The sequence below is a fragment of the Perognathus longimembris genome, chromosome 4 (assembly GCF_023159225.1).
Source record: "Perognathus longimembris pacificus isolate PPM17 chromosome 4, ASM2315922v1, whole genome shotgun sequence".
Lineage (NCBI taxonomy): Eukaryota > Metazoa > Chordata > Mammalia > Rodentia > Heteromyidae > Perognathus > Perognathus longimembris.
The window spans coordinates 2675068-2745557 of record NC_063164.1 but is presented as its reverse complement, the minus strand read 5'-3'; the positions used below and the strand labels follow the sequence as shown (position 1 = coordinate 2745557).

Genomic DNA, 70490 nt, shown 5'->3' with positions numbered 1-70490 from the left:
TTCTGCCCCTCCCCAGAGTTTTGTTTGTGCAACCTTTACTTCCCTGTGAGCGCCAGCCATTATGATTTTCCTGAACTTTTAATATGCTCTTTCCAATCCAGAAGTCAGGAGGGTCTGCATGTCCTTCAACTCATCCCGTCCTACAGCTTGGAAACACTCTCAAGGAAGAAAGTCTGGTGGAGTGGAAAGCTCATTCTATTCTATTTGCTCTCCCATAAGGATCACGGTACTTGCCTGCTTCATGTCTTTGAAGGCATCATTTGGGGAGAACATAGTCAAAAAGTTCAATGTATGGCCTACAAAGTTCAGAAAAGTGAGGGAAGGGGGATGGGTTGGGAGGGCCCAGATTAGCCAATCAAGATGCATTCATTGTATTCATAAACTGCTTTGTTGAATGCCAACTTTGTTCAAGTACTTAAAGATATTTCTAAGAGCACCATTTCACATTTTTTGCCTGTTTGTGGGCTTGTTTCAGGCAGGAAGGTAAACTGAAGCCCCATTATTTCCCCTTACCTGAAAGAGCAAGTTAATTTGATTGGAAAGAATAGTGCTACCTTAATGAATGAACTAGATTGATTAAGTTTGCACACAGTAACATGGAGCTTGGAATCTAACGATGAATAAAAATAATCAAACTTTTAAAAAATACATGGTGTCTAAAACCACTTGCATAGTTTAAAAACATACCAAGGTATTTTGTATATCAATTTTGTGCAGAATAGTATGAACAAATGGGTTGGAGAAGCTAAACCCATATAAGGACAGAGATGGCTCTAAAAAGAAAGTCGGGCAAAACAGGGACCCATAAAAAGAGGGGTTGAACTTTACCAGGAATACCTTATATAAAATAAAAACAAGAAATATGAAACAAATGAGTAAAATGTTAGTATATCAGTATTACATTAGCTGATGGCTGATTACAAGAATAGTTCCTATGTATTTTTACATCTTCAAATTATTTCCTGATGTAAGCAATCTATCATTTAGGTTATTAGCAGCTCCCTCTGTGAAGAGGAGATATTTGAATTTGCCTTGGGGCTCTGGTCCTGCTCGCCCCCCCCCCACCTTTGCTCCATTTGCATAATTAAATAGCTCCCAGAGAGGACTTCCTGGGGACAAAGAAGAAGATATGCAAGGCAGTGCTCCTCCTGGGTGGAAGCAAGTCCTTCTGAGGGCCTTTGGGCTTTGTTTTGTTTCACTTTGTGTTAGTGTAGACAGAATTCTACAATCACATAGGCAAAGTAAACAGATTGTATTTTAGTAAGCATTCCCTAGACTTCCTTGCTCACATGTGTACTTTATGGAAGACAGTGAGTGCATGGGTGTATCTGTATGTGCACGCACTTCTGCATGCATGCACCTGTATGTGTGAACACACACACTCACACACACACACACACTCACACAGTATGTTTCTTGCGGAACATAATAGGATGGAGAACCACAATTTCTTTAAAGTTTCTGATGTCCATTCTTAGGGCTTTATATAAAAAAAAGCCATTGATTCACTTAATACCCTTATTTAATGTAAATTAATACCCCAACAAGTGTTGAGGTCAGGACTATTGAGTAATTGTCTTGTTGGGACCACACAGGGCGAGGGTAGCCCACCCACCTGCCAGTGTGATATTTGTTGTAATGAGAGCAGACAGCTCCATATCTGAGGTACCAGAAGAGGGAAATCTTGGGGAGAAAGAAAGGATTGCCCCATTTCTCTGTGTGAGCTTTACCCTTGTGGCATGGACTTAGAGACAAAGAGATGTTTTAAAATATGACCGGTAGAGTCATCCAACCCCTACCATGAAGAACTGAACCAGAAGCCACAAAGAGGAAGCCCCCCAGTCAGGCACTTAGGAGGTGACCCATGGCAGTAACTCCAAGCATCTCTTACGATCGTTCTCTTTCCCACAATCCCTCGGGGTCTGTGGGTCCTGACTTATTCAAAGTTACAGCCTGGCTCTGCTATGCTTTGGAGGATGAAGGACAAGTATAATCAAAATGTGCTGGACGCGAGCTGTTCTGCCATCTGTTCCGGGGCCATGGGACCGAGGGTGACAGTGACGGGGCAGGGCGGTGGCGCCACGCGGTGGCGGTGCAGCAGCTTGGCAGAAGCTGGAGCCCGCCCGGGCCCCCGGGAATCCTCCTCAGTGCCACCTGGAGACTCTACAGAGGACTGCCATCCCGCAGGTAGACCAGTAGAGACTCGTCACGGCGGCGTGTCGTCAATGTGCGTGAAAATGCTGAGGCCCAGGTGCCACGCAGCTCTCCGGGCAGAAAGAGAAGTCAGAATGCGGACGTTCAGACATTCCGCGCGGCAGCGCGGCAGCGCGGCAGCACGGCACGTATCACAGGGCGTGGCAGCACGGGTCCACGCGGGACCTCTCTCCCTACAGACCGGATACGCGCGTCCTGAGCTGGAGTCAGGGCCCGCGCCGTCATTCCCGTCCTCGAGGCCTTTGGCTGCGCTTTTCTGGTGACGACATGAGGACGCGAGTGTGTGATGGTCTTTTACAGATAGTTTGAATCCACGCAAATGCTTACTGTTAATAATCCTAATTGCCAGCTGGCTTGCGGTGGCTTGTGTCCGCACGCCTAGCCGCTTGGGAGGCAGGGATCAGAAGGATTATCGTTCCAGTCCAGCCCAGGCAAAAAGATTATGAGGTCCCACCTCAACAAATGATAAGCTGGCTTGGTAGCATCTGCCTGTTGACCCAGATAATGAGGGAAACAAAAACAGAAGGATCACAGTCCAAGACAACCTAGGCAAAAAAAAATCTAAGACTCTGTCCCCAAAGTAGCTGAAGCAAAGATGGTAGAGTGAGTGTAGCGTGCCTGTCTAGCGAGCACAAGGCCCTGAGTGTAAACCCCAGTACCTCTCCAAGTTAAGTAATAAAGTAATGATGAGAAACAGGAGAAAGAAGAGGAAGAGGAGGAGGAGGAGGAGGAGGAGGAGGAGGAGGAGGAGGAGGAGGAGGAGGAGGAGGAGGAGGAGGAAAATAGGTGGCTCATGTATGACCACAAGAGGCCAGGGCATTTTTTGGGGAGGGGAATAAGCAAAGATGGAGTCTGTGCTGGTCTGAAGGAGGAAGATCCAGGGGTTCTCACAAACTGGACAGTAAACTGCCAATGCACTTCTCAGACACAGTTTATTCGGGGAGGCAAACTCTCCCGGAGGCAGGCACTCTAGGTCCACAGCGAATGGCAGACCGTGGGAAGACTAGCCACAGTGAGATGTGATTCTGTCCCCAGGGCCTGGGAGTCACGAGGACTGGGGACCCTGGATACCTCGGAGAATCGGCAGCTCTGGGGCTCCTGCTGCCAGGGTCAGCTAAGCTCCCCAGGTCTGGAGGGCTGGCAGCCCCTGAGACTGCACAGGGCCAGGGGGAAGGGAGCCAGATCAGGCTCAGATTCTCAGTGAAGTCTGAACATCAGAAGCACGGCGAGTCCCTCTTGGTGTAACATAATAGTCGGCATACGCTTACACAAAGATAAACCTGTTTATCTGAAATGCAGATTTTCCCGGGCACTCTGGGAGCTGACTTGGAAACTGGCAGCCCAGGCTGAGCCAGACGGGGAAATCCCTGACCCCAACATGGACTCGGGACACCCCTTGGCCCATGAAGGAAAGGAAAATTTGCAGACAACTGGAGGTTTATGGAAAGAAAACTAGGGAGAGCGGTAGCCAAGGAGTTAACACAGCAGAGTCTTCAAAGTGCTTCAAGGGCAAAGGGACGAAGCCACAGGTGTGAGCAAGGGCAGCCCGACACCAAGAGGGGGCCGGGGCTGCGCCCTCAGGGATTCTTGATGATGAGTCATGACCTCGCTTGAGGTCTGAGGCTAACCAGAAGCAATAATACCCACGGTCCCCAAATTCAATCAGAGCTAAAAATAGGCCATGGTTTCGGAAGGATGAAATGGCAAAATGTGGGCTGAGGTTCTTCCGCCATCTTGCCTTACCGTGGTGGGAACAGGCAAATCATCCAGGGAGGAAGTGGAGATGAGGAGCTGCGGGCTCGAGGGCTTGGCCAGTGACGGGCGCTGCCCTCCGCCCGGGGAGGACACGGTGCGGGAGTCCGGGCTGACGCCGGGATGCCGGACCCCCCGGAAGCTACGGGAGGGGCTGGGAAGTCGCCACCCTGCCCGGGCGGTGTAGACACGCAGCGTGTTTCCCTACCGGCAGCGCCTGGTTCCCGGGCCTGGCGCCACCATCGATAGCCAGGATGTTGGTGCCACAGGGGCCCAGGCATACTGGTCTAATGGGATTTAAATATACAGCCATATACCTGAGATTTCAAAGACATGGTCCAAAACAACCCAGAAGATTCCATTAGTCATATCTCATCCATGTTGGTCACGTGATACAGTGGAATTCTGGATATACTAGATTAAATAAGATGCCCCATTTAAACCCTGCACTGACCTCCACCTGGTTTTCTGAGAAGACAAGAACATTTGTTTGACGTCTAGATCTTTGACCTTGATAGTGCTCAGAAGCCAGCCCCCCCCCCACACACACTTCTTCTTACTGTATGAGGGCCGTAGCCCCGGCAGGAGTTGGGTCTGCTGTGACTTGGTGGGCAACGGACAAATACGAAGCCCGGAAGAAGGAAGCAGAGAAGAGGGGAGGCCCCCTCCTCCCCAGGATGGCCTGGTTTGAGCTGTGCGTATTGGGCTGGGTGTGTGTGTGTGTGTGTGTGTGTGTGTGTGTGTGTATGTGTGTGTTCATTAATTCTGGGCCCTAGCGCAGGGAGTTAATGGACATCTCCCCAGCCTTCACCCAAAGCTGGCTGCCCACCAGTATTAGGTAATGAGTACGACTGCATCTGGCCAGGCGCTCTCGCAGCCCTGTTTACACAGCGAGGTTCTCACGGCCGCGTGGGGCGTCCATCCTGCTGTCCTTTCTCACCCCTGCAGAAGTCACGATGACAGCCGGCATGGACAATGCTCAGAGAGGTTGTCAAGAGGAGACCGGGCCTCTGATGACACCGCACCCCATCCACCCCGGGAGAGGCCGGTGCGCATCACACGGGAGGCAGCACAGCGAAGGCGGCCGGGGGGGGGGGGCGGGGGGGGACGGGGGGGGGGTTGATGCCGACGAAGTCCGACGCAGCTGCCAAGTTCTCCCCTGTAGTCAGAAAAGACAGGGGCCAAAAGCCCTACAGATGAAGTGATCTGCTTTCTGAAAATCCAGATGACGGCCAGAGAGCTCATACGACAACCCGCAAGAGTAGTTAGCAGAGGGGGCTCTTTGTTTATAAAGCCTCGTGGAGAGGAGCCGAATGTATTCCTGAGAGTCGCATTCCAGTGGATCTGTCTAATGCCTAATGCCGGGATGTCACGGTCGGGTGGACCCTGCTTCATTAACATTGTCGGCGGGGGGGCCAGACCCATCTGCACCAAGCCGTGGGCCGTGTGGGCCGGCTAGCCGCCGGCCGGGGGCAGTTGGGGGTGAGGCCGGCAGGAGGTTGCTGCCAGGGCTGCCCGGAGGCCCCCGCAGGCGGCTCTGAGGAGGGCTAGGCAGTCCAATCAAACCCAGAGCCCAGCAAGAAGGCCTAGTGAGAAGGTCCAGCCAGAGGGCCCGGCCAGAGACCCAGCGTGTGGATGAGCTCCCGCCGCCCTTCTGTTGTACCCACAGGAGGGCCAGACCTGTGGCACTCACAGCTCCGCCCGAGCTGGTGCTCCGAAGAGGGGTACGGGGCCAGCAGCAGCCCTGGAGTGCGGCCCCAGCCCCCGAGGCAGGCGCCTGCGGGAGAGGCGGCCTCTTCTGTGGTGTTCCTGCAAATCTATGAAAGGTGCAAGCAAATGCGTGTGTGTAAAATAGAATCCTAGTGCTAGCCGCAGCGGCTTACACCTGTCGTCCTGGCTATTCAAGGAGCTGGGATCTGAGGGGCACAGTTAGAAGCCAGCCCGGGCAGACAAATCTGAGAGACTCTAAGCAACCAGCAAAGAGCCAAAGTCGAGGTATGGGTTAAGTAGGAGAGCACTAGCCCTGAGAGCAAAGCCGGGTGAGAATACAAAGCCCCGAGTTCAAGCCCCAGTACTGGCACACACAAAAAAATAGCATTGGGGTGTAGCTCAGTAGTAATAGACCATGAGTTCAAACGTGGCACTGCAAAACAAAATTCACTAATTATAAAATAAAGTGAAGCAAAGAATACCACACCCCCCCCCAAAAAAAAAGTATCTAAGATCTTATCATGCAGAGATAAGCACAGGCAAAATTTTCATTAAACCCGTTGTTTTTTCATTCTTACTATTATTATCATGATATTTTCACTTTCATAGACCTATAAAGTCATCTTGCCGTTGCCGGGCTTGAAGCAGATTTCATAGCAGACGTCTATTTATCTCTGACGTCGGCAGACTTCGCGGCTGGACGGCTCCCCCGCTTTGCCCCTCCCCGCGGCCGGTGACCTTCGACGGGGCTGTGCCGCCCTGCGTGCCGAGTGTGTCCCGGGGCTTGAAGACGCCTTCCTTGAGCTCCTGTGGGCCCAACCATGCCCTCCGGGCTACTGTGTGCTGCACGAACCCAGGGGGCTCTGGGTAGCTGACCCGCAGCTGCTCCCCTGGGGAGGGGGGGGGGAGGGCGCACCGTGAAAGCAGCGGGGGCTAGAAGGGGCGATCGTGGCAAAGACTGAAGTCCTCCAGAAATCCAGCTTTAGGAAAGGACACAGCACCACGACTCCTCCTTCACGGCCCTCCTTCAGGGCTCTGGCTTTGACCTTCTTTCAGCTGGGGGGGGGTCCTGTGTTGCTCTGTGTGTGCGCACACGCGTGTGCACATATGTGTGCGTGTGTTCACCTTTGTGCGTTGCTTTAAAAATGTGGACCTGTCGCTCTCCATCACGTGCACACGCTGGCGCCGGGGAGGGCGAGGCAGTGCCTCCCGTCGGAAGGCTGTCGGGCAAAGCCCCCGGCGTCTCCGTGCGCATAGTTGGTGTGGATCCTGGGTCCCGGGGAGGCGGAATTGAGGGGTGACGATGTGCCGGTGCTGGAACTCTTTTGTGGGAGCGCCCCCTCGCGGTGTCTGCTGGCCCGCGGCTCCTCCGGGGGACACGCACGGCTCCGGGGTTCCTGCCCAAGCCGTCCCAGCCGAAGCCTTGTCATTCCTTGCTGTTCCAACTCCCTCACGCGCCGGTCTACGCGGGGCAGACACGCGGTCTGCTGTTCTGACGGCGGCAGTGTGCGCAGAGCTCACCGGGCTCACCTCGCCGCGCCCCGCTTTCCTCCTTCACTGCTCACTGGCGTCCCACACAGCAGGACTGAAGCCCAGAGAGAGCGAGGGGCTCACGGGGCACCCCGCCCTCGCAAGGTCCGGGGCCTGCAGCGTGGATGTGGCAAGGCCTCTGGAGGCTGCTCCGTCACTGTGACACAGATTGTCATGAAGTGAGCTCTGCTTCCTCCCCTGGCTCTCCTTCCCTCTAATGCCACGTGGGCTTTTCCACGTGCGCCACGCACCCATGGCCGGCACGTCCCCAGTGCGTCTCCATCCGCCACGTCACAAGGACTCTGCGGCCCTTAAGCCTGTGAGTTAAAGACAAGCACCCAGAACGCACCCAGCCTCACTGATTTTGCTCTAGCTGCAACACAAGATAGAGTGGGCTGTACAGATGGGAGCAGGGAGATGGCAGCGGCTCCCATCCGCCCTGTAGCTGAGCAGGGCCTTCCTTCCTCCCTCCCTCCCTTCCTTCCTTCCTCCCCCTCCCTTCCTCCCTCCCTTCCTTCCTTCCTCCCTCCCTCCCTTCTTCCCTTCCTTCTTTCCTCCTGCCCCCTTCCTCCCTCCCTCCCTTCCTTCCTCCCCCTTCCTTCTTTCCTCCTCTCTCCCTCCCTCCCTCCCTTCCTTCCTTCCTCCCTCCCTCCTTTCCTCCCTTCTTTCCTTCCTTTCTTCCTCCCTTCCTCCCTCCCTCCCTCCTTTCCTCCCTCTCTTCCTCCTTCCTTTCCTCCCTTCCTTCTTCCCTTCCTCCTTCCCTCCCTCCCTCCCTCCCTTCCTCCCTTCCTTTCTTCCTTCCTTCCTTCCTTCCTTCCTCCCTTCCTCCTTCCCTTCCTCCCTCCCTCCCTCCCTCCCTCCCTTCCTCCCTCCCTTCCTTCCTTCCTTCCTCCCTTCTTCCCTTCCTCCTTCCCTCCCTCCCTCCCTCCTCCCCCCCTCTCTCCCTCCCTCCCTCCCTTTCTTCCTTCCTTCCTTCCTTCCTCCCTTCCTCCTTCCCTCCCTCCCTCCTTCCCTCCCTCCCTTCCTCCCTTTCTTCCTTCCTTCCTCCCTCCCTTCCTCCTTCCCTCCCTTCCTCCCTCCCTCCCTTCCTCCCTTCCTCCTTTCCTTCCTTCCTCCCTTCCTCCCTTCCTCCCTTCCTCCTTTCCTTCCTTCCTCCCTTCCTCCCTTCCTCCCTTCCTCCTTCCCTCGCTTCCTCCCTCCCTCCCTCCCTCCCTTCCTCCTTTCCTTCCTTCCTCCCTCCCTCCCTCCCTCCCTCCCTCCCTCCCTCCCTTCCTTCCTGTCTGGAGCCTGAGGCTTTCCATGGAGACCACCAGCAGCCTGAGCTGAGCCTCTTGTGTCCCATGGTTTTCCATCAGGCAGAGTGTCCCGACGAGCAAGAGTGGACATAATGACTTCATAAAAGTTTTGGGCCAGAAGATAAATGAATTTGTTGCCTGGGCTGTTGTAACAAAGCAATACAAAGTCTGTGGTTAAAAACAATAGCAATGTATCCTCCCACAGTTCTGAAAGGCTGGAGTTCCTGAATTAGCTGGTGAGCAGGGTCAGTCACTGGGAAGTTTCCAGAGAAGAGTTTTCACTTGGCTCTTCCAGCCTCAGAGCCTCCCACCAGCACTCCTTGGTTTGTGGAGGCAAACCTCAGCCTTTGCCTCTCTGAGTATGACCTGTTCCCTGCTTCTTTCTTGCGAGGGCACCAGTCATACTGAATCTCCATTCAGTATGACCCACCCTGGTCCAGCAGGGTCTCATCTTTACTTGATTACATCTGCAAAGACTCTATTTTACAATAAGGTCAAAGGTTCTAGGACAGCATGAAGTTGGGGGGGGGGAGCGTACTATTCAACCCAGGACAGTAGGTGTGACCGTGGGCAGCACTTGGGATCAACTTTCACGGGGTTACAGTGTAAGGGCAAGCCCGTTCTCGAGAGCCACAACAACATAAGCTTTGCTAACGGAACACGGAAAAGGCAGGTCCCAGGCTTCTCTTTCTCATTATAGATGAGGTTGAACATTTCTTCTTCTGCGTCAGTTTTGCAGGGTGAGGACATCTTTTCAGTCTCTGCTTCTTTTTTCTCCTGGTCCTCTCATGTTTTCATTTCACACTTGCGTGGGGTTTGCCTCCCGCCTTTTTCTGTTGGCCCTGTTAGGGATGCAGCTTTCTTCACCCCTTTTTGGTCCCCCTCTGCTCTGCTCTTCCACTCTGTACAGCTCCCTGCTGGGGACTTTGGTGAACTGTTTCGAAATGCCGGCACCTTGGCGTTGGAAGGATTTTGTCCAGGGTTCCGGCCCGGTTGCTGTGCACCTTCCCCTCCCAGTCTCTCAGCCCCCTTCGTGCAAATGGCTCCTCCACTCCGGCACTTTCCCTGGGCGTGGGCTCCAACCTGAGGAAAACCTCTGGTGGGCCACGGTGGGCATCAGGTGGGCCTGAGTAGCGGAGGCGCCCAGCTTGACCAGGACCCCTGTAACCGCACCACGGAGCCGTGCATTCCATGGTCCCGGCCTTCACTGTTCAGCCTCTCCGGCTCCTCCCTGTCCGAGGACCATCCAGTGCTCAACTGTTTCCTTCTGCTTTGTTTACACAGATGCACATGCACAGCAACTAGATTCAGTCTGCTCCATGGATTTCTGGCTCACTGTCTTGTGGCTCTGTCTATTCCAATGAGGAAATTCAGAGAAATTTGAAAAGCCAAACTACTGTCGACGTGGCCATTTTACCTGTCCTTCTGCAACCTTTCATAAGACTGTATATTAGTGAAAGGCACCCTTGTGTCTTTCAAATACATTACAACTATTTTCTATCCGTTTAATTTTGTTAATGCACCAGTTTCTTTTCCACTTTGAGGTGCCCAATCTTATTTATCTTTTCTGTCGTGGCGTATGGAATTTTGAGTCATACTGGGAAAGCTTCTCCTCAAAGAGGCGTCAAACATGTCACACCTTCCAACACTCCTATGATTTCTAGCAGGCCCCCGTCTCTGATTCATGTGGTGTTCATTGCTGTGCACGGTGTAATATATGGTTAGTCAATGGCCTCGGTGTTGTCTATTAAAAAGCCAGTTGCTGGGCCAGAGGCATGGTTCAAATAGTATTGTGCCCGCCCAGCAAGCACAAAGCCCCGAGCTTAAAAGCCAATACTTAAGTACTTGAGGTGAATGTGCACTGTGGAATGGGGTTATTTCTGAACTTTCTCTTCTGTTCCGTGGGTCGGTCTCATCACGCAGTACCTGCTTGAATGCCTCTCAGGAGATAGCTAAAATCACACCGAGACGGTTAAGCTGAATACGGTGCTGTTTCAGGTACCATCCCCCAGCTTGAGGTGCTCACTTAGCATATGTGCCGAAGCCCGCCCTGTGATGGTCTGTCAGGCTGGTGAAGAGACAGTAAACATACCAGACATTACGCCACAAGACTGTGGCCGCAGTAAACAAACAGGAGGCACACCTGGGTGCTAACAGCCCCTCCTGTGAGGCTAGAGGAAGGAGGAATTGGGACCAGGAGGCTTGAGGCAGGGCCCACAGAAATGGAAACCTCTGGCTGGCTTTGAAACCTGCCCAGGAACCTCCAGCAGTAGTTCCTCAAGGTTTCAGCTTGGTGATTATCACCTCCGGCCCACCTGGTGAACAGGTGAACCTGTGCCACCTGCGGGTGTGGGGCGCTGGGCAGGAGCCACGGCTCTTCCATCTGGTGGATCTACAGACTGGGAGCAGCTGAGCTTTCATCACTGCGCCAAGGTGCCTCGTTCAGACCCAGCCTTGACTTAGATCTGAGACCCTGGGCTTCAGGAGATGGAGCATTGAACTGGACTGTGGGGGGCCTGGGAAGGGAGGGCAAATCCACTTGGCAAGAGAGGGATGGGAATCTTAGTCTGTGGGCTGGAAACCATGGCATGTGGGCTCTCCGGCGATGGCGGTGACTGGCACCTCAAGGCTCTCCTCCACGGTTCCTTCTCCAGTTGAGTCCTGGGATGAGACCACAGCCCAACCAGTGCCGGCCCTGCAGCCTCGCAGACAGAACCCAACCGAGCTATGCCTGGATTCCTGGATCACAGAGAGATGAGGTGCAACATGTCTGCTGTGGTCACCTGAGAAGTGTGTGGGTCACGTGTCATGTAATCATCACTGGTAGAGAAACTGCTGGTGCGTTCTAGCCACAAGAGAACTAGAGGAATTCCTCAAGGAAAGGGGACTGGATCCCATTACCACCGTCTCCCCACCTGGCTGCCCGAGAGGGCTCCGAGGTCTCTGGGTGACTCTGCAGAGGAGGGGCATGCTGAAAAGGCTCCTGGAGACAGAGAGCTGCTACCGTGGGGATGTGTTAGGGACAGGCAAAGCGAACCCTGGGTGTGGAGACCATTTGGAATGGAAAGAGGTTTCCCGAAGGACACAGACTCACAGTGTGGTATACAGCGTTTCCAGACTGCTCCAGCTCTGACCTCCAGAACTTCAGGCACAGATGGGCTGAACACTCCCACCGTGGTCTCTTTCCCATCTTAGCTGGCCCATGTGGAGGTGTGTTGAAGGGGAGGCTCAGAGGAAAGGTCGCAGTCAGCCTGGGGCACAGGGTGCAGGCTGGAGGGAGTTTCTGGGGGAGCAGGGCAAGGTGCTAACACACTTTTTTGTGTCTTTGTGTCTCCATGGGAAAGAGGTTCTTCAGGGAGAAAAGTTTGGTCCCTTTCACACTTTCCTCCTCCTTCCCCCGCCTGGACCATGGTCCAAGACAGGTGTTTTGTCCATCATATTTTCCAGGGTGTTCACAACACTTGTGTAACAGCGAATGTGCCGACCGTGGGCATGGAGCCCCAGCACAGGGAGCCGGCAGCCTTGGGAGGGGTCGGTGTAGCCCCGGGAGGGGCTGGTGTGAACCTGCCCGAGGCCGTGAAGTGTCCGGGGCCGCTGGTCCAGAAGGTACTTATGTGATAGGCTCTAGGGAGATCTTAACTGTGGGTTTGGCTAGATTGCAGTGGGTCACCTCCTGGAATTCTCACAGAGCCATCAAACCACCCGACCAAGGTCAGGAACCAAGGCTCATACCGAAGTCACACAGCTAGAATCGGGGATTCGAACTCGGGGCTGTGAGGTCCCAAGAGGAGGCTGCTGGCCTGCGGCGCCCCCAAGAAATCCTAGGGAAAACAGAGCCCATGGAAAGGGACTCCTGGAAAATAGTGTCCGGGATCTCCACTTAGGATGTGATCTTTCAGGAGAAGGGATTAATGTGCCTTAAGCTGAAAGATAAACAGAAGGAAACAGGCTTCCGGATCCTTCTGTCACAAGGAAAACATCTCTTGCACGGTGACGTAGCGTCCCCATGTGGTGTGTCCTGGAATTGCGTGGGTTCTCCAGGCTCGGCGTGGCTCTACTTGGAGGACAGACAACACAAATGGCTGCCCCCAGGACTGTGTTCCGCTGGGATTGCTGGGTATGTGCATGCGTCCCACTATCCCAAGTCAAAGAATATTTCTTAATGCCTTGTATGAATAAGATTATAGAGCGATCTAACCATCTGCTTTCAGTCATAGCATTCATCTGCCCAGACATTGAGAAGACCAGTCTAATTCAAGATCCCCAACTGCCTGTCAGGATGCAGAAGTAGACTGGGGGAGGGGCTGAGGGGCTTCTCAAGTTCAGGGGGTGGGTCGGGACTAGGAGTCCACAGGCTCAAGGGTTCCGCTGTGTGGTGTATGGGAAACGGTCCGGCTCCACAAACCAAACCGCTTGAAGAATTCTATTTGGGTTCCAAAATTCTCAAGTTTCTTTTCATACTGAAGACTTTCTACGTAGCCATTCCAAACTCTCGTTTATTTCCAGGAAAGCGTGAGTTGTCCCTTTGAACACATTGGAAGGACCTGGGCTGGGTGCAATGGGTAGAGCCAACCCTCGGAAGCTCACTTCCCCCCGAGGTAACCCTGGGGATGCAGAAGTGGCCGATGCTGAGATACTCCAAGGGAAGAAGCCAAGCCCACCCCACAGATCAGTCCAAGTATTGGCCGCTGATTTGAGCCCCAGACTGGGCTTGAGGGCCACTTGGAACAGAAGGGCTCAGGCACCTGGGGTTCAGAGGCTTGGAGAGCTCAGAGTAAGCAGAGGCAAGAAAGCTTTGAGAGGGAACAGACTTAGGAGCAAAATCAGTCTTCATTTGTCATCTGCACGTGCTTAAGACTGGGGCCCTGAGGGAGCCCTGGGAAACAGCGGCTCTGAGAATTCCATGGCGCAGAGGCAGCTCTCCCTCAGCCGGGCACGCGGGCAGGAGCAGCCGGAGGTCTGCGTGGAGGAAGGACCTGCGATGGCTAGCCCCCGGAGCACAGGCAGGAGCCCGTCCATGGACATTTCTGTCTGGTTCCTAGAGAAGTTTGCGAATACAAAAACCTGTCTCAAGGCTCAGCACATGGAAATGACCTGACCGAGAGGAGGAAACTGGAGAGAGCTAGACAAAATGGCAGCGTCTCTCAGGCAGGCCAGTGGAGGAGGGTCCGTGGTTTCCATAACCGCCAGTCAGACCGGCCTGAGGAATTCTGCAAGATACCTCTTAGCGCCCAGCTTCGCAACCATCACAGAGTCCTTACAGAGCCGGTGTGGGCCAGGGAAACGGCAGTCCTGTCCTGATAGCACAATCAGTGCCCCGTGGTGGCATGGGTGCGCGCTGCGCTCAGCGGTCTTTAGTGAGCTTCCAGAAGAAGCTCCAGACAAGGGCTCTCGCTCATGCACTGCGCGCCGCTGCGACCATTACAGCAGAGTACATCGTGGGGATGGATAGGTGGGAGGGACACGCCAATCCTCCCCTGAACTCCATCAGCCTTCAGTTGTCCCAGGAGCCGTTTCTTGGGGTTATAGCTCTCTTGCTCAGCTCATTCGCAAACTGTGGAGTACATCCCTACTTTGCCGCTTTTTATTTGTCTGTATTTTTACTTTACATTGGTTTCAATAACCCCGTGCTTCTCTCATTACTTGTGCGTCTTTTGCTTAATTCTTTGTTCAAGAAAGGGACCTGGGACAACATCTATGTGAGACTACCAACCAGGAGCACCTACCTCCGCATAGTGGAACAGACGGAGGGTCTGGATGCTTCTGCAAGTCTATACCAGTGAAGAGACATCGTTAGCACAATGAAGAAAGCATGCGGGACAGTTCCCAGGTGCACAGGCAGAGCTAATGGCACACAGAGGTGGTTGGCATATGTAAAGCAGGCTGAGAGAGAGCTCTGGGAGGCAGTCAGCATGGCTACCCTGTCTCAGAACTTCTGAAGACACCAGAGACAAGAACAGACCTGGACTAGCATGAAATGAGGTTGGGTAAGGACACTGAGCCAAATCCATCTTGGGAGGAAGAGGGTCTGACACCCTCCACCCTGGGAATATCCTTACTGCAAGAATTTCCATGTCTTGGAGCCCTGAGCTCCGCCAGCCAAGAAAACTGGAGGCCATAAAGCCAGGAGGATGGAAGAGGAAGGAAAGAAAGGCCACTCCGAGAGAATGACTTCAACGCATATTTAGTTAGTAAGTACTCACTGGATCAACAACTCTGTCTTAAGCACATCCTCTGCTCAGTACTCACAGTGCAACACATTCTGTGGAGCATATGGAATTAAAGCTAGAAAGGAAAACCTTCTACCCATGTGGACCACCGGCCTAAGGAAATGAAGAATGGGTGTGACAGGCTTTCTGCTATGTTTCGTCCCAGAAGCTCACCCCATTACCCAGGATGGATGGTGTTCCCGCCCCCCTCCCCCCCACCCCGCCCTGTCTGCCTCACAGCCAGGCTTCTTCCAGGCTTTATCTGGGACCCTCTGCACTGCCTGCCATATTTTTTTTCATCTATCTTCCTTTTTCCTCCAAACTTCCCTAACAATTTATCTGCCCTCAGCCCCAGCCTTCCTGAAGTTAGGAAGATTTGAAGCTGGGCATTTATGGCTCATGCCTGAAATATTAGCTTCCCAGGAGGCTGAGATTTGGAGATCACAGTTCAAACCTAGCCCAGGCAGGCAAGTTTGAGAGAATTTGTGTTGCTAATTAACCAGCAAATGTAGGAATTAGAGGCATGGATCAGTGGTAGAACACCAGCCTTGAACAGAAAAGGTAAAGCCAGAGTGTGGGGCCCTGAGCACAAGCCCTAATACTAACACACACACACACACACACACACACACACACACACACACTAGTTTGAATGCATGAATTTGGCGAGGATGCATTCAAACCACAACAAAAAAGACTGATTCACAAAATGGTACTCCAAACTCTTCTTCCATAATTATATATCCCAAGTCTCTGAGACTTTTTTACCCAGCCAAGAACTGTGTATTTAGGGCTCAAATTTCAGCGCCTGAAAACCTTTATACTCTTATTTTTTTCCTCCTAAAATGATCCAATTGCCAAGAAGGGCTTCCATTGAGTATTTCACTGCCTTAAACACGTTATTATTACCTACTAAACTTAAAAATCCTGTTTCTGTAAATCATGTTAGATTCATGTTTCACCCACTCCTCCTCTTGGTAAGTCTGGGTAAACTTTATTGCTTTATTCCTCCCAAATAGCTCCAGTTAACTAACCATGGTTGTGTCTCTCCCATTTGATGTTCTGTGTTACTTGGCTTTCCATTGCTATAACAAACACCTGGGATAATCAACTCATAAACCAGGAAGGTTGATGCGGCTCACAGCTTTGGGGACTTTAGTCCATAGGCAACTAGCTCCATTGCTTTTGCTCCTGTCGCTCACCTCATGGCCAAGATGTGAAAGAAAGAGGGAGAAGGGGGAAGAGTTTCACTCTCCTCTTCAAGGGAACACCTCCAATAACTATAAACCACCCCTGGGGCCCCCCCTGCTAAAGGGTCTACCCCCTTCCAATAGCACCCAGCTGAGGACTAAGATTTCAACATAAGGGCCTCTGAAAGGTACGAATCAGACTGTTGACAATTCCTAGAGGGATGTTTTTTATCTTTATGTTCCATGCAGAACATTATTAAATATGGTTTTTCCTGACAGATATGTTGATTTTTGCAAAAATAACCAGTGGTGGCTGTCACTGCCTTCAAACAATTAAGCTCCAGTACATAGGGCTTGTCTTTTTAATAAGAGCTCCAAGCGTACAGGGGAGTGTACACATGAGACTGGGGCTGTGCATCACAGGCATGCTTGAAAGTCATTCCACAGTCTTCACAATATTCCAAAAGCAAGGAACTACGTGTGAACTCCACAATTAGAGACCAGCAAGACCCAAAGCAGCCACAAGGTAAGGGATCAAGGTGCATGAGTGAGTAGATGTCGACAGTCTCCCTTCCCCACCTGTAAGGTTGCTCTTCCTCTTAGGACCTGTGCCTGCTTTGGCCTCAGAAAGAAGGCAATGGAGTCTCGAGAAACATGAAGGAATCTTGTCATGTCCTCTCTTAACTCATATTGCATCTTCGTATTAGCTACTAGGCTGTGCCCATATCGCGTCCACAGAAGAAAAGGCAGGTCACAATTCTTTCTCACAGTCCTGTTTCACTTGTCCTAAGTAAGTTTAACCTGGGTAGTGAAAGGATATGTCCCAGCCATGCCTGGGGACCATGTGGAGATAATCACATACAGAAGTAGTTTCATAGGAGGTTATATTAGTGGGGCCATAGTTCCCATGGGATATGGAGCTACTTGGCCTCTGCACCTTATCCAGGTGGCAGCTTCTCTCTCTCTGGGGGTAAAGGGGAAGTAGGTAGGTTTTAATAGTAGGATTTTTTTTGGGGGGGGGGCATTTCTGGGGCTTGGACTCAGGGCCTGAGCACTGTCCCTGGCTTCTTTTTGCTCAAGGCTAGCACTCTGCCACTTGAGCCACAGCGCCACTTCTGGCCATTTTCTATATATGTGATGCTGGGGAATTGAACCCAGGGCTTCATGTATACGAGGCCAGCACTCTTGCCACTAGGCCATATCCCCAGCCCACGTTTTAATAGTAGGAGTGGCTCATTAGGATCTGGGGGCTAGTGGGAGGAGCTGAGGACTTGAGGCTAGGGAAATGCTAACAGGGACTGTTCCCAAAAGGTACGCAATAAACACAGCTGAGTTCATTTTGAGCAGCATTTCCATGGTTCTCCTGAAAATAAAATCCGTGCGCGTGCAAGGAAGGAAGAAGGCACGGTGGAAGTTCTGTGGTTACAAGGGAGTTGAATGCTCTTACATTTGCATGTAAAACTGACATTGGAAGATATAAACACGGTCAAGTTCAGCCATAAAAAGTATAAAGCTTTGATTTTGTTCTTTCCTTTGGATGTGAACCAGCAATTAGGAGCAGTATGCCATCAGGAGAGAAACTGAGAGGGTAAATCTTTACATTTTACTACCTTTCACGGAGCCTTTCCAAGGTTGTTTTGTTTTGAAAACAGAGAGCTGGATTTGAAACTTGCTCTGGGAACCACAGATTACGTCTTTAGGGGTGCAGCAGGGCACAGATTGCAGCCTCTTCCCTGGAGTTCTGGGGGTATGGGGGTGAAAACAAACATGGAAGTAGACTCAACAGCCTACGGTTGGCTGTAGAGCACGTCAGGGCCTGGGGACGTCGGGCCCTGCAATGTCCGGACCGGGCCGGTGGAAAACCCCGGGTGGAGGAGGAGGGAGGAAGGGAGGAGGGCCGGGTCCGGCGGGTCGGCAGCAGGCTGGGCGGTCTTCCCTCTGGGGTGCACGTGGCCAGCCCGGGGTGCCGGGGCGGCAAGATGGCGCCGTCCCCGCGCCGAGACGGGAGGAAGGTCGAAGGGGGCAGGCCTGCAGCTCCTCAGCCTCCAAGCGCATTGCTCCCCGGGGCAGCCACGGCGAACGGTTCCCCCGAGCTCACCACCGTTCGCGTGCGCCGGAAGCGGCTCCCGGCGAGGCGGGGCGGGCCCTCCAGAGCGCCGGCTCCCCGCCCCGCCGCGACGCCGCCTGAGGACGCCACGGAAGCGACGGAAGCGGCCGCGCGCCTGCGCACGGGCGCTCGGCGGCGGCGGCGGCGCGCGGCGGCGGCTTTAGGCGTCATCGCGAACGCGACGCCCCGCAGGCACAGCCTGGGATCGGCCATTGGGGAAGCGCGGCGGCGGCGGCGGCTTCAGACGTCATCGCGAACGCGACGCCCCGCAGGAACAGCCTGGGGCCCGGCCATCGGAGCGGCGCGGCGGCGAGTCTGGCCGGGAAGATGCCAGTGGCGGTGATGGCGGAAAGTGCCTTCAGTTTCAAGAAGCTGCTGGATCAGTGCGAGAACCAGGAACTCGAGGTAGCGCCTGGGAGGAACTTTGGGGCGCGCAGATCTCGGGGCGGAGGCTGGGGGGCGCCGGTTTCCAGGGCCACGGGGCCGGGCTTGCAGGCCCCCGGGTGCACGCCGAGCGGGACGTGCCGAGTCGGGCGGCTCTGCGACCCCGGGTCTTGAAGGCCTAGAACCCCTGACCGGCCCGTGAGACCCGGGGAGGGGGGGGGTGGCGAGGGCCCGGACCCCGTGACCCGCCCGTGAGACCCGGGAGTGGGGTGAGGGCCCGGCCCCCGTGACCCGCCCGTGAGACCCGGGGGGGGGGGTGCGAGGGCCCGGCCCCCGTGACCGGCCCGTGAGACCCGGGGGGCGGGGGGGGAGGGTGCGAGGGCCCGGACCCCGTGACCCGCCCGTGAGACCCGGGGGGCGGGGGGGAGGGTGCGAGGGCCCGGACCCCGTGACCCGCCCGTGAGACCCGGGAGTGGGGTGAGGGCCCGGACCCCGTGACCCGCCCGTGAGACCCGGGGGGCGGGGGGGGGAGGGTGCGAGGGCCCGGACCCCGTGACCCGCCCGTGAGTGAGCATTTCATCTGTCCTTGTGCCTCTTTGCTTTCACCCACCCTACGTGCTTCTCTTGCTGATGACGCCTTACTTCTCCGGCTGGTGGGGGGCGACAATGGGGGTCCTGGGCGGTTTTGTGGATAATGCAGGTGGATAGACAGGACCAGAAAGAACCTTGAACACAAAACAGAACGAGCCTTTCTTAGTCTTGTAAAGTTGTACTCAAGTGAGCTTGCTGTTCTCTGTAAGCCAAATGGTAGTTGCATTGTGCAACTGATAAAAGATTTTTCTTAGGTCCTTAGGCACAATGATGGTATGAAAAGTAAAATGAGGACAGCCGGTAGAAGCAGCGGCTGCCTCTGCCTAATGGACGTTAGTAGATCTGTGGAGTGAGAAGGGAAATTACTTTGTAACTCAGCTGTGGTTGCAGTGTTCCTCACAGATAGCCGCATGTTTGATGTAATGGGCAAGATCGTGCCTTAGGAATCCGTGGGAAGTTTTTAATTCCTACAAGAGTAAGATGACCTGAATCAAAATGTGAGGACTGGTGACGAGACTTTTTTGGGGGGGCCAGTCCTGGGCCTTGGACTCAGGGCCTGAGCACTGTCCCTGGCTTCCTTTTGCTCAAGGCTAGCACTCTGCCACTTGAGCCACAGCGCCACTTCTGGCTGTTTTCTGCATATGTGGTGCTGGGGAATTGAACCCAGGGCCTCATGTTTAGGAGGCAAGCGCTCTTGCCACTAGGCCATATCCCCAGCCCATGGTGAGGGGACTTTACTTAGATATTTTTTGTATAGAAAATAAGATTGACAGCCAAAGGGATATAATGTCACAGCTGATGCCATAACCAGACTCTCTGCTCAGGATTTTAGTACTTAGTATTTCTCTCCTTCTCCTTCTGCATCTGTAGTATAAGGGGGCTTTCTCCTTAAGAATTAATAGCATGTTCTGTGTTTATTGAAAGTATAAGATAAAGGGAGGTTTCTTTTTTCCTTTATTTTTGGCCTTCTAGGCCCCTGGAGGAATTGCTACCCCCCCAGTATATGGTCAGCTTCTAGCTTTATATTTGCTCCATAATGACATGTAAGTACCTATTACTTAAACTAACAGCAGCTGCTAACTCTGTTAGGCTGAATTATTCTACATTGAAGTAGATCACAAGACAGACACAGTGAACTATATCTTTTGTTATTATATATAATATGCTCCAGGTGAATTATAATGTTCTTATTTTTAAATACATTCATTTTATATACACCTTCTAAAAATTTGTGTTTTGTTTCTAAAGAGGAAAGCACAGTGCCAGTAATCATTGGCTTTGTGTGTGCTTTTAAAAACTTACTTATGACCTCTGTTTACTTAGGTTTGGTACTGGGGCTTGAACTCAGGGCCTCTCCTTGCCACTTTGCTTTTTCACTCAAGGCCAGTGCTCTACCATTCCACATCTCCATTCAGACTTTCTGTTGGTTAATTAGAGATGAGTCTCATGGACTTTTATGCCTGGGCTGGCTTCAAATCTCCATCCTCAGTTCTCAGCTTCCTGAGTAGCTAGGATTGCAAACATGAGCTACCAGCACCTGGCTGTTTAATTTTAAATGTAGTCCGTATGACCGAAAGGAGCTTGAAAGGGAAAACTGGGAAAGCTGAGGGAACTTGGTTACCAATGACTATGAGGTTTTGTTTGTTTATTTATTTATTTATTGCCAGTCCTGGGCCTTGAACTCAGGGCCTGAGCACTGTCCCTGGCTTCTTTTTGCTCAAGGCTAGCACTCTGCCACTTGAGCCACAATGCCACTTCTGGCCATTTTCCATAGATGTGGTACTGAGGAATCGAACCCAGAGCTTCATCCTAGCCCATATTCCCCAGCCTGAGATTTCTTGAAAGTCTTTTTTTTTGTTTGTTTTAAAACAAAAATTCTGTTTCCTTAAGGAAAATCAGAAAGACTCTATCCTAAAGAATAGGGTCTCCTATAGTTCTAGTACACATTGATAGTTTATAGTCCTATTTTGGTTTAGATTCCTGCAAACACTTTGTGATATTTTTTCAAAAGCTAACCCAAGATTTTTATTCCACATGTCATGTAACTTGAATATTTCCTTTTTTTGAATCCACTATCTTAAGTTTGTTCCAGTACCTTTAAAAACTCCTGCTTGAGGCTTTAGAGAAAACCCTTCTGTGGGAGAAGGGATATTAAGGAGAGAAACTGTGTGTTCTCTGCTTGCCTTCAGGGTGTGGCAGAGCCTTTTAAGTATATAACATTGTTTATCTTTGTATCTGAAATTCTGTACATTACTTAGTTTGGCCATTGTTTAAGAGCAGGATCTTGATTTTTAAAAATTAAGTAAAAAATAGCAAAATGTTACTTTGATAAAAATATTTTGAAATATATATCTGTATGGTTTTATTGGAACCAGTAACTGTTCATTACTGGTTTTTAAAATTGATTTCTCTTCTTTGTAAAAATTAGGAATAATGCAAGGTATCTTTGGAAAAGGATTCCACCTGCTATAAAATCTGTAAGTATTCTTTCATGCGTCTTGTTGTTTCAATACAACAGTGGTGTTTGCATAAACAGCAACTTCTTACAAATTGCTGCTTTCTTTCCTGTGTGACAGAAATGGTCGTTAAACTAGCATTAATGTTAAAATACCAGATTCCTCCAATCAGAAGTTTGAAATTTCCATAGAATGGTATAGAAGTCTGTAGTCAGCTTATTGGTCAGATTCTTGTCTTAGAAGCTTCTACCCCTATTAGTGGAGCAGGGAAGGATGTGGGAGGGTGGAGGCAGTGGGTGGCGGTGATTTGAAATGGACTTCTGCAGTACTTACTTTGTAACTGGTGTTTTTTATGAGAATATTCAGCATTAAGATTAGTTTTGCTAACTAGATTTTCAATGGAAGAGGAGATGAAATAGTGAGAAGTGTCTTGCAAAATAGAATGAAGTTAGTTTCTTTCCCTGACATTCTGTTAAGTAAGAGTGGATTGTCATTCAGATTATTTGGTAAACTAAAAATTTACTGATTGTATACATAGTTTCACTTTTCATGGAAACTATTCTAGGCTGTGGTCTGTGACTTCTTGGATTGAAAGTCTGGTATTTATTAGCCAGCTGAGTATTACTTTTGTGCTATGTATATATAAACATGTATATGTATGTATATAATATGTTAACTATGTGTATGCAAAATGACAGCAAACATCTATAAAAAACAACAATACTTAAGACAATGAGCCCCCAGGCTTAATTCTGAGATATCATGCTTTGATTTGCTCCTATAGTAAAAATGTGTATTTGATATACAAGTATTTTCCATTATTGATGCTCAAAGGATTTGAAAACCTTTTTGACAATAGAAGGATAATTGCATCTCTTAAAAGGAACGGTGGGTTATTTTTTCCTTTGTGACACTAACAAATGTCATGTCGTTTCTTGTATCTTGTTTTAAGATGTAGTCAATGGTAAATTACAGAGTTAATACTTTCTAAGATAATAATGTTCATTGCAGGCAAATTCTGAACTTGGGGGAATCTGGTCAGTAGGACAGAGGATCTGGCAAAGAGATTTCCCTGGAATCTATACAACCATCAATGCCCACCAGTGGTCTGAGACTGTCCAGCCAATCATGGAAGCGCTTAGAGGTAGTGTTTGTTTGTGTTAATATTTTCATTGGGTGCTGGGGCCTGATGATTCATGCCTGTAATTCCAGGAGTCTGAGATGTGTGGATCTCAGTTCAAAGCTGGCCTTGGTGGGAAAGTCCATGAAATTCTAATCTCCAAAAAAAGGCAGGAAGTAGCGCTACGACTCAAACTGTAAAGTGCTAACCTTGAGCACAAAAGCTCAGAGACAGTACCTAGTCCCTGAGTTCAAGTCCCAGGACCACCAAAATAAAAATAATTGGGCCAGATGTTGTAGCTTATGCCTGGAACCCTAGCGACTCGGGAGGCTGAGATCGGAAATGAGTCATGACAGGAAGTTCTCAAGAACCCTTCTCAGTCAGAGCTGGGCAGTGGCTCACATCTGGCATGCCAGGCACAGAGGAGGCCGAGATCAGGATTTCAGTTTCAGACTAGCCTGAGCCAAAAAAAAAACCCAAAAAACCCTGTGTGACTAACCCACCGTGGAAATCCCCAGATGCATGGATGCTGCCGTGTTTTCCTCCATAACATGCTGTCTGGTAAGAGCGGTCTCGAGAGTTGAATGACTTCAGAAGTTACTCTTTGCTTTTCAATGTATTATAAATCTATTTCTAGTTCAGGGCAGTCACCGTCAAGCTTAGTACCAATGGCTCACATGTGGGATGGAGAAGCTGAGGTCCAGAGAGTCACAGTCCACACCCATCTCAGGCAGAAATGTCCCTGAGCTGCCGTCCAGAATAGCCAGCAAAAGTGAGCAAAGAGGTAAAGCGTGCCTGGGTTCTGGTGGCTGCTGTAGTCCTAGCTACCCAGGAAGCTGAGCTTGGAGGACTGCGCTCCATAGCCAACCTAGGCAGAAAAATCTCTTGGCAGGAAGCTCAAGTGGTAGAGTACCAGGTTTGAGCACAAAAGCTAAGCAAGAGCACAAGCTCCTGAGTTTAAACTCTGTTAACTGGGGGGGCAAAGGTCGAGTGTCAGCCTAGGCAGCAAGCCGAGCACGAGAGAGCACAGGGTCCTGAGCTTAAAGCCTAGTTCTAGCAAAAAATTAAAGAACAGTCATTTCCTCGGTCCATTTTTGATTATGACAAAATTCCCTGGGCACACACGGCGAGGGCGTGTGTCCATTCTCACCTCATTGGAGAGGCCGGTGGGTGTCTCGAGGGGGGGATCCGAGGAGGTAGACCGCGGAGGCCATTGGGATGGAGCGAGTAGAGCAGCGTGCCATCGCCAGTGAACGATGCTGCAGAAAGTTTAGAAGTAGGGGAACACTGAACAGGCCATGGAGGAAGCACAAAGCCCAGGAACGAGAATGTCTAAGACTTGCCTGCGAGCCACGGGACTGGTTTTTGAAGCAAGGGGCTCCTGAAGCTTGACATTGTTCACAGGAAATACCAGCGGACTTTCAACATGTTGTGGGGTTTAAATATGTACAGTCACCTACTAAGTAGGGAGTGTAAAATCCAGGCTCTTTCCTAAGCCTGTGGGCAGGCTGGCAGAGGAGCCCTCGTGTTTCCAAAAGGGGAGGTAGAGGAGATGAGCTAGCGGGGTTCATCTGGAAAGAACGGCGTTCCGTGTGGACGTGAGCCATTTCTAGGGAAGTGTTCCTGTGCCTGGTAGCCGGTGCTCCCATGCCAGGGTCGTTCAGGCGTGGAGTTTAGGGTTGGGAGGCGAGTCTGGGCTGTGATGCCAGCGTGGGTGTCAGGATGGGGGCTGTACTCTGGGAAGTGTGTTCTGCAGTTCCGGGGGGGTTCCTGTGTTTGATCCTAATCCTGGGAAGTGTGTTCTGCAGTTCCGGGGGGTTCCTGTGTTTCATCCTAATCCTGGGAAGTGTGTTCTGCAGTTCCGGGGGGTTCCTGTGTTTCATCCTAATCCTGGAAGGATCTCTAACAGACACGCGGGCTCTCTAGTCATTCTTTAAAATCTTTAAAAGGAGTATCCTAAATACCTAAGCGTGTTTAAGCAAGCTTTGAGCATATGTTAACAGTTTTGCCATCTTGGTAACTCTCCCTGCTGAGGCCCTGTGATGTGCCGGGCACATCTGCCTGTCGTTGAGCCAGCCTGGTCTTCCTCGCGAAGACAGGGCGTCAGCGGTCCTGGCTGCAGCTGTGGTTTTAATCACTGCTCTGTTCCTCCCCCGACTCTCCACCTGCACCCCAGACGCCACCAGGAGGCGCGCCTTCGCCCTGGTCTCGCAGGCCTACACCTCCATCCTGGCCGACGACTTCGCGGCCTTCGTGGGACTTCCCGTGGAGGAGGCTGTGAAAGGTACCGGCAGCTCATCACTCTCGGGGGGCAAAGCACTGGCGTGCACTGCGGTCTGCTCCCTCCCGGGCACCATGGAGGAGATGTTTGCATTTCAGGAAGGTGATGGGGACTGTTTCGCGTGCCCCTCCCCCCAAGGTTTGGACCAGAAGTCCCCATGGCCTAGCACAGGACTGGAGCCAGCAGAGGGGGCCCCATCCGCACAGTTGGTTGAGAAGACGCATCTTAGTTGTTCTCCTGGCTCCCGTTTAGCAGTCGTTAGCTTGCCCTACTTTGAAAGGCAGTCTCCCACATCCCTCTCAAGCCCCTTCTTCCCGTTCCCTCACGCCCAGGGGCGCCCACCCCTACCGGTAGACCACTGTACTCTGCCGGTAGAGTGCCGTATTCTCTTTGAGTGTATGGTTGGCGGTTTGATTTAACAGCTGGCTGGGAGCTGCGAAGAACTCTTACTTCTTACCAGCGCCAGGCCCAGCACAGTTGCGGGCTTGCATGGAGTAAGATAGGCGCTGGGAGGGTGGTTTGTGTGTTATTTACTGCTGGGAATGGAACCCTCGTCTATGCTGAGCACACGCTTTACAAACATCACGCGACCCCCAGCCCCAGAGCTCTTAGATCACACGTAGGTTCTCAGGCAAGCGTGTACCCCTTACTGATTGTAGTTTATTGTCCAGAGCCCGTATCCCTGGCTCTTAGCGCCTGGCCTGGCGTGGATCCGCGCCCCCCTGTCTGCCTTGAGGCTGCCACTCTGGCCTCGGGGAAGTCACGAAAGCCCGCACCTCACGTGACGGCTAGCAAGAGCGGTGGCCATCACCTGAGTTGGTACCTAAGCACCATCATCTTTGCTATTGGGTTACTGACAGGACGATGACAAAGGCATCTCATATGTTTGTTTATAATAATATTGACTGGGCCAGTACTTCATAGTCCAACTGCCCGTTAGTGGTCATAGCAGATAGAGTGAAATGTACGAGTCCGTGTGACTTTGACAGTACGCCTTTCTAGGTAGGTGAGCATTGAATTAGGCTGGTCGCGTGACGCATAGACAGGCTGTAGGACTTCCGTGACGTCTTCATTCATATGTGAAACACGCTTTTAGGAATACTGGAACAAGGATGGCAAGCTGACTCTACCACGAGGATGGTGCTGCCCAGGAAGCCAGGTAGGCAGAGCCCCTGGGCCCTGGCCCCACATGGAACTTGGAGCGCGATAGGAACTCTGAAGCAGGGCAGTAGGCCTCGCTCACCTGCTGAACATGGACGTAGGACTTCAGCGCTCAGGGCAGAAAGGGTCTTAAAGCTCTCCCGGTTTTACTTTAACATTTGCAATACACTTCTCTCTGCTTCCAAGCCACCAGAACTATGAGAAATTAATTTGTTTAAACTTTAAAAATACGTATTTCTTGTTTAAAAGACTACTGTATGTTGCTTTTTGCTAGATATTAATCTCAGTCTTTGTATTTGCGGAGCCACTTCTAACTGTGCGTGACTTCCAGTATCACTGTCTTTACGGTAGTTAAATGCTCAGAACTTGCTTTTTCTTGTACTAGACTCACGCAGACTGCTCCCGTTAACTTCTTTCCAAGGCCTCCGGCCCGTGGCCTGTCCATCGTTTCCGCCAGGCCTGCAGAGCCGGCATTTTCCTGCCTCTGCCCAAGTCCCCTGTTGTTTAAAAATGCCACGGTCACATCCAGGTGTTAATCTGCTTGTGGGCCCCAGCCACTGTCGGAGAGGGAGGCTGGGCCCGCCAGGCCCACGGTGCGGGGAGGCTGCCCTCGGTGCCCTGGGTGGGAGTGGGCGGCTGGAAGCGGGCGCTGCAGGGACAGCGTGCAGGGCCTGGGAAAGGTCTTCAGGAAGCTGCCATAAGCGCGTGTCTCTGTTTAGTTGCAGGTGCCCTGGACGTTTCCTTCAACAGGTTTATTCCCTTATCAGGTATCTATTTTCCTATGATGATTCAAAAAGTTTTGCTGCTCTTAGTTTTTTTGTAACGTCTGTATGTTTTTTAAGCTCTAAAGCACAAAGAGATTGAAAGTTAGAACTGTCGCGGTGAGTGTGAAACCCTGGGCTCCTGGAAGGGCGCAGTGGTGCGCTCTGGCCAGCCACGGGCTTTGCTGACACAGTGCAGGCGGCACCCCCAGGTGACGGTGGCGCCTCCACACTAGAAGGCAGATTCCCTGAGGATGGACTCCTCGGGGGGCCTGTGTTCACAGACCATGTCCTCTGCCCCGAGAGTTGTGCCAGGCACATAGACATCTACACTGAGTACTCGCTCCTCAGAGCAACTGTCTCCCGGTGGGGCCTTCCCGCGGCCTGTGGGCTCCGGCAGGGCCTTCCACAGCCTGTGGGCTCCAGCGGGGCCTTCCCGCGGCCTGTGGGCTCCTGTAGAGAGATGGCACATGGAGCATTTTGAACCCTCACACCGTGCACTGACCTATCTTATGTTCAGTTTGGCAAGACCACATGCTTCTAGAAGTGTAGACTTCTTGACTTGATGTCTTCAGGAGTCTGGGCCTCTAAGAGGCCTGACCTTGTCTCAAGTCAGGTAGCTATAAGAGAGTTACCTTCTGGGGCTGAGAATATGGCCTAGAGTGCTCGCCTCGTATACATGAAGCCCTGGGTTCAATTCAGTTTCTCAGCACCACATACATAGAAAAAGCTGGAAGTGGCACTGTGGCTCAAGTGGCAGAGTGCTAGCCTTGAGCAAAAGGAAGCCAGGGACAGTGCTCAGGCCCGGAGTCCAAGCCCGAAGACTGGCCAAAAAAAAAAAAAGAGAGAGAGAGTTACCTTCTTGTTAAATTAAAGGTGGGGCGGGTGGGTAGCCGGGCGGCAGCTTGGCCACGCTCGCTCCCGTCTGACGTGAACTGTGTCTCTCTTTACGCGCAGAGCCCGCCCCTGTTCCGCCCATCCCCAATGAGCAGCAGCTAGCCAGGCTGACTGACTACGTGGCTTTCCTTGAAAACTGACTTCTTCTGAGCTCAAGACCGCCTTCAGAGCCCTGTACAATGACAGATACAGAAATATCCATTTTTTCATTTTCAAATCTACGGGATGGAATGAGCACCTCCGCGTTCCTTTCTGAGTATGTGATAAAATACACATATAATATAAAGTATATTACATAGATGTTGTGCTTGCGCATTCTGCCGGGTAGCGGCTGTAGCGCGCACCCTTGCACCACGTAGGTTTGATGGGAGCCGGCAAGGTTGTGCAGCTGGCTTGAAATCCTCAGTGACTCCTGAAACCCACCCGCGCGCGCGCGTGCACCGGCAGACCCGCCGTCTTCAACCTGCCCCCCGGTGGCTGCCCGGGGCGCGGCAGGGGCTGGACCTGAGCCGCCAGGGCTCAAGGTCCCCCCCCTCCCCCATGGGACTCGAGAGGCTCCTTCCCGTGGAGTACACAAACAGCCGGGACAAAGCGGGGGCTTCGCCAGGAGGCTGGCCCCAAAGAAGGCACACAAGGGGTTCTCCAGAAGGGCCACGTTCTCGGTCTTTGGGAAGAAGGCAGAGTTGGGTGGGGTGGTTTACAGACACGGGGGAGTGCTGCACTGTTCCCCCCTCCTGTGCCCCGTCAGGGGGGGCCAGGCACGAGTGCTGTACTGTTCCCCTCTTCTGCACCCTGGGAGTGGGGGGCGCTCATCTCTCTCCAGTGAAGTTCTTCTTTTGAAGAAACATCAAACAAGCCTTTCATCCTGTGTGACCGTTCTCTGAATATTTCAAGTTGTGTACTGTGTCTTCAGGTGCAAGTGCCCCTTAGTTTGTCCGTTCTACATTTGTTCAATAAATATTTAATTGAATTCTTCAACTGTTTCCTATAAGATAGTTTGTAGAAATTTAACGTCTCAGTCTTTTGCAGACATACCCAGTTTTGTCATTGCCTTTCAAAGTAAGAATTGAAGTAGAAATGATTTCTGTAGTGACAGTTCCATAATTCTAATTTATTTTACACTTGTTTAATTGACTCAGTTTTTCAACAGATGTGAACTTAAGTTTTAAGTTAAGATTTTGTTTAATCCTAGTAGGAAACTTTTGTTTTTCAAGCTTGTTTTCCAGTTGAGAAGTCAGAGGCTCAAATAAAAGTAGTGGCGCGTGCCAGCTTTTAAGCTCTCGGGATTCAGGCTGATTGCACCACGGGCAGATTGGAGTCGACCCAGATCCTCATTAGTAGGACAGTGGTTGGACAGTGGACTGCGATTGTAAAAGGCACTGGGGGACTTCGTGCGAAATGGCGAGACCTGGGGGGAGCAGGGCGCGGAGTTGTGCATCGTGTGGGGTGAGTGTGGACACATTCAGAGAGCAGCAATGGACAGGTAAACCAAAATGAAATAGGGGCCGTTCTCTGCAGAGGAAGAAGACAGCCACACGGAGAAGGAATGTCGCCTCAGGTGAGCCCCGGCACCGCGGCGCCCTGTGTACCTCCAGGCGCGTGCTGGAGTGCACGCCTTCTCTGCGCGCATGCCTCCTGGCTAGCGTACAGGCTGTACAGGCTGGTCCTCATCTCCACCAGCGCTGACAGCAAAGTCCGAGTCGTGAAAGCATGACATCGGTAGACACAAGTGATCACAAGTTCCACTGGAAACTTAACAGCATCCCCCGCCTCTGCCTGTCTGAAGTGGCCTGGAATAGCGGCTGCGGTAGAACAAGCAAGGCTGCTACACTAGTACCTCGAGGTCCAGGGCGGTAGGGGCACAGTGTACCCCGAGTTAAGGAAGCTTCTGACAGAGGCCCATGCCCGCTTGAAGGGCTACTAGCCCAAAGGAAGACAGCTTGAGCATGAAGAAAAGTACAAGTGTGCTTATACACTCCAAAATAGTTAAGTAAGAGCATCATTGTGCAAGATGGCCAGGGATACGGGCCTGGTTCACTTCCCTCTTACTGATCCGCTTTCAGAAGAAGTTGGTGTGCCTGTGGTCGCCAAGGCAACAGGCCTGGGCCGAGAGTGTCAGACAGCTGGTGAGGGGCAGGCCTCGAGGGGAGGGGTCGAGTGAGAGCGTTGGCGCTTGGCACCCTGCCTCGGGAGTTGGTGCTGGTAGCTGCCCCGGGCCGTCCGCCCTGGCTGCCCCATGCCCTCGCAGAGGACCCCAGCGCGGGTCCTCACCACGCCGGGCTGCCCTGGGGCCCACGCACTTCTGGGTGCAGGGGCAGTCCTTGGCACAGCTGTGTGGCAGTGAGCAAGCACCCCCCTGCTGTGGGCACACGACTCCATGCGTGTTCCACGCGTGAGTCTGGAAACGGACCCTTGCAGGGTGCGGCCGTGATTTCCGTGGAACAGCTCTGCACTGAAGCTTTGGGGGATTTTTTTGCCTTCTCAGAAGCTGGGTGTAGTGCCAAAAGCAAGTGATCCAAACAGGGAAATGCAGGCGGTGAAGCGGGAAGTGAGACCCTGCCCTAAGAATCATTGTGAAAAACTGGGCTGGAGACGTGGCTCAGTCAGGAGTGCCGGCACAGGACGAGCTCAGATTCCAGCACTGGAAAAAATAAAAATAAAATTCTCACCTTAAATACTGTGACAGACTTTGGTAATCTCAGATAAAAATCTGAAGTCAGTTATTTTAGCTTCTACTTAGAAAACAAATAGCATAGCTCAGGTTAATCTTACCAGTGAATACAGAACTGAATGCTATAGAAACCCTACAAATAATATAGAAGGTCAAGCAAAACTTTGCCTTTCTTTTAAAAGGAGCCAGTGCTCACTGGAGAAATAGCTGATTCCAGTTTTGAAAGGAGAGAATATCTTGGAACACACTTCGACAAGTAAGGAGGAAGGTGAGAACCGACGTCCTGGAAGGAAACGAGTCTGCGTAGGCATCAAAATAAACAGTGATAGTTGAGAACTAGAACCTAGTGAATAACAATCAGTGGCCCTGTACTGATAAACAGGAGTTGCAAAGGGACCTCGGCTGTTAGGTGCAGCCGTGGAGACCCGTCTCATCTTTGATGCATGAGTTACTTAGAAGCAACTTTTTTGTTGTTGTTTTTGTTTTTTTGGCCAGTCCTGGGGCCTGAACTCAGGGCCTGAGCACTGTCCCTGCCTTCTTTTTGCTCAAGGCTAGCACTCTGCCATTTGAGCCACAGCACCACTTCTGGCCGTTTTCTGTATATGTGGTGCTGGGGAATTGAACCCAGGGCCTCATGTATACGAGGCAAGCACTCTTGCCACTAGGCCATATCCCCAGCCAGAAGCAACTCTTAAAATGAGTGAATTTGGGAGCATCCTTCAACTCTCCTACCATGGAGTCCTGATTAATCCTGTTAACAGAGAACACAGCAATACAGGATTTCAAACCTATGTGTACTGGTTCTTGCCTTGGTCCAGGATAGGTTTATCTTGATCATATAGAAGGAGCAAAGCTGGGCCCCCATCCACTCAGTTGTTTGAGCGGTGACCTCTTGCACTTCCCATATTCCTGACAAAGCTCTGCTATACGTGCACTACCCTCAGCAGAGGGAAGAAATGAAGACCCCCCAACCTTCACATCTGAACCTCCAAAGTTATGAGCAAACTGAACCTTTTCTCTTTAGAAAGCTAGCTGCCTCGTGCGTTTAATAGTAGTAACAGAAAGCTAATTATCATAATGGATTTAGGCAGGGTTGTCGGTGGATATTAGATTAATGGGTGAAAGCTGGAGAACTAAGAATGTTTTCAGACCCAGACTTCCTCCATGCAGAACTTTCCAAAGGGAAGTAAGTATATGAGTATCTTCATGAATAAGCCAGTCAGTGCCTTCAACCAAGCTATCTTTGGGCAACAATTGGCCACATCAGTGCATTATTTCCAATGTATATATGTCCAAGGTGGAAAAAGTGCACGGATGGTAAAGAAGCACCAGACAAACCCAGGGTGAAGGACAGTTTACACAACAGCTGGCCCATGTCAATTCTACAACGAAGACTTGAAGCTTGGAGCACGGCAGCTACGGAGACATTGCTGCAAAGCTCATTATTTGGGAACTGGTGACATCTGGGTGAAGTGTAGACTTGATGAAGAGTTGTCAAACTGCAGCCCATGAACCAAATGTTTTTGCAGATAAAGTTTTATTGGAGCACAGCCAGATCCACTTATTTATGTGTTGTGTATGGCTTCAAGCCGTCTCAGCTCATGCCTGATGGGCTTTCACAGAGACTATGGCCTGCAAAGCAAAGGCTGAAATACCACCAGGCTCTGTATTAAAGAAATGCTCCAACCCTTGGAGCATTTTCTTGATCTGGTTGTATTTACTGTGCTTGTAGAAGACGAATGTATTTTAGGTAGATTGGTAATAAAGCTGGTTTTATCATTTTACCAGAATGCTTATAATTTTATCACCATGCTTCTAGACAGTTCTTAGTTGCAGTACATCATTGCCGGTAGTAGCTCTTGAAACAAAGATGACTTTGATAGCCTGTGGCCTTGACTGAGAAATACTGTTTGAGCTATCTGAACACAAAATGCCTACACACTTGCTCATTGTGTCAATTTAAAAACTTTGAGGTACTCAGAAAGGGGAAAGACGCAGATTAATTATAGACTTCGGAGTTGAATGTTCACGTGAAAATCCAGAGCTTGTATCTGTGCTAAAAGCACATCAACAAAATACCTAGCGGCTATCTGCTTCCCGGCATAGAACAACCAGAGTGCTGTTTAAAGTAGTTCTGAAACATCTTCGCTGTACATTGATGAGCTGACACAGAGTAGAATGTCCCGGAAGACCAGGAGCCAGGTGTCCCCCTGCTCAGGAGCCTGTGTGTCCTGGCCACGCCCCTCCTGCCGGCCTTAGGCACTCTGGGACACTCGTGGGGAATGAGCAGGAGACGGAAAGCAGGGAAGGTCAGTCACCTCCCGGAGCAGTGCACCTTGCAGGTAACACCCGTGGAGAGTGCCTGGCAGGAAGTCCTCCCCCAGGAGGGCTATGGAGGCTGGAGAAAGAAGTAACACAAGGAAAAGGAGCGTGGGCCCGCGTCCAGCCTTTGGTCATTCTCCCCAGAAGTTCAACAAGGTGAGCACAAAAGTAAACATGTTCAATGTATGCATAATTAGTAGGCTCAAATATCTTAAATGTGTTATTTCACTAAAAGATTTGCATTTATGTGTTCAATTTTAAAATATGTTTAAATTAAGTGTTGAAAATATGAAGAGTGATCAAAAGAGACATTGAGAAGACCAATGAAAACCCACATAAAAATGAGCCTCGGGGGCTGGGAACGTGGCTCAGTGGTAGAGTGCTTGCTAGCATGTGTGAAGCCCTGGGTTTGATTCCTCAGCACTACATAAACAGAAAAGAAAGTGGCGCTGTGGCTCAAGTGGTAGAGTGCTATCCTGAGCAAAAAGATGCTCAGGGACAGTGCTCACACCCTGAGTTCAAGCCCCAGCACTGGCAAAAACAATAAAATAAAAATAAGAGAGCCCAGGGGATCAAAGACCTTAATGTAAAATCTAAGACTTGAAAACAGAACAAAACGGAGAGCATTTGAAGATCTTGGCCCAGGTAACTATTTCCTGAATAGGAACAAGAATTAGTAAATGGTATTGCATCAAATTGCAAAGCTCCCATTCAAACATGGTGGCTCACACCTGTAATCTTAGCTGCTCAGGAGGCAGAGACTGGACAGGTCATGATAGGAAGCCAGCCAGGCAAACACAGTGAGTTGAGATCCCAGCCAAAGCCAGGCAGGGTGGGTGTCACTGGTCTATCATCCCAGCTGTGCAGGTAGCAAGCAGGAGGACTGGGGCTCAGACAGGCCTGGCACAAAAACCAGACCCCACCATAAAACTAAAGCAAAAGAACTGGGTGCAGCTCAAGTGGCAGAGCACCTGCCTAGCAAGGATGAGGCCCTGAGTTCAAATCCCAACACTGCCAAAGATGGGAACGCCAAGGAAGCCTATCAGCAGAGTGAAGAGACAGCTTACGAAATGGGAGAACATATTTTCAAACCATTTGTCAGAAGATTAATATCCATAATAAACCCCTCAACAACAAACCTAATCCAGCCTAAAAATTGGCAAGGGACATGGTCAATTACTTCTCAGAAGAGGAAATAAATGCCAATAAGACTATGAAAAATGAAATGTAATATGGCCAGCCATCAGGGAATGCAGATCAGATTACGCTGAGAGGACCTCTCCAGTTTGCCAATTCGAACGACTAGAATAACAATATGCTGGCAAGGATGCGGAGAGGGAGGATTCCTCACCCAACACTGAGGCGAGTGCCAGTGTGTCCAGCCAGCAGGGGGGCTGTGTGCAGGCTTCTCAGACAAAAGAACTCTTCCAACCTGGCCTCCCCAAGCAGCCCCCAGAGGAAACAAGGCCAGCATGCGGAGGACAACGGCAGAATCCGCACAACAGCCGAGATAGCGAAGCAGCCTCTGCCCGTGGGCGGAAGGATGGATCAACAACATGTGGTGTGGAGCCACCACGCAAACCATTGAGCCAGAAATCAATCAGTGAATAAAATGAGCCGTTGTTGGCCAGCCAACAGGCAGACCAGGAAAGCATCATGCCGGGCAACATATCAGTCTTGGAAAGAGAGCGTTGCTTGAGCAGGGGGCTGGGGGGGAGTGACAGATCTTATGTAAAGAAGGGGAGAGGGAAGGAGGATAAAAGGGAGTAGGCCAGCGGTGCACAATATGTACACATATAGGAAGACAGTGAAATCATTCATTAGTGTAATTAGTATGTGGTAATGAAGTTATCTAGTAGATGAAAAATTAACGAGAAATTTGTTTTAGCATAGCACAAAGTTAGCGTCTCAGGGAGAGCAATAACGTGCTGCGGTTAAATGGAAAGGTTTTGGGGTGCAGCCTTGCGGGGGGAGGACTGTTCCCTCCAGGATGAGAAGAATCAGGGCAGAGCCACGGCCACGATGCTCCGTGTCCTTCCGGCCCCCGCGGGGGTGGCCAGCAAGCCCGGGGAACCGCGCCTCCCAGCGGTCTGGGGCGCAGTCGCCGCTCTTTCCACTCTGTGAGCCCCTGACTTGCCCTCTGGTTCTGCAAACTGACCGAGCATTCAAAGCAGTAAGAGAACAGACGTTGTGCAGCTCCGGGTTCGGCTGTGCTCCCCAAGAGCGCCCAGTGAAAGCGGCCACGCCCGAGAGCAGCCGTCATCTCGACGTTTCCCAAGTGTTGCATGAATACTCCCTACGACGTGTCTCAGAAGCAGGGCTGTGCAGGTAGGCTGTTGAGCACGGCTAGGGCTGATGACTGTTTGCACAGGTTGGACTGACAGCCATGTTGTAAACATTCTCTTTATACTTGAGACGGTAAAAGGCCAGCCTCCTCCACTCAACGCCAAGAAAAGCGTGCCGGCCGGCCTCAGACAGGATTTGAAATTTCCATAATGAGGAAAAAGAAAAACAAATGAAATTAATTTTAACGACATGTTCTTTAGCCCAAATCCGAAAGCATCAATTCAGTATATCATCGGTGTCAACCATGACGACATGGCTTAGGCTTCGTCCTTCGCAGCAGGTCTTTGCGATGCCGCGTGCAGTACGGGATTGCATCCCTTCCAGTTGGAACCAGCCGCCTTCTGAGCCCTGGGCAGCCCCAGGTGACAGGCTGACGGGAATCCTGGCGACAAGGGCGTCGCTGCTGATGGAGATCTCTGGGGAGCGTTCGTGCACCCCGGGGTTCATTGTAGGGGGCCCAGGGAGGGACGTCCTCACCCGAAAGCATCCGTCCCCCAGAGGCAGAGCCGCCTGCCAAGCCACTCCCGGCCAAATGCCACCCAGGGCCTGCTGCTACTTGCGCTGTCCTGGTCACACAGGCTGGGGAGGGGCCCTCACGGACAGAGTTGATGACGCCGGGTAATCGGCTCACGTGTCTGTGGCTGAGCAAGCAGCGAGTTTCCTCTGAGCGTGAAGCCCCTTTAAGTAAAGTTCCAAGATGTGGGGGAATAGGTTGCACGTGGTACTTCAAGATCTCATTCACATCTCTTGATGTAAATGACGGGTCACCTGCTCCTCAATCGGCTGAGGGGAGGGAGAGCTGGGAGGACGTCGGACATGTCTTTAAGACGTGAGTGGGCTCCACGGATGACAGGGTACCGGCGGCGGCACCCTGGTTGAGTTGCGATTTTCCTCCAGGGTGGAACTGTAGGAAAAGACTCGATTCCAGAGAAAAGAGGGGCCGTGCCACTTTGCGCTTGCGAGTCCCATGATGGAAATACTCGCTGAAAGCAGGCTTGGTTTAATAATGTTCTCCTGACCGGGAGCCTCTGCCCAAGAAGGGCATCTCAGGACAGACGGGACAGCCTGATGCCGCACGGTGCCCCGGGGGACAAGCACTTGCCCTGTGTCTGTGAAATAACCCGAGTAGAAAAGCGGACGGGGCTGTTCGCTGGCCTGGTCAGTGAGCAGTGTCAAAGAATGGCCCAAGAGAGGGCACGTCCGCGTGCCCCAAGCCCGCCAGGCGCCGCCGTGGGAGCGGAGAGTCAGGATTCGCGCCCCACCCCACGGAGCACGCGAGCGGACGTGTGGGAATGTGCCCCGCACAGCTGCAGCTTCGCGCGGGGGGATTGAATTCGGGTGCAGTCTCGGGAGATGGCCACAGGCCATGGCTGCCTGTCCCGTGAGCAGAGTGCCGAGCGCCACGCGGGGCTTGCTCCAGGGGAGCGCCCTGTGTTGCTTCCTGTTCTCCCCCAGGGCCAGGGGCGCTGACAAGGAGGCACCTGCCGCACGCCGGGCCTCGGCGGCTGCTCTCCAGCTCTGTCACTGGGTTTGCTCAGGCGACACGTGCTCCCGCTGCGTACCTGGTCTCTGTTCTGTGACTCGGGGCTCTCCTCCTGGGGGGCCGGCTCGGGGCTCTCCTCCTGGGGGGCCGGCTCGGGGTTCTCCTCCTGGGGGGCTGGCTCGGGGCTCTCCTTCTGGGGGCCGGCTCGGGGCTCTCCTCCTGGGGGGCCGGCTCGGGGCTCTCCTCCTGGGGGGCCGGCTCAGGGCTCTCCTCCTGGGGGGCGGGCTCAGGGCTCTCCTCCTGGGGGGCTGGCTCGGGGCTCTCCTCCTGGGGGGCTGGCTCGGGGCTCTCCTCCTGGGGGGCTGGCTCGGGGCTCTCCTCCTGGGGGGCCGGCTCGGGGCTCTCCTCCTGGGGGCGGGCTCAGGGCCGGCTCGGGGCTCTCCTCCTTGGAGCAGGGCAGCGCTGTGGCCTTGGCTCCAGTCTCTGGTCCCAATCCGGCCCACCCGTATTTTAGGAACTGTCAACTTGGCCTTAGCATCCAAAATGTGTGGCCTGCCTGGATTTCAATGCAAGCACCCAACTCTTGCCTCACCATTCACTCCAAGCAATCTGCTCAGTTAGGCAAAAACGATCATTTTTTTTTTCGCGGAAAATTCCCTAAAATCATGATTCTCAAAATGTGCCCCCTGGACCACAAGTTGGACTTCACCAAGGAACCCCGGCTCAGACCTGCTGGATCAAAGTGACATTTGGAGGAGCCCTGGGATGCTCCTTGAGCTCTGATGCCTAAGGAGACATTGTAAATGCATACTGTATGTCGCTTTGCCCCTATGCAAAATGTAACTATTTTCCTTTTAAATATGGGAAGGATGGTGTTCTATGTCACCAAGTAACACTCTCCTTCCCCAGCATCACAGGACCTCTTCCAGGCCGTGCATGAGAAGCGTGTCGGGCGGATATTGTTCGTCTTGGAGCTGCCTGGAGCTGCCAGTTGCCATGGATACAGAGATCTCAAAGCCAGATGTGGAGTCTAGCAGCTGTTGGCAAGCGCGTGGCATTCATTTCCTCCGACTGCACTAGCCATTCTTTCTATTTCTCACACACTCTGCTCCGGTGCTTCACGTATTTCTGCAAAGACTTTCCACATTTTTCTATAGCAAGGGGAGAAATGCCTTCATAAACTCGCACCATTATTGGTAGCCGGCAGTCTTTTCTGGTGGCAATGTGTCCTTAAATGATAAAGGGAGTTTTGTCATATATTCCGAAGAACCTATCACGCCTGGCCTTCGTGTCCCCTGCAGCTCCTGCTGCGGGTGTGGGCGCCCCGGGCACCGGCTGGGACGATGCCAAGTGAGGCCTTTGACTGTTAACGCCCCCCCGCAGCCTAAGGAGGAGGGAAGCTGATGATCCGTGCTGGGCGCTGCCCTGTGGCTAGTGTTTGAATGCGGTTGTTTCTCTTAGGTTCGCTGACGTCCCAGTATACATTTCTTCATTCCCTGTAGAGCTGGCCTCGGCGTCTCAGTGTGCAGCTGCACAGCGGAGCCAGGAGCCATCTGCCACACCAGGCTGACTTTCCGAGGTGGAACTTGGCGTGACGGATGAGGCAGGAAGTTTCAGAAAGAAATGGAGACATCCAGACATCCTTAGTATCAAATGTTCAGAACAGAATGACCTGGAAATGCCTCCTGGCCCTGTCATCCTTTTTCCTAGTAATCCGAGGCGCAGCTGCAGGTGTGGGGAAGAGCGTACGCATGGCCGCATCTTCCGAACGTGTCGCCCGTGATCCACGGAGGAGGCAGAGCTCACCGTGCACCTGCCGGCCTGGGCCTCATGCTGAGTGCTGAGCGCGAGTCACTGTACAGCTAGCTACCCGGCCACACGCTTACCCGCCACCAGAGGGCAGGCCTGAGCCAGGCTCTGCGGCCCGGACGGAGCCCAGGGCTCAGAGCACGCGCCGTGCTGGGCACAGGCCCCGGGGCAGGGAACCCATGACTCCCGGAGAGAGGCCAGGGTGTAGTGAGTGAGGATGAAACTTGCCGTGGTGGCTGCAACCTAGCCAGCCTGCGCGGTCGCAGGGGACGCAGGGGTCGCAGGGGACACAGGGGACGCAGGGGATGCCTCCCACAGAGCCAGCTTCTGCCGCCGCTCCGCGGGGCGGGGGTGGGGAAGTTTCTGGTAAACAGTGGAAGAGGCCAGCTCTGGAGTTCCAAATCCTCGATCTGGACCTCTCCGGTCCGGTCCGTGGGCTCCGCTGAGCCTCACCAAGTGACGCTTGGCCGCGAGCCCGTGACGCTCCGCGTTGTCGTCAGCGTGAGTCGTGGTGAAGCTGCAGAGTGAATGGAAGCAGACTGACTGTGTGTCCTGCCCTCAATGGCTGGTGTTGAGCAACTTTTTGTCGCTCTTTCCTGAGAGTCCTGGGACTTGAACTCAGATCCAGGCCGCGGTCCCTGAGGCTCTTTTTGCTCAAGGCTAGCGCTCTGCCACTTGAGCCACAGCGCCGCTCCCAGCAGTTTCTGAGCGGTTTATTAGACAGACTTTTCCGCCCAGTCTGTCTTCGAAGCCTGAGTAGCTAGGATTGCAGGCACAAGCCACCAGTGCCTGATGCTGAGCGACTTTTCTAATGTTCACTTGTCACTAAAGGTAACAAAGGCAGAAAGTGGTGGGGAGTGGGTCCAGGGCGGGCTCCCCCTCCAGAAAGCACAGGGTCCTGAGTTCAAGCTCCAGTACTGTGCTCGCGCGCATGTGCACGCACGTGTGCGCACACACACACACACACACACTTTCTTTTCTAGCATCAAGGCTTGAGAATTCGGAAGCTCCTTTATCCCAGAAATTGTTATGCCAGATTTCCGGTCCCCAAAGACCACCAAGGAGCCGATACCCATGCAAATGCACGAGAGTCTTTATTGCAAGCTCGAGGCTAGACTCTCAACCGTCACCAACACAGCGGATCTGGATTGAGAGCCCCGACCCTCAGATAGGCAGGGTTTTTATTGTGATTGCCACAGGGGCAGGCTATTTCCAACTTGGCAGATACTTGATTGGATGGCATTGAGCAAGCAAGTCTTGTCCTATTTCTACTGGCTATCTACCCTTTCAGTTATCTGTTTTGGCTTTGATATCGGGAACTGGCCTCGATATCAGGAATTGACAGCAGGTGGTCATGTAGCACTGATGCAGGGGGTTAGTGCAGGGGGTAGAGCAAGTCACTAATGGGTTAAGCAAGCCGTTTACAGAAGCAGAATATGCGGTCAGGCTGACCTAGCACCAACTTTATTTTAACAATTGCGACCATGTTTTCCCATTACTACTAAGCAAGCTTGAGCGGGCTAAAACAATCCAGTACTCAGTCATAAGTAAACCAACCTGACAGTTACCATGGCGTTTCTATTACTATTATGGTTATTTCTATAGTCTATGACTATGATCATTTTTTACTGTCCGTTACCATGGTTGCTACCCAGGTACAGAGAGGAACAAGTGCTCCCTATATTTTTAAATGTCAAACTACAAGAAACTAGTCTCCCGGGTGGGGATGCAGCCCTCTAGCATGGAGTCATCACCAGGGTTTAGAAGCTGTTATCATTTTAACACTAACACTTATATTTACTTGCTCCAGTTTTCAGGTCAGCCCTATCAAAATGAGTGATCTGGGCATGTTACCTTTCCCTGACACCTTGTTAGGTCATTTTTGTGGGGATTTAGTGATACAATGCGCATTAAGATTACAATAACATAAGATGCCGTTCCGGACGAGGGGCGTCAGTGGAAACTCTGCGACGGGGCTCACCAGCACCTCCAACTGCGTGCCGCATTGCCGTTCCGAGACTATGTCTCACCTGGTACCAGGATATCTTTCTCTTTCTTCCCTAGCACTGGAGTTTGAACTCAGAGCCTCGTGCCTGCCAAGCTGGTGCTCTATACCTGAGCCAGCCCCACCACGTTAGCCATGGCCACAGTTCCTCATCCGCACCCCTGCTTCAGCCAGGCTCCAGGCTAGACTCCCTTCTTCCCCTTCTTTTTCACTCTCCGATGAAGGCTACTGCAGGCGGAGGCAGGCCTGCTTCCTTAGGTCGTCCTCAAACCCTCAGCAGTGTCCATTTTACTGAAGTGGCCTAGGCCCTGGCTTAATTTTCCCGGAGGACCCCGAGGCTAGCCAGCCACACTTAACCCGATTCGGGAAATCAAGACACACACTCACATCTGTGAGACTCTGGATCCATCTTTGCTAAGCGCGTCTTCAAACACCAGCTTGTGCTCTTTCGAAAGTCAAGACACAAGCGAAAGGTTTTCCTGTAGAGGGATGAACGCGCCCTCTTTTACTCTCAAGTCTTTAAATGAACACTGTGTTCGTCCGTTGGTGTTTGATGGGAAGGCTAAGCCCCTGTCCTCATGAAAGCCTCTGTTCTATTTTTATAACTAATAATGCAGGAGAAAGGGCACGGAGCACACGGAGCTGTGTCCAGAAGGCTTGATGACAGCACTGTGACACCGGCACACAAAAGCCAAGAGGAAAAAAAAAAGAAAACCCAGAATCAGACACACGTGTATTCTTCCAGGACAAAACAAAAATGTTTGAGATGGGGAGAGTTAAACAACGCATTCAGTAAAGGAGACAGTGACTTGTTAGATCTCACAAATATGTACAGTCATTAACTTGATAAAATAACCACTAGGAGAAGCTCATCTTTCTGAAGGGTGTGGACAACTGAGAAATGACTTTTGCTTAATCCTTCAACTCCACTTTGCAGTCCCCACAAAGAAGCGGTGATCGTTAGGTAAGATGGCTCCATGGGGAAAAGGTTTCTAAGGAGATGAATGGTCAACAAGAGAGATTTTGAGAAATCAGGGTGCCTACGTGGGTAGTGAATCTTTCTACTTATTTGTTTCCTGGTATTGGGTCTTGAACTCAGGATCTTGTACTCTGACCTAGCCTTTGACCTCAAGTGGTAGGCTGGCACTCTACCATTTGAGCCATGCCTCCAATTCTGGCTTTTTTTTTTTGGTGAACTGGAGATCGCCAGAATCTCAGATTGATCTTTGTAGATTTGCTTTGAACTGCAATCCTCATCTCTCAGCCTCCTGAGCAGCTAGGATTACAGGCGTGAGCCACCGGTGCTCACCTGTATCGTGAATCTGAACTGTTGCTATGTAGTGCGAGAAGTCATATCTTGTGGGGAAACAAAGACACATTTATTGGGAAGATAAAATGCTGAGGCAAAAGTTCTAGAAATAAAGCAAAAAAATGTAAGAAATTTCTGAATAAAAGGGGAGAGCCAATTGATTTTATAGGTAGAAATAATTTGGAACTCACATTTTTCACAAAATCTGTTAGGGCTGACCTGAAAACTGGAGTAACTAAATATAAGTTTTAGTGTTAAAATGATATCAGCTTCTAAACCCTGGTGATGACTCCATGCTAGAGGGCTGCACCCCCACCCGGGAGACTAGTTTCTTGTAGTTTGACATTTAAAAATGTAGGGAGCCCTTGTTCCTCTCTGTACCTGGGTAGCAACCATGGTAACGGACAGTAAAAAATGATCATAGTCATAGACTATAGAAATAACCATAATAGTAATAGAAACGCCATGGTAACTGTCAGGTTGGTTTACTTATGATTGAGTACTGGATTGTTTTAGCCCGCTCAAGCTTGCTTAGTAGTAATAGGAAAACATGGCGGCAATTGTTAAAATAAAGTTGGTGCTAGGTCAGCCTGACCGCATATTCTGCTTCTGTAAACGGCTTGTTTAACCCATTTGTGACTTGCTCTACCCCCTGCACTAAACCCCCTGCATCGGTGCTACGTGACCACCTGTTGTCAATTCCCGATATTGAGGCCAGTTCCTGATATCAAAGCCAAAACAGATAACTGAAAGGGTAGATAGCCAATAGAAATAGGACAGGACTTGCTTGCTCAATGCCATCCAATCAAGCATCTGCCAAGTTGGAAATACCCTGCCCCTGTGGTAATCACAATAAAAAACCCTGCCTATCTGAGGGTCGGGGCTCTCAATCCAGATCCGCTGTGTCAGTGATGGTTGGGAGTCCAGGCTCGAGCTTGCAATAAAGACTCTCGTGCATTTGCATGGGTATCGGCTCCTTGGTTGTCTTTAGGGACCAGAAATCTGGCATAACAAATCAAAAGCAAGCACCTTATTTGTTAAGCATGTGAAAGCTCCCACCTCGCAGAAGAGTGAATTGCAATAAGCAACTTGCTGGAAAAATACTTTCTTATACAAGGAAAGGGAGAGTCCAAGTTAAAGACAATTCGTTCTTTCCATTACTTCTTCCCTCTATCCCTTCTTCCCTTCCTGCTTTCTTTCCTCCCTCTCTTCCTCCCCTCCTCCTTCCTCTCCACTCCTCCTCATCCTCTTGTTCCTCTTCCTCCTCCCGTTTCTCCTCCCTACTTTGCTTTTATTTCTGCACCTCCCAGTTGCAATACCCTTACAATATATTGCTGAAGTTCTGGTTTACTCTTGTGCCAGCTCTCTAAATCTCAACACCCAACATACCCAGTAGCCCAGCTGTCAGCACCGGGAGGCTGACATCGCTGTGACAGTTCTCTCATCTGTGCTCAGATTTCACTGATGCTCCACCCCGTCTCTCCTGGCCAAGGTTCCAGGCCCTCACACTTGGTGGTCACGTCTCGCTGCGTCTGTGTGGATGGGCCGGTTCCTCCGTCTCTGTCTTTCCTGCCTTGGCACCAGTGAGGAACGTTGGCCTGTTTTGTTTGTGTGTTTAGTGAATGGTCTCTCCATTTATATTTGTCTACTACTTTGTGCAATGGTTCCCAGAGGCTGTGCTGGGTCCTCTGGGAATGATTTGGGGGTGGTGGGGGGTGGGTTGACACCTCTACCTGCGAGAGATAACTTGGAATATTTTGTTACAGTAGTATCTGCTGTCATGTTTCTTTATTGTTATGATTTTTTCCCTTTGCAACAAGTATATAGACACAATATAAATAATTATTCTTTGCAATTTCACTCATTAATTTTAGTATGCATTTAATGATTTTTGACTTCAGTAGTTATTACTGTAGTGTTTGCTGAATAATCCTTTCTCTCCATCTACCATTCTGTATGCGTGAATCAGTTGCAAAGTCCCCTGTAAGAAGAGTTCTTTCTGGCATTTATTTGTTTCGTTCTTTATTTGTGTTAGCAGCAGGACTTGTGAGTATTTATTATAATCTAGATGCCACACTCCATGACTGTTGTCCAACTGAGTCCCAGTCAAGTCGGTGGGAGATCCTTCCAGTTGACTCCCCCCTTGGCCCTACCCCTCGTCTTTGGATGGGCTTCTCTCCTTGGCCGATGCTGCCTGGCCGCTCGGGGTCTGCCCCAGGGCACTGACCCCTCCCGGGAGCCCAGGGCCTCGTTCAGATGTGTTATTCAGAATCCCAGAGCTGGACGTGATGTTTTGGCCTGGAGGTGACATTTCTTCTCAGCCCCCTCGTTGGTCATGTTTCCCCGTCCATTTGGGATGTTCCCCCCTCCTGTCTGGGGTGGGATGGGGGATGGGGAGGATGGGGGATGGGGGGGATGGAGGGATCTCTCCTCCTCTGTGGAAGCTTTGTTTCCCCTCCGGCCCTGGGAAGTCAGAGTTCACCAGCTCCACCTTGCTCCCGCCCTCTGGGTCTCTGTGCTTCACAGGGGTTCCCCGGCACGGGTGAGGACCGTGCTGGATAACTGGGTGCCGTTCTCAAGGGAACCGAGTGGGGTTTGGCTCTCAAGATCACGGGCCGGGGAGCTGGCGCTGTGGGGGTCGGGGCTCCTGGCTGGGGAGCTCGGCAGATGGTTCATCTGCCTGCACATGGGCTTCAGCTCTCTGTGAGACACCTCCGCACACGCATGCGCACGTTCCTGAACACGGGCACCACGTGTGCGCACGCGCACGCACCGTCACTGGGACTGAGCCCCTCACGGCCTGGTCCCTTCTGGCACTGCGTCACCCAGGGATTGGAAAGTCTGCTCTGGGCCCCGCGGCCCTTTCTCCTGGGAGAGCCCCTCACTCCCGTCGGTGCCCGCACACAGCCCCTCCCGTCAGCACCCTGTTCCTGTGTGCGCTGGGCTAGGACCTCTCATCTGAGAATCTGCCCCACCTGCCCTTTGCCAGTGGACACTGTCTGTCCAGTCTGTAAAGCCCCGGACAGTCGATGGCGGACAGCCAGGCAGATGTTCAATGTCCAGCTGGAACAGACACGCCAGGTGGGGACACGGGTTGAAAGGAGGCCTTGGACCGGAAGATGGTCATTAAGCAGCGGAGCTGGGACAGGGCCACTGGTCAAGGCCAGAGCAGGTCCAAGGTCTGGAAGACCAGTCCTGAGACATGACAAGCAGGAGCATGAGGCCAACGAAGGCCCACAGGGGCCCACAGTGGCTATGGCCCCTGGGCTCCCTTCCACAAACCCCCCGGGGCTCTGAATTCTGAGACCAGGGCCAGGAATTGAGGAGGAGACGCACCCCCCCCACCCACAGGGCCAAATGGCTGTCACTCCAGCCATTGTCTGAAATGATCAGAACAAGATGAGCTCCAGCATGGTGAGCCCTGCAACTCCCCGAGGGGCGGGGCTCCACGGGAGGGGGAGATACCCTAGGGGCAGGGCAGGGCTGCTGTGGTCAGGCCACCATGGGAGATCGGGGAAGAGAGGATTGGGTGGTCCGGGCTGAACCTGGGACTGGCCTCTGCCACCCTGACAGGTCGCAGAGCAGACCACGGCTTCCGGAGTGTCACGCCATTTTCCAACATGACTTGGTGACACGAAGGTCCCAGCAGATCCCAGCAGGAGGGAGAAGGGTTTGGGTGACCCCTGGTGGAACCGTAGGTGACCAAGCCACCTTGAAGCCAAGGCTGTGGCCCCAGGGTCCGCCAGGGTGGCGTCTTTCCTTGGCTGGAGGGCACTGCTGTTGGCCTGCAGCCCTGAGCTGCGGGTGGGAAAGCGGAACCTGTAGGACATAGGATACTGAGTACTCCTCATTAGTGGCTGCTTTCTAACCACAAGGAAAGGGCAAAGTCATCTAGACACTGAGAGTTTCCAATCCACGCACGCCCCACCCTATGGCACCAGGCCCGCGTGTTCCTGGAAGAAACCACTGCTGCTCCCCAAAGGAGGATGGGAGAGAGCCGGCGGGGCTGGCGGGGGCTGCCCGGCCCGCTCTCCTCGGGCTCCTGGCTGCCCACCCCTGCTTCCCTCCCTGAGTCAGCTCGCCTTGCAGAAGAGCGGGCTTTACCCTAAACGCCTTGCTTGCGGTGCTCAGGCTGCCAAGCCCCCCACCCAGGACAGTGCTGAGACACCATCCCGGCGGCAGGAAGGCCGAGCCCACCCGTCGGGCGGGAATCACCCACTGCCTCCTGAGGAGAGGCTGGAGGAAGGAGGCAGTGGTGCTCGGTGTGTGGGTGTCCCCCAGGAAGACACAGGGGGGACTCCTGATGGGGACTTCGAGCATCCTCCGGCTGACAACTGACCTTGTCCGGAAGACTCTGCGGCACGGGGGCAGACACCGCGGCACGGGGGCAGACACCGCGGCATGGGGGCAGACACCGCGGCACGGGGCAGACACAGACAGACTTGGGTTCTCACCTCTGGCCTGCCGCCTGCTGTCTGCGTCCCCTCCCACCTCCGTCTCTTCCTCATCACAGCAGGCTCTGGCGGGGGCGGGGGGCGGCATGTGTCAGGTGCCGGCGGTCTTGCGCCCTCTCGGGGGGGGGGAGAACTATATTTAAAGCAATAATGGTCTAAAGCTTTAATTTGAAGAAAAACCTACTTTACCTATCCAAGGAAGCTCCAGGATGTTCAAGTAACACAATCATAGATACACATCTAGATACATCGTTGCTCAACTATTAAACCACAAAGCCAACGAGTAAAATCTGAAACTAGGAAGGGAAAAATGACTCATTGTACATAGAAAGCAAAATAAAGCAACGAAACCAGAAAAATCACCATCACAGTAACTTCAGACTTCTCATCTGAAACAATGGAATCCAGAGAGCAATGGGCGGCCATTTTCAATGGAATATAAGCGGGGAGACCCCATATCTGTATCTGTAGCCAGCAAAGCTACTCTTTTCCCTATCAGTATTCTGCTTCAGTGTACATTTTAAAAAAACAAACACTGATGAGGTCCAATGTATGCATAGTTTTACATTGTCTATTTTTTGGTCCAAGAAATGATTGCCCGATTCAGGTCCACAAAATTTTTCTCCTATGTAAGAGTTGAAAAGGCTTCTGGATAGCCACCTCAGAGAACACTGGGCTAAATACGAACGTACCGTGGCCCTTCTCCACTCCATTCTCTTCTATGTCCAGACCCGAGAGACCTCTGGGTGAGTCTGTGTAACACCGGCCACAGGGTCATGCCGTTCAGGGTGACCGATGAGGAAGCCAGGTCTCCACAGAGCTGCAGCCCAGGAAGCCCTGCGCCCGCCTCTTCCCTTCTGGGCAGTTCCTTCGCTGAATCTGGACCGGTGGGAGCTGCGGTGGGTTCCCCAGATAAGGAAGAGGAAGCCAAGGTCGACCTCTACGGAGGCTTCCCTGGGTGGTCCCCGGCGTGAGCTGAGCTTCCTCCTCCTTCAGGCCTCCCCCCACCCCCGGAGGCCATCTCTGGAGACACCAGATCATTAAGGCTCTGAGATCAAACGGGCGATTCCTCTGCTCTTCGGGTGCTCAGCCCTGTGGGGTACGGCACCTGTCACCTCTGTCATTCTTCCGGTGGCCGTGTGAAGTAGGGGTGGCCCTCCCAGCCCTCCAGATGGCCTCGCCGGGGGCAGGGGAAGCCATCTTGTGCTCCTGCACCCCAGCTTCTGCTCTCACCACCGTTCCTTCCTCGCCTGCCCCGGTGCCCTCCTGCCAGGAGCTCCAGGAAAACCGCGCCTCCATACCACCATGCCTCCTGCCCCGTCGCATGGGATTCTCCTCGCTGAGGGTCTGGCCTTGATCAAGTCAGTCAAGGCAGGAGGCGGAAAGCAGGCCCCCAAGTGGCTCGCTGATACCAAAGGACAGCCGAGAAAACGTGCAGCGTCATCGCATGCAAAATGAACAATGGAGCTTACAGCTCCCGCTAGACGTGAGATCTGACGCCTCCACGGCTCGTGGGCTCAGCCCGCCCTGACTCCCTGTGGACACGTCACTCCACGTCTAGTTCTGGGCTACAGGAGCCTTCTCACACCCAGAGCACGCCCAAGGACCGGCGTGCGAGCTGGCCGCCCATGCCCCAGGCCGGCTACCACAGCTGAGACGGGGAGGAGACGGGAAGGGGGCGCATGCAGCTTCAGGGGGAGCAAGGTGATGCCCTTCGTGCCAGCACGGGCTCGGGGGGGGGGTGGGGTGGGGTCAGACTCCGCCACAAAGCAACCCGACGATCGGGAGCAAGAAAGGGACCGGTCTCCTCCACACGCCTCCCATCGCCAACAAGTGCTTACTGCCCAGGCTTGTTTTTGCTGTTGAGAGAAGTCTAGCATGAAAGTTTTGGAAAGTAAACAGAGTTTCCCCCAGTGTTTGCTGAAGCAAGTGTGGCAATTCCTCCGAGGCGGGAGAGTGCCGCTGCGGCAGGACTGGGAGCGTCTGGGGACACAGGCCTAGAATGTCTGAGTCACGCCCAGCGCAGCCGGCCGTAAAGAGTACCGATGGGTGCAGAGCCCGCCCTCCGTGTTCACGCGCGTGTGCACGTGCTTATCTGTGTGCAAGGACAATGCGCTATGTGTCTTGCCCATGCCTCCTTGCCATTTGTGTGTGCATGCACATACATATGCGTGCATACATGTGAGTATGTGCGTGTGAGTGTACGCATGTCATGTGCATCTCACGGGACATCTATGTGTCCTGCACACATGGGCGCACGCATGCTTACAGTATGAATGTGCACGTGTACATGTATGTACACAAAAGTATGTGAGCGTACCTGCATTATGTGTCTTGTGCATGCCTTCTTTGTATTTGTGTGAATATGTATGAAGACATACGTACATGTGTGCACACATGTATTTGTGCAGATTGTGTGTACATGCGTGTGTGTTATGTATGTTACACACGCCTTCCTTTGTATTTGTGTGTGCAGGTGCACAGGTCTTACCAGCCCCTCCCTGCAGGAGGTTGGTGGGCGTGAGCTGTAGGTCACATCACCTGCTTCCCGGTAGCCTCCCCGCCCCGCCCCGCCCCGCCCCTGTGAGCCCAGGCAGGTGCACCACGGGCTCTTCCAGAGTGGCATCTGCTGGCATTATCGGTGATGTGGCTCCTGACTCCAAGTGCAGTCAAGACCCTGGTGGGAGGGCGCAGGCTTTCCGCTGATCCTCCTGATACCTGGAAGGCAGTAGATGACCAACGGAGCTGGAGAAAGACCAATAACCCGGAGGAGGCCCCAGGGCCGCTGTAGAAAGACGGGCATGTGTCGGTGTGTGTATGCATGCGTGTACGCGTGAGGACGTGACAGTGAAACCCCTTGGTGTAACTGATGCATGCCCATCCACACAGAAAGGAAGCATTTTAAAATGGAGACACCGAAGCCGTTTGCCTCCCACCAGATGGCAGCCTTGAAACGCGAGCGTGGCCCGAGGGGTGCGCGGTGCGTGGAGCATGGATTGCTCACCCAGGAGGGTGGGCGGCCCTCCTTCTTGTTCAGGTGTCCTGTGGAAGGGCTGCCGGGTGCTGAGATCTGCTCCCTCCCCCCCTTCCCTCCCCCCCCAATCATCCCTGCCTTCACAGGCATGGCCCTACCCGGTGGCTTCTCCCTCCTCCCCAAGCCCTCCTCCACCCGACAGGCCTCCCAGCTTCCCAGGCCTGAAGGCCACGGTCCAGAGGCTCCCCCCCTCTCTCCCCTGCCCACCCCCATCTGCCCCTTCCCGGCCCCTTCCCAGCCCCTCCCCCCTCCTCCAGCCTCAGGAAGCGCCCTGTTCTACAGGGAAGGAAACGGGGCTTGCGGAAGCAGCGCCCCCGGTCCCCGGGCCCTGTCTCTGGCAGGAGGAGGGAGGTGCGGGGGGGTCAGCACGGAGCCAGGGACCGGTGCAGCTGGCGCGGACACGCACGCGGTGCCTTCCAGAAAGCTTCAGCGTGGACTCCCTTTGCCTTAGGCCCTCAGCCTCCCCCCTCCCTTTTCCCTCCCTTCTATGCTCCCTTCCCGCTTCTTTCCCTCTTTTTTCTACCCCTTCCTCCCCCCTCCCCCCCGCTCCCCCCTTCCTCCTTTGCTTGAGTGCAGTTGGACTCCACGTGGGTTGGAGCTGTGTCCACGTCCGCACACGCGGGAGAGCCGGGGCCCAGCCGCCCGCTGCGGGCCAGAGCGGAGCTGCTCCCTTCCCACGGTAGAGAAGATTCCAGCGTCTTCGCCCACAGGGGCCACGGGCCCGTAATCAGGACCATGTGGCGTTCAGTGGCCGGTGTGTGAAAGGAGCTCCCCAGGAGAGCAGGGGAAAAGGAAAAGACCCCCAAAGTCCCCCCCCCCGCCCGCCCCGCCCCAGGCAGGGAGCCCCATGAGGTCCATGCGAGGGGGACCCCCTGGCTGGCAGGCCCGGGTCGGAAGGCAGCCCCGCCCGGCGGGCACGATCGGGGAGGAGGGGGAGCGGGGGGTCGGGGGTAGGGTGGGGAGGCTCCCATGCTATCAGGGCGGCCTGAGCGTGGCCGTCGAGCGGGCCCCGGCGTGCGCAAACGGTTCTCATTTTCCGGATAGCCATGGAAAACCTGACTCAGCGGCCGCCCCCGCGTGCAGAGTGGGGCCTCAGCTGGTGACTCACGGAGCTGGCGTTCACACTGCCGTCCGGGGAGCCCTTCCCCCCGCCGGCCAGCGTCCCGACTCCGCGCTTCTCCCGGGCCCGGCTCTGGCGGTGCCCAAGGGGCCCGCGGGCTCCCATGAAGTGACAGCTGTGGGGACACTGGGGGGGGGGGGCTGAGCGCAGCTGGCGACAGGCCGGCAAGCCAGGGGAGGCGTGGACGCCCTTGAGCCTCCGCAGAGCCGCGGGGGGGGGGCAGGGGGAGGGCACCCCTGCACCCATTTCCCCAGAGGGAGGAAGGGACGTCGAGGCAGAAGCCTGGGGTTCCTCACCCACTGGTGTCAGAGTCGTCATCCGCTCCTTATTCCTTTAATCAAAGTCCCAGTGCTCGCTCGTTCTCCCCCCCCCACGCCCCCTCCTTCTTGCTCAGTACGGGAGCTCAAAGGGGCTGCCCTCCTATGGGGCGAGGGCCTGAGTGCTTCCCAGCAGGGGGCAGCAGGACCCGGGGCTCCTCTCAGGGCCCCCGGCATGGGCCCACGTCTTCCCTAGACGGGGAGGACACAGGGCCCCTCCTGGGCCACCTGCAGAGCCTGTGCCCGGGGCTTCACGAGGCTGCGGTTTCTGGCCTGGTCCCACGAGGGCCTTGGAGATGGCGATGAAGACTCTCATTGTCTCTGCGCGGGTGAGGAAACAGACTGACAGAAAAGGGGGTGCTGGGTGAGGTCCCCTAGCTAGAAAGCAGCAGGGTTGGGATTCGCACCTTGGGCCATGGCCTCCCGAGCCCTGCCTGACCCCGATGCCCCCTGCAGAGCTGGCCCTGATGGCCTGTCCCCTAGCCGAAGACTCCGTGCGCCGGTGCTCATCAACGATGGCTTTTTACCCTTGATAGCACCTCATTCTCTACCCCTAGAGCTTAAAGGCCTCCCGGGAGTCCTCGGGAAGGAGGGAGGCGCGGCGGGGAGAGAGAGGGGCCGAGGGACCGCAGTGGATGTTGCTGGGAGCCAGCTCGAGTGGGCGAGCCGGGCCTCGGGGCCGAATCCCGGCGGTGTGGGTGGCCCGGTGTCGGGGGCCCTGCGCCCCGCACGCAGCTTCCCAAGGGCCAGGCAGCGCCGGCCGGGCCGGATCCCGAGAGCTGCCCCTCTGCCCGGCCTCGCGGGCGTGCTGGGAGCTGGGACTTGGCAGGGCCGTGGCCGCGGAGGGAGCCTGGGGGCATCTGGGGGGGCATCATCTGGGGGGCATCTGGGGAGGGGCGTCTGGAGGGAGTGGCGTGGAGAGGCACGTTCCCACACCGATGTGGTCCCAGCCCACCCGTCGGAAAGGCCCTGAGGCCACGTTTCCCAAGACACACAAACTCGAGTGTGATCTTCACCTGGTCAACCCACCTAGAAGAGTTTGAATCTTTTTTATTTTTTTTGGCCCGTCCTGGGCCTTGGACTCAGGACCTGAGCACTGTCCCTGGCTTCTTCCTGCTCAAGGCTAGCACTCTGCCACTTGAGCCACAGCGCCGCTTCTGGCCGTTTTCTATATATGTGGTGCTGGGGAATCGAACCTAGGGCCTCGTGTATCCGAGGCAGGCACTCTTGCCACTAGGCTATATCCCCAGCCCAAGAGTTTGAATCTTAAAGAAATCCGCGCCTGGCACAATACTTGGAGGTATGATTTGCTATTGCAAAAAACAACACTGGGAAGAATTGCATATGTAATTACCGCGGGCGGTTCAGTGCCGGTGCTTTAGCCACAGTAAAGAGTCACATGTGTGAAATGGCTCGGAGGAATGGCGCCGGCACAACGGTACGTGGAAAATGGCGCGTGAACACTTAGGGGTGACGCAGTCTTCCACGACGGATAGAGAAGGAGAAAAGCTCCAGATTCCTTAAATACTTGCTTCTGATCCTTTTCACTGCAGCGATTTCTAGTTTCCTCCTCATATATTTTCTGTAAAGAGCTCAATTAAGGACTCAGAAGTAACCTTTGGGTGAAGACAGGGTTGAGGAGAACACGACCGCAGAGACCTGCCAGAGACCCCCAATCAGACGCGCCGCAAAGAGGCACCGCGTGACTATCTTGCCCACCACTCCGGGGTTCCCCCGGTGAGCGGCAAGTGGGGAAGGATGCTGTGTCAAACCACTCCGCGTTCGCAGAGAGCTGCCCTCCGTGGTCTGGTGCACAGCCGGCAGGCCGGCAGCAGGAATCAGGACGTGCATGGTAGAGCTTCAACCCCAGCGGAACCATGGTTTCCCCGTGGGCCTCCTGTGCTTGTCCAAAGACTGAGACGCGGACGGAAGGGAGAATGTGCCCAGCGCGACGGGGGATTTGGCAGGGCAGGGATGAGGACACGCGCGTCTGAAAGGCTGAGACGGTTCCTCGCTCTGGAACGGCATGGCTTTGGGAAGGAAGAGCGAGGGGGCGGGACAGCCCGGGAGGGGCTTGCTGAGCAGACAGCGAGTGCTGCGATGGGGGGCAGTGTTGCCCGAGGGCGGCCGAGCTGAGCGAGGGGCAGCCTCTCCTACGTATCCAGTGTGAAGAGGTCTCCTCCTGGGTCACCAGCCCACTGAGGGCCCGCCTCATGGCTGCCCAGTCTGAAACACCCACTCTAGACGTAATTCACAGGGCCCCTCCCACCCCTCCCCTGCCACCCAGAAGGCCACGGTCATTATCGAGAGAGATGAACGTGACGGAGTGAACAGGTGCCCACCTCCAACAGGGCACGATGCTTTGAGCTGGGAGAAGGGTAAGGCCGGCATCCGTGGGGTTTCCGAGAGAGAGGGTGACCGACAGGAGCGCTGGGGGCTCCGAGTTTCTAATCCCTTCTCCACTGGTCATCGAGGGCCACAGAGAGCACCGTGCGCCGTGTTTATGAACTAATGGTGTTTGGAAACCCGCTGGCAACATCTTCAACACTAGATTTGTTTGAGAGCTCGGTATTTGGAGTGCCTTCCGTTAAAAATCTGGCCACTTGAAAAGACGAAAGTTTATCAACGGGAACTTAAACACCTCTCAATTCACTAGTGAAAAGGTTAGTGGCCTTTGGGTACACTCTGCTATCAAATGTATTTATGTCTTTCACCCTTTTCATATTAGAGGGTCTGTGTTTTTTAGTCAGTTTGCATATCTATCTATCTAACATCTGTATCTAGCTATCACCAATATCAATTTATCTGTCATCTATATTGTGCATCTATCAATCAACTGTATCTATCATCTATATCTACCTATCAGTATCTAGCCTCTATACTGATTTATCTACCATCTATATCTGCTATTTATCTATCATCGACATCTAGCTATTGTCTATCAATCAACTCTATCAATCAACTCTGTCTCTCTATGGTATATGCCCATCTACCTATCTACCTACTCATCTTTATTTTAAAGTTTTGCTTTATAGAATCCAAGTTCTAATTCTCTATCAGATTATACATTGCACCCAGCTTCTGTTATCAGTGACTTGTCACTTTGGCAATTCTTTGCTGTGCAGAAATTTCCAATTTGCAGTTAGTCAACTTTGTTTTCTCTGTCTTTAAACTATGTTTCTTTATTCTAAGTTTATAATCGTGATTTCTTTTTTTTCCTACTCCCAGCAGATCAATTTTTAATTTAAAATGTCTGCCTTCTTCATCAGTAAGGAAAGCTATGCTCTGGAGAGATGCACGCGCTGAGTTGTGCCGTGTCCTGGGGCCCCCAGCGTGGGAGCCGACAAGCATTGGTGGCGGGAAGTGAGCCGGCTAAATGTTCCCCTGGCAGTGGAGAGACCGCTGTCCCCTTCTCTCAGGAGGCCTTCCTGCTTTGCTGGATGCAAGGCATGGCTCAAGGAAGAGTCAGACATCAAAATCAAACCAAGATGCATGGATCTCTGCTTCCTATCCTAAATTTCCTTTCCTTCCCCCCATGATCACCAATGTGATAACCTGGCCAGCGTTGCCATAGGGAGCACCTGTGTGCGAATCTCTCCCGGCTCCTGGCTGAGTCCCACAGGCTTGTGGGCTCACCGCTTTACATCTTAGAGCTTTACAGTAGACTGCGGCATTGGATTGGTTGGGTCCATCCTATCTGAGCATCCCTCCTTTTATAAATAGCTTGGCCTTTGGGGACCATTTACTTTTTCACACAAATTTTAGAACCAGTTTGTCACATCCATTAAAAAACCTTTTAAAGAGTTTTATTGGTCTACCATGAAATTTACACATTAGTTTGGAGGAGAGTTTCAGTCTTTCCATCCATAAATACCATCCTCTCTCTCTCTCTTCATTTATTTAAGGCATTTTTAATCCCCCATACAATTTGATTATTTTCTCTCCACGTAGTTTTTATTTTTACTCACTCCTAGAAGATTTTTTTAGCTTTATAACGAATGCGATCAGCATCTGTCTTCATAAGCTTTTGTAATTCGTATTCCTTGTGTCCAGGAATGGTGCGGTATTTGAATAGTAATGAGAGAGCTGTGAACCTTGCTAAATTCATCTTCTCAGAATAATAGTCCGTAGAACCTTTTAATTTCATGCAACCTTCTTACCCTTTGCCATTAATGACCGTAAGACTTCTTCTTTTCTCATCTCTTCCTTTTTTATATTAATTAATTAAATTTTCTGTTCCAATGTTTGGAACTCCCACTAGTCAAAAGTCAATGGTGAACTTCACTGTAAACATTCTTGAAGTGGATCATTTCTTCATGCTTCCTTACAATTCATTTCTTCACCAACTTGCTTGCCTCAACCTAGCTGTAACAGTTGCTGCAGCACTGGGTCCAGGCTTCCGGATTTGCTTTCAAATAACAAATCCAAGAGGAAGCTCGTTTTGAAAGCCTCTCAGGACTTGTCAACGGTGTAAAAGTTATCAGCAGGAAACTCGTAGTTGCGTAGAGTTTGAGGCACGCGTCCACCATGAAGTCCAGGTCGTAGTTTATACCCACTCTCCGGAGCTCTGGTCTCCTCTGCGCACACCTTTCCTCCCCCCGCCCCCCCCCCAGCCTGCACGGGGCCTCTTCTGCTGATCTGGGGGTTCTCCTCCACGGACACCTCCTGACTGGTCTCTTCCAAGCTTCCATTGAGTCCTGGGGCTCACGCTCGACTGCCCTGTGCTGCACCTCGGACTCCCGGGAACTTTCCCAGCTCGCGTCCTCTTTGTCCTTGTTTTCTGTCCTGGGTGACCGCGTGCTGGTGGGGCCTCGGGTCCAGCTCCCGGAGCTCAGGCTCTCGGGACTCCACCGGGCAGGGTGAAGGAGTGAAGGGGTCCCGGCACTTCTCCCGTCGCCTCAGAAGCCGCAGGATGGGGCTCGGGCAGGAGCCCCACGGTGAAGACAGGGTCTTGGCTCACAGGGAAGGCAGCGGGAAACACAGGCAGTGAGAGAAGGAAATGCATGCCCGGATGGATAGACGGCTCCGTGAACAGACAGACAGACAAATGGCAGGGGCCACGGGCAACAATGGCGGTGGACGGAGATGGAACCCACTCAGTGAGGTGCACCCGGGGGTTAAGAACACTTGTATGTCCCTGACCTAATTTGGTGAAGATTGAGGCTGAGAAGCGCACCCCTCCCCTCTCCCCCCCTCCCCCCTCCCCCGCAAACGCTCACCACATGTGGGATGGGGTCCTGGCCAATTTTGTTCGAATCTTCAAAGACAGATGAGCTCATCTGACATCTGTTTTGCACGGCTCCGTGTCTGTGTGAGTATATGAGTTTGTGTTTGTGAGGATTTGCATATGCACAAAAGAAAAACTTGAATGGAAAACATTGGAAACTCCAAGAGTCGTTTTCTCAGGAAAGTGGAGGGGGGACTTAGGGGAGGGATTCCATTTTTGTTTTATGTTCTGTTTAAAATGTTTCCGAAGAACATGCATTGTTTCAGGAACAAATCCCAAATCCAAATCCTCTGGACAGTTACACGCAGTTCTGGGAAATTCTCTTTCTTTTGGTTGCAGCGTTTGGATGTGGTTTTTAATGTTTGGTAATTTTCTACTGATCTCCCTCTCTGACTAACCGAAGAGGAGAGTCAGCCCATCAGCCTGTTAGTCATCGGCTCACGGTTGGCTTGCCAACGCCAACTTTGATCTCTTTGTAAAATAATGGGTTTGTGGCACTCGATTGTGGCCATTTGAGACCCTGAAGTACTGGCATGTGCCCCTTGGTGGAGGAACTTGAGAGCTTTGAACACTTGGAATGGGTGGTGTTGGGGGAAAAGAAATGAAGGTTATTATTTCTCATGAAGTTGAAAAATCCCATGATGCCCTTTGGTTTCATAACTATCACCTGAAGTATGATAATTATACACATCTACTATTTCTGCATGGCCAGAAAATCAGTAGGGCCATATCATTTCACAGGGAAAAACAATGTTGCTGCACACACTTGATTCTAAGTTTTAGTTACTTATTTTGAAATGCCCGATATTCGCGTTGAATTTCAGTATTTGTAGTTTGTAAGTGTTCAGTTTATAGCATTGGTTTCATATTTGTTGTTTCTGACTCTTTGAAACTCAGAAAGGTGACGTATGATAACATCACATCCTTTCCTGCAAGATTTCTTCATGGATACCGTTTACTTTTGCTCAGTACAGAGTGTTTACTTACGGGACATACTAAACATACAGCAACTTTACAAATCTGATACAAGGTGGACTGTCTGTATCTCCTTCTCTCTCAATTGATCTGCCTCTCTCTCGTCTCTTTCCCCTCTGTCTTTCTTGGGTCTCTGTCCTCTCCCTCCCCTCCCCCTCCTCCCTCCCCCCATTCTGTGCCTCCTGGGAGGTGGCAGCAAGAAGACCTCTGCCTGAAAACCAAGACGTTTGCCCGGAACTAGGTCCAACGCGGAACCGGGAGATGTGCGCTCCTGCCACTGAAGTCACCTGGCGGTGGCATTTTGGTTTTGGCAGCCGAAGCTGAGCAGGCAGACGGACCTCCCAGGGCTGTGCAGGCCAGTGGCCCGGTGATCCCCCTCCCCCAGGGCTGTGCAGGCCAGTGGCCCTGTCATCCCCCTCCCCCAGGGCTGTGCAGGCCAGTGGCCCTGTCATCCCCCTCCCCCAGGGCTGTGCAGGCCAGTGGCCCTGGTCATCCCCCTCCCCCAAGGCTGTGCAGGCCAGTGGCCCTGTCATCCCTCCCCAACTTCCTGCTTTGTAAACGGAGATCACCAGGCAGCGATCCGATCCTCCGTGTCCTCACCTGGTCAAGCAGGTTCCCGGGCCGTCTACACGCAGGGCAGGAGCAGGTGCAGGACGTGGTCCTCCAGTCACCTCCAGTCACCTGCCCAGCCACATCCTCCCCTCAGTGTCCTCCAGGCAGGGAGCACGGTGGGGTCGGGGGGAGGGAAGGAGGGCAAAGCCCAACGAGCCTGGGCGCTCCCCACCTGGCTAGGGTCTGAGGAGAGACGCGGGAGGGCGAAAGGGGCAGCAGAATTGACTTGTTGAGCAAAGACTTTAACAATCTAGAAAGAAAATCTTTGAATTTTTTTTTTTTTTTTTTGGCCAGTCCTGGGCCTTGGACTCAGGGCCTGAGCACTGTCCCTGGCTTCTTCCCGCTCAAGGCTAGCACTCTGCCACTTGAGCCACAGCACCGCTTCTGGCCGTTTTCTTCATATGTGGTGCTGGGGAATCGAACCTAGGGCCTCGTGTATCCGAGGCAGGCACTCTTGCCACTAGGCTATATCCCCAGCCCTCTTTGAATGTTTTAATGACCGGCAGAACAACACAATGCGAGCAAAATTCAGAACTGTGTTTATGCTGGGGGTGAATGAAGGTGGAGTGAAGGGATCGAAAGGGAGTTTCGGTCAAATACACAGGATAAAAGCCGTTCCCTTGCACACATAGAAGTGTACTGAGGCTAAAGGTCACTTCAAATAAAAAATATTATCTCGCAGGGCCTCCTGGAAGACAGCAGCAATTCTCAGCATTGGTGAGAGTCTCAACAGCTTTTCTTGAGGGATGAGGTAAAACAGAGTCTTTTGCCGTATAGCCCGAGCTGACCTTGAAGTCATGATACTCCTGCCTTCACGTCTCAAATGCTGGGGCTGCAGGCATGTATCTCTGTGCCTGGCTCCTGAAACTCCTCTTAAAGGTTAAAAATACTTGCAGATTCCCAAAGAGAACTAAATAATTTATTATCCTGTGGGTGCATTATTTATTATCGCTTTATTTATTATTATGTATTATCATGTTATTTAAGTATGCGCAAACATAAGTATCAGTGCAAACTCCTTATCCCTAAGGGCTCAAGTTCCACCTTAAAACCACATTGATGAAAGCTGTATTGATGAGCCAGATTGACCGATGCACTGGAAAGATTACACACCTGGCTCCCTACCATCTCCCTTGCGTTTATATAAAAGCCAGGCCCCCTCAGTTGCCTTCGCTTGCGCCGAATGCATTTTCTCAGTTGTCGATATGCAATGGTGAATATGCCTCACAAGATCGCAGACCCGATCTCAGACAAGAATGTAAACTCATGAGGGACTGACTGGGCGTGAGGCTGTTGGACGTGGGCTCCGGGACGTTCTTGCGCGGTCTCATCGTGTTAGCATCGTCTTCGGTTTTGTCGGCAGCACACTGCGCCCCGCGCTCGGTGAGCGAGCCAACCCTTCCGAGCCGGCGGCGAGGCCGCACGGGCGGGTCTGGCTGCGCCGGCTCTGCGGCTCTGCGGCTCCGCGTGTCTTCCCGGGACTCCGCCGTGGCTCCGGGCGAGCGAGCTGCCAGCGTGTCTCCGACGTCCTCTCGCGCGTTCCGTCCTTGGCTGAGACGAGCCGCGTGTGCCCAGCTGCCGGCTCGCCAGCCCCGGCGTCTCCCCTGGCTGCCACGTCCCCGAGTCACAAGAGAAGCGACTCCTCGGGGACCAGCGCTCTCCAGTCTGCTGCTGCTTCCGGGGTGCACGAAATGAACCCCAGACTCTGTCCTGACAATGGGAAGAACGGTGAAGCTTGAGCGCCGCGGCGCGTTTGCTCTCACTCCGGGTTGTGGGAAGGGGGCCTCGTGGGTGTGGGTACAGAGACGACACGGAGGGGGCTGAGCCGGGAGTCGCTCCCGGCCCCGCCGGAGACACGCTCCTTCCACCCAGGACAGGACCCCGGGCTGTCCAGCGAGGATACACAGCCTTCCCACAAAACGCTTCCCATCTGTTCCCGGGCCTTTGTTCCCAGGCGACGGCAGCGACACATGGCTGAGCTCGGCCGCAGAGCGCTCGGCACAGAGGAAATGAAGGGGAAGGACGAGGGCCGTGCTTCTCGTCAGGAGATCCATTGGCCGCGCCTCAAGAATGCCGCCCGGGGCTCAGGCCAGCGGAGGACAGGGCGTGGGCCCCATCTGCCTTCCCCACTCGAGACCCATAAAACAAAGAACGCGGTGTCAGAGAGCGCGGAGGCTCACTGGGAACCCAGAGAGGGACTTTGGGCTTGAGTTAATTTGAGAAGCCATTAGCCTTTCTTTTTAGGAGCTGAACTTGGATGTTTGCTATTACATTTTTCTGTTACCCAAATAGAATTGAGCCAGTTATTCCACGGGAGTGAATTCTCATGCGTTCTAGAAAAGTAGAGAAATGCAGGACTGAAGAGTCCCAGAAACACACCCGTCTGGGGGCTGATCTGAGATCGACAGAGCTGAACATCTGGCTGAGATTGGAGCACAGTGTTGCGGCGCGTGAGCCAGCACGTCTGTGTTTCAATACTAACCTTGGCGCTGCAACTTGGTAAGTGGACGGAGGCTCAAGTGTTCACCCATAAGATGAAGGTGACCGTAGCGTCTTCACATGGCTGTTTTAGATATTTAACGTGGTAATTTGCCTATTGAGAGTACTAATTACCCAGCACGCGTCACCCAGTGCTGGTGGCATTCAGCCTGGGAACCTATGCTGGTGATGGTCACGATTCTGTGTCTTTGACTCACGGCCTGAGGAGCAGAGCCTCTTGTGTGCTGATCTCCTGCTGGGCAGGGAAGAGGCCGAGTACAAACGGCGCGCGGCCTTCTCTTAGGGTTCGCACCCCACCGCGTCCTCGCCGCCGCTTCCCAGGGCCCTGCTGGCCCTGTCCACTCCTCCCGAGAGACCCTTCTTGTCTTCTGCATAGCTGAAAGCCAGTTTTTTCGCAGGGGAAACTTTACTTGCAGTTTTTAAGGCATATTGTTGTGGACAATAATACTGGAGGCAAGGATGCTCGTTATATTGAAGTCCTGAGAAGAGATGAAAGGGAAAAATAAACTTATTATGGCTGCTTCCACATTGAAAATAGCTGGCTTAAAGCAAGCTGCTCATGATATTTCAGTGGCCACTTTCTTTCCATGACTCTTGTTCTTGAGTTTCCTCTGGATCTCGCTCGTCCTCCATATTGCCATTTTTTTTGGTCCACTTCTCGTATACTTTCGACAAATATATTTCTTCGCAACGTTTTTCAACATGTACACAGTTTAAATCTGCGATCTGCTTCCCTGGAGAGGAAGAACTGGCGTGGGGTGGGGAGCGGGGAGAGGACCAGACTCAGGGGCTGGAGGCAGAGGACAGATCCCCGAGTAGCTCAGGGCTGCCGCGCGCCGTGATTGAATCTGGAGACACCTCAAGTGCCAGTTCCCTCCGGTGAGCATCGTCACAGCGACACAGGGTTACCCGTTCAACGCTAGTCACATGTTCCTAAGCGTATATTTATACCACCACGAGAGAGGAGGAATGGGTCCAATGGACAGACACAGTCACACTGGAGAAGCTCTGCTGTCCTCCGCTTTCAATGGCTCAGAGGGTACAGGCCAGCTCGGGGAGGCTCGGCGACAGGTCAGAGGCCCTACTCCAGGGGGCCAGGAAGTACCCAGACCTCAGGAAGTGGCGGGAGGAGGGACGCAGACGCTGGTCCTGGCTTTGGACAGGACCTCAGTGCGTGTGGAACACTCAGAACCCCGTGGCTTTACTCAGATAGAAATGAAGCGCGCGTGCGCACACACACACACACACACACACACACAGCAGACGTGCTCTCCCGGCATCCGGCCATCTGGGCATACACCTTTCCCTCCCCCCTTCCTGCACCCATCACAGTTCCCACGGGGCTCCAGGGGCCCCAGGGGCCCCACGCCCAACGGCCTGTATGCCAAAGGCATGTCAGCCCGTGATGTTGCTGGGAGTTTCTGGAACCTTCGGGGGGGGGGGAGTGTGTGTGTGGGAGGAGCCTAGTAGGAGGTTTTGGGTCTCTGTGGTGAACATTTAAGAGCCTGGAGATCCCAGACTCTTGCATTTTCTTCACGTTTCCAGGCCACGAACTGAGCCATTTTCTCTGCCATCCATTCTTGCCACGATGGGCTGCCTCATCACAACCCCAAACAATAGAGCCCATCCTTCACTGACTAGTGTGGAAACCTCCAGAACTAGGAGGCAGAATAATCCCTTCTCTCTCTGAGTTGGTTTATTAAGGTATTTGTTACTGAGATATAAAAGTGACTAACCGATAGAGCTGAGAATGAAACTGGCATGAACGAGATTTATAAGATGAACCGGATTGCATTTGCAGTCCTGGGAGTGAGTGATCTCAACCATGGTCCACCATAGACACAGGAGGAGAGACATAGCGGCTGAGCGCGGAGGAGCCTCGACAGCAACAATCTGGGCACGAGAGGAGCCCCAGAGGAAGGGCACAGTGTCGGTGACACAAGGAAACAAGGCAGAAAACGAGGAGAAAGTGTTATTCCAACCAGTATGCAAGGAAGGTGCTCCTCAAAACACTGTCGAATGAACCAGGAAGCTTTCTTCTTGCCCTCTCTCTTCCCTGAAGTCCTTGAACCCACCCCTTGGCTGTACCTTAATGTTAATGGCGTACCTCCCTCTTCTACCTTGTTGTCTTCCAACGGGACTTTTCGTAGCTCGCATACTTTCCACGTCCCTCTCCCTGTTTTCTTCCATTAACCTATCATCTCTTCTTCTTCTTTTGCCCCTACCTCTTTCAAGGAAGAAAATTCCCCAAATGTGGTCACAAATCTTCACCATCATAGAAGTCTTATCCTGTTCAGAGTCACAGTACATAGTGTTTGTAGACTGGAAAACCAATGTAAAATGAAACACACAGGACTAAACCCATACTGCACAAGAACATCTATTGCCTGAAAAATTCCAGGGAACAAATCTGTCCTAAATTTAGACATCCCAAATTGTATAGAAAAATCAACTGGGTGGAAATACCTTAAAAAAAAAAAAACATGTCCCCAAAGGAGAGCACGGAGTAGACAGAGCTATGGTGAGGGTTATGGAGGAACTGAAGATTCAGACGACGGTCCTCATCCTAGACTTCCACACCAGGGACAGAAGCCGGGCCTGGTGGACCTCATTTGGAATTTGTGCCTTTCTTTTAATAAGAAAGGGGAAACATTCTCATGGGCTGAAAACTGGCCGGGCCGGCACGTCTGCGGGTTCTATTTTCCTTCCCGTTGTCTCTGTGATTCACCGTATTATTTTAGGCAGGTCGCGCTGTCTGGTTCTCCTCTATCTCGTCTTTGTAGAGAAGCCAAACGGCACTCGGGGGGCTCCCCACGCCGCGAGGCCGTGCAGGTCTGGAAGCCCCGTGTGCGCCCTGGGTGCGGAATGTGGGTCTGTGACCCCCCGCTCTCCTCCTCCCTTCGGAAGCAGGATCCAGGAACGACTCCCCGGGGTGGCAGACAGTGAAGGGCTGGGGCGCGTGGAGGGTGGACATGACCGGGGTCGTGTGGGGAGCAGCTCGCCGTAGGGACCCGTTGGTGGCACTTGGGGGGCCCCCAGGGAGGGGCGACGGGTCATGGGAGTATGGCCACAGGCAGCTTCTCCCAGTCTCTCGGCATGGCTGGAGGGCGGACCCGCCCACCCTCCTCCGGAATTCTCTCTGCAGGGCACGCGGAGGGCTGCTGGCCGTCCCCAGCCCGGCCCAGGGCCTTCCTCCCGCGTCTCCCCGGGCTACTTCCTCCAGGCCCAGTCTCAGGCCCGTCCAGACCCCGGCCACGCTCCTCAGGATGTCAGTGGCTCCGGGGTCCCCAGGAAAGCCCGGGCCCCTGCCTGGACGCCTCACTCCGTCTCATCGAGGTGGGAAGTCGCCGCGGCTCCGGAGGCCGCTGTGTCCCTTGGGGCATTGACAGGGCCCACGTCCCGAGAGCAGGGTGGGAGGGGAGAGTGCTCCCCGCCGACAGCCCCGCGCCCGTCGCCCACACAGACAGACCCAGGAATCCAACCGGAGGACTTCGTCCAGAGTCTGACGCGTCTGCCTCGGACGCGGCTGCGCGCGCACAGCTGGCTGATCTCAGGGAAGTTCACCTGGAGGCTAGCCCTCCTCTACTCGGCGAGGAGAGCGCTCCGCGTGCCCGGAATACCGGCTCCTCACACGCCACACGCCTCACGCTGGGTCGTGGAATCCGCTTTTCCGATTGCACAAAGCAGGGTGCCGAGCCATGGGACCCCCCCTCCCCGGGGCCCCCCTCTCTGACACCGCAGGCTGGGCCCTGTCCCGGCTCGGGGTGACGCCGCTTCCCTTTCTGGTTTCCGTGGCCTTCTCTGTTCAAGATCAGCCTGTGCGAGAGTTAGAAAGAAGGAACCCAGCCCCACCGCCAAGCTGCCCCCTCTTTCATGGGCTTGGACTCCCCGTGACCCGACCTGGCCGGAGGTGACAGCTCCCTGCGCGGTCACACCACGCAGCGGGACTGCGGCCAGGACACAGGAGGGTCTCTAGGCTCTGTCTGTGGCCTGACTCACGTGGACTCTTGCCTCGGCCCAGGGCACGCTCAGTAGAGTCAGCTCCCACGGCGCTCCAGCTGTCCCCAACTGCCCCAGCGTTTCCCAGGCCGATCGCTGAACTCCACCGGGGACAAGTCCGCTCCGCTTCGGGCCTGCGAGGGGGCGCACACCGAGAAGGGGCCCGGCTCCGTCCCCGTGGTTTGTCCCGTGAGAGGCGGTGGCAGAGCAGCAGATGCTTCTCCTGGAAAACACTGAGCTTTCACTTCTGCCAAGGAAATGCCCCAGGTAAGACGGAGGTAGAGCTCCTTTCACGGACTACATGTTTACTGAAGACCTACTATGTGTCGCCCTGTTGTTAGTCCTGGGAAAAGAACAGAAACAAAAACATTGAAAGCATCCTTTCCCACAATTAAACTTATAGTCTCACAGACTATACGATGGATAATAAGATGATTGAGTAAAACGAGGAGGAAAGGGGGCGTGAGCTGATCAGGAGTGAGGTTCAAATTCTCAATTGGCATAAAGAGGTCAGCCTCACTCAGAAAGAGAGAGGAAAGGGGCCGTGCTGGTAGCTGAGGAGACGCTATTCTAGAGGAGAAGACCACAGGCGCAAGGGTCCTGGGGTAAGAATGTACTCTGTATGCCGAGGTAGCGATGGAGGGCTCAGTGAATATGGACCTGTGGCCAGATGCATGGTAGTAGGCCTACTAAGTTGGAGATGGATATTGCTGATCTGATCACCTGGGACAGGGAATTTCCCCTGAGTTGAGAAGGGAAAGCCACGTTGATGGAAAGAGATAAGATGTGCACAGAGCACGCTGCCGGCCCCGGTGGGTCTGCCCCACGGGTGGGCCTCCTCCAAGAGGCCAGCCCTTGTAGGAAGTTGAATGCACACGCGAGCTCAGAACATGAACGACAGGGCCGAGAAGGGAGAAAGGAGGGGCTGTGGTGATATTTAGAGACCTGACACCGCCTAGGGATTTTGGAGAGAAAAACTAGGTTAGCTAGGGCCCATGGTCCTTGGGTAGCATCTTGACCTGGCAAGCTAAAGCCAGAGGCAAAAGGGACAGCATTGTTTCAAAGGAGATCCCAGTAGGAAACCATTTCTAGCAGGTAGGTGCCCGGGCAAATCCGGAGACCCTGCTTCTGAATCTGAATGACCCTGTGCTCTTAGAAGCACTGAAGTGCCACTCGTGCCCAGCTTCCAGGAAAAGACTCCGCTGGAGAGTTACAAGGCAGCGCGGGCTGCTTTGCCTGCTTTCCACCCTCCCGGCGGCCTTCCTCCAGGTGCTGAGCTGGCGAGGCTGAGCCAGGCCTGTCTTCTACCCTGGGTTCTTGACAGAGCCTGAACACACCGCTCCCCAAACCCCACTCTGGCCTGCGATGCTGGCTGCGTCTCTCTTTCCAGCAGCACTGGCTGTTACTTACGCATGCCAGGCATTTTCCAGACGTGCAGTCATCATCCGATCGCACACTCCTGTGAACCAGGGCTGTCGGCGTCCGTTCTCCTGAGCAGATGCTGAGGGTCAGGACGAGCCCACATTGCTGGGGTCACACAGCCAGTAGTAGGCGTCCAAGGCCCTCATCCATAGCCAGTCATTGTCCCTTACCAGGTGTCATACCCGGCCCAGCTAACAGGCTGATGGTCACATTCATGGTTGCTGACCATGAGCTGGTCTGCTCCAAAAGCAACTCTACTCCCCAAACACCTTCAACCGCACACGAGATGCTCTCAGGCAAGCACTGTGGAACCTTCCACCAGAGCAAACCTGTTTCAGATTCCTGATGTTCACTTTGTTACACGGCATGTGAGTTGTTCAAATGAGTTACAGCACTGGAATCCCTCCCGTGCAGATGCCTTACTTGAGTAGTCTGTGTGTGTGTGTGTGTGTGTGTGTGTGTGTGTGTGTGTGTGCGCGCACATGAGGTTGGACACGCTTTGGCCAACCGAATGTGAGCACGAGCCCCGGCTCTTATGCACTAACAGCTTCAGCCTGACCCAGGACGAAGCACACACTGCAGTCCTGAGTCAACTCAAGGCGCCGAGCCGAGCTGGCTGAGACGGTGCACCATGGCTGCTCTGAGCCCGAGCGGCTCCTCGGCGGTGCACACGTGGATTCCCGAGCCTGAGACAAAGCGCCTTGCACGAGCCCAGGCAACATAGTATGCAACACTAGTGTGCAACAGCTAGGCAATATGAAAAGGCTGCCTAGTTAATCAAGGCTAGAGAAGAAGCTGGGAGCCCAAGCATCTGGATTTTCTTGACATCAAGCCCAATGTTCTTAACACTCCAGCATGCAGAAGAGCCGCCCAGGCAGAAGTCAGCCAGTCGAGGGTAGAAGAGGAACACTACACAGAACTGCTATGCGGAAGGCAGGCCTGTGGACACATCTCCACACAGGTCTCCCAAAGACTCCTCGGTGACATTTCCAAATTAATCTGCCCAAGCAAAAAACGACACCCACACTACTTCATAAACTTGATTTCCAAGAATACACATTAGAACACGCAGTCTCCTTGTAGTTATTATGTGACAGCGGGGGGGGGGGAGGGGTGGTCTGCTGTGGTTAAATCTATGAGCTGTGTGTCAACCACGATACTTCAGAGAAACAAGGAAGCGACAGACAGCACGGCTATCACGGATGTCTGCCCTGCTTGGTGAAGTCCGGCCCCCTTCTCAGGGCCTCCGTGCAGCGTGGGATGTGGAGAGGAAACAGGACCGGCGCGGGGGCCCTGAGCCTGAGGGACTTGATTACACAAAAGCCCAGCGTTAATGGCTTTGCGTGTGCTCTTCTGTCCATTTAGCTTACGCTTCTTCCTTTTGGGCTCTTGACATAAATTAAGAACATATTTATGCATGGTAGGGGAGGTGACACTCTCCAAAAAGAGATGTCCTCATTGTCTGACGCATGTAACTGTAACCTCTCTGTATATCACCTGTATAATAACAATACAAAAGTCAAAAAGGGAAATGTGTATGATATTCCCATGGCAGAAAAAGAGATGTCCCTTCGTTTTTATTTTGACTTCTTATTCTCTTGGGCAACGAATGTTCTGGGTACCATATTTTCAAGCATCTTTAAATATTAAAAAGAAAGGGTTTCTCATCTAGAACCGTCATGAAAAATCACTCCTGACTCTACAGTCTTCATGTTCAGTTCTTTGGAGAGGCTGAAGGTTGTTTGGGACTAGCCACGAGGCCCTCACGCAGGGCAGTGCTATACTGAGTCAACACACATGCAGGACAGTGCTGTGCCCAGTCAGACACACATACACGCATCACTGCGACCATCCATCAGGTCTGCTGTGGGAGTCACACTTGCAGATGAAGCTCTGAGCCATTCTGTTATTTCCCCCAGAGCATGACCAATGACCGGGACATCTCAGGATTCAGCCCCAGTACGTCTGGCTCCAGAACCCATGTGGAGGCCACAATTCCAGCCAGCCTCTCTCCTCCATGCTGTTCCCGTGCTGTCCCTGCCTCCCCCACCCCAACCCCGCCCTCTCCACGCTGTCCCGGCCTTTGCCATGCTGTCCTGACCTCATGAAGTCAGGGAGTCACATACTCAGACTTCCAGCCAGCAGAGGGAGCTCAAGAGCAGATTCGAACCGAAGAGCCACTGTACTGACCACCCTGCCAACCACCATGCCTTCCACAGTGCTGACCGGCACCGTGCCTTCCACAGTGCTGACCGGCACCGTGCCTTCCACAGTGCTGACCGGCACCGTGACTTCCACAGCGCTGACCGGCACCGTGCCTTCCACAGCGCTGACCGGCACCGTGCCTTCCACAGCGCTGACCGGCACCGTGCCTTCCACAGTGCTGACCGGCACCGTGACTTCCACAGTGCTGACCAGCACCGTGCCTTCCACAGTGCTGACCAGCACCGTGCCTTCCACAGTGCCGACCACCACCGTGCTGGCCACCGTGCTGATCACTATGCTGGCCTCTGTGCCGCCAGCCAACGTCTGGGGCAGGCATTGCGGGGGTCTCCTGGATGCCCTCCGGTCTCCCTCTGTGGCACAGACTTCTGGGCATCGCCACTTTAACATGCGCCATGGGAGGGACCGTGGGCAATCACCGAATGTCTCCCTCCTTATTTGTCGCTTCACCTTTCTCCCTTCCTTTTCGCACGAGCCCAACTTTGTGGATAGGAATTCACCCAAAACTGGGGGAGAACCAAGTTGACCTTTCCAGGGGCTCCTTGGCTCTCTGTGAGCCTCACACAGACAAACAAGGCCTCTGCGTCCTTCCACGCACAGGAGCCCACGCCTGGCACTTCCGGAGCGGAACCCCTCACAGGAAGGACGGCCCTTACTAACTTTGACAATTGTCCAGTTCTAGAAGGTTCTCTTTTCTGCCTTTCAGCACAGCCTCAAAGACTTGTATACGCAGTCATAGTTGTTCCAGGGGAATAAAACCAACTTCTTCACGCAGCCACAACTTTCCCTTTCCATACCACTCTGGATTGCTTTGGCTAAGCCTAAGTCCACCACGCTCAGGCATCCAACTCTTTGGAGAAGAAGGACCAGCAAACATTCACACACACACACACACACACACACACACACACCCGCCCTGCTCTGGCTTTCTTGGAACTGCGAGGGATTTCGTTTGCTAGCTCTGGTTGCAGCCAGCCTTCTGCGTGTGGGTGCCGCAGCCCAGCAGAGGCCCTCGGGGTGAGTCACCCCCCCTCGCCACCTCCTGGTTACAAACATTTGGCTCTTGTCGCTGCCCCTGGAGTGAGTCACCACTCGAGTCCCACAACAGCCCACGGGGCCACGGCATTTGTTCCACTCTTTCACCCACTCCACCTCCCGAGCGATGGGAACTTCCCCCCGGGACCAGGTCCACCCCACAGGACCGCGGACCTCAGGAGGAGCTGTTTCCGCTCTTGCAGATTCTTGTGTGGAGAGTGGCAGTGTTTGCCCTGCTGGCATTGGAGCTAAGAGCTGATCAGTCCTCTGGAGACTTGAAGGATTATTCCATTAACTCTGGGAATCAAATTATATTTTCTTGGCTCCATTGCTGTAGCGCCCAGGCAATTGAATCCTGGGAAATAAAGGGACAATTTGCACACCCAAGTGGTAGGGAAAGGCAGACGTCCACTGGCAGGGGCTCCATCAGCTCTGGCTTTTGAGGCAAGGGAGTGCAATCATCCGTGAATCTGGGGTGGGCATCTCCCAAATCTGGGATTTCAAACCTGAGCCGCAGCTCAGCCAGCAGCGGACACATGCAAAGAGTGGCCCACAGAGATCTTCTAGGGTCAGCTAATGTCTCCAAGATCAAGCTCTGAGGCATGAGGGGTGAGGGAGAATGGGGAGTTTTCTGGACATTGTCATAGACAAAGAAGCCCCAGAAACTTCTCTTCCCAGGATGCCATGGCTTAGACGTGCGTGTCATCCTAAGAGGTTCATCTACTGAAGGCTCGGTCCAGCCGCTGGCACGACTGAGGGGTGATTGCACCACGAGGGCGTTCACTTCACCTGTGGGCTAATTCCTTGCTGGTTCATAGCTGGATAAGCTGGTAGGGGACGGGGAGAGGAGAGATGGGGCCTGTTGATGACTCAGGTGTGCTGTAGAAAGACACGCCTCTCTCACGCCCCTCTCCTCCGTCTCCCTCCTGACTACCAGGAAGAACACACTGGGTCCCCTCCGCCACTCGCCCCTGATGCCCCAGCAGGGCCCTGCTTCACCAAAGGCCACAGCCATGGAGCCGGGAAGGCCTCTGACTGTGGACCGAAACCTCCGGAACACTGCTCTCCTTCTTTCAAGTTGTTCGTGTCGGGCACTTGGTCACAGCAGTGAAAGGCTGGCGAACGCTGAAGCGAGGCCACGTGCCAGCCTTCCCCTCTGCTCCACTGGGTCCTGGCCTCGTGGCCTGCTTCTCCCTCAAGATCCCCCCCCCACCACGAGGCCACAGGAGGCTTGTCTCCCTGCAGAGTTCAATCTCTCAGCCCACTGTCAAGTACTTGGGGAGCCACCGAGGCCACCCAGGGGCTCACCGGGGCGTACAGACAGGCTGCAGCTCCCCAGAGAACAGCAGGTGCATGGAGAAGGAGCCAGACCCTCAAGCCAGTGCCACCCAGTTCTTGAGAGCATCAAGAAGAGAATGCAATAGTGGGGGTGACCTACAGTGGCCGGACTCCTTGGAGGGGGACAAGCTCTTGATCTTTCCTGTGTTTTCTGCCTGTCCATCTGACCCCTCAGCTTCAGACGTTGGGTGTATTTCTGTATGTGTTTGTCTCGGATCCCCGGCTCCATCCTCCCATGCCTAGGTGACCCCCATGGCTCCAATTGTGTAATCGCTTCAGAGTTCCACAGCTTCAGTGATGAGCCACTACACACTTGGTGATTGAGAACGACACAGATCCATCCTTTTACAGTGGGGGAGGCTTGAAGTTTGCAATAAGCACCCGCAAGCGGAAGCAGCCTGGTGTGGGCAGTGCTCCGCACCCCCACTTGGGAACTCTGGGGAGATGTTCCCCCTCTCGCGCAGCGCCTGGGGTCTCGTCCATCCTTGCCTTGTCACTGCACCCCCGTACCGCTGCCTCGAAGGCCACGCCGCCTCCAGCCGCTGCGGGTCAAGCTCGCTTCTTAGGAGGAGAGCTGGGCTGGTACTCAGCTCGCACCCGGATGGTCTCGCCTCAGAGACTTCAATCGCACA

General features: G+C 53.3%; 1 protein-coding gene across 1 annotated transcript; it reads left to right on the top strand.

Annotated features, from left to right (window-relative positions):
* Positions 1–18259: 18259 nt before the first annotated feature.
* Positions 18260–27958, top strand: Cops8 (COP9 signalosome subunit 8). The gene is made up of 8 exons (XM_048344469.1): positions 18260–18412; positions 19955–20025; positions 21411–21459; positions 22450–22582; positions 24735–24842; positions 25936–25998; positions 26720–26767; positions 27719–27958. Exons 1-8 carry the CDS (start codon positions 18335–18337, stop codon positions 27796–27798), a joined length of 630 nt encoding a protein of 209 aa, XP_048200426.1. The 5' UTR covers positions 18260–18334; the 3' UTR covers positions 27799–27958.
* Positions 27959–70490: the final 42532 nt, after the last annotated feature.

Bases quoted from the DNA above. Each gene is read 5' to 3' on its own strand.
- Cops8 (XM_048344469.1), top strand. From the start codon at position 18,335: ATGCCAGTGGCGGTGATGGCGGAAAGTGCCTTCAGTTTCAAGAAGCTG. The intron at 22,583-24,734 runs GTAGTGTTTGTT...CCTGCACCCCAG, and splicing joins AATCATGGAAGCGCTTAGAG to ACGCCACCAGGAGGCGCGCC. The intron at 25,999-26,719 runs GTAGGCAGAGCC...GTCTCTGTTTAG, and splicing joins GGTGCTGCCCAGGAAGCCAG to TTGCAGGTGCCCTGGACGTT.